Source organism: Heptranchias perlo, chromosome 14 (genome assembly GCF_035084215.1).
Source record: "Heptranchias perlo isolate sHepPer1 chromosome 14, sHepPer1.hap1, whole genome shotgun sequence".
Lineage (NCBI taxonomy): Eukaryota > Metazoa > Chordata > Chondrichthyes > Hexanchiformes > Hexanchidae > Heptranchias > Heptranchias perlo.
Window position 1 is genome coordinate 2,371,237 of NC_090338.1, and position 67,592 is coordinate 2,438,828.

The 67,592-nt window shown below is 50.3% G+C and overlaps 1 protein-coding gene across 1 annotated transcript; it reads right to left on the reverse strand.

The window, feature by feature from the left end:
- Window positions 1-17,287: 17,287 nt before the first annotated feature.
- Window positions 17,288-56,248, reverse strand: mat2b (methionine adenosyltransferase 2 non-catalytic beta subunit methionine). Its single transcript, XM_067995938.1, has 7 exons — window positions 56,139-56,248; window positions 53,708-53,902; window positions 50,900-51,014; window positions 49,821-49,973; window positions 42,284-42,477; window positions 32,027-32,140; window positions 17,288-18,875 (listed from the first exon to the last, which is right to left on the reverse strand). The coding sequence occupies exons 1-7, from the start codon at window positions 56,199-56,201 to the stop codon at window positions 18,705-18,707; spliced, it is 1,005 nt and encodes a 334-aa protein (XP_067852039.1). The 5' UTR covers window positions 56,202-56,248; the 3' UTR covers window positions 17,288-18,704.
- Window positions 56,249-67,592: the final 11,344 nt, after the last annotated feature.

The window sequence follows — 67,592 nt, forward strand, 5'->3', positions numbered from 1 at the left end:
TGTGGATGGTGCACACTGCAGCCACAGTGCGCCGGTAGTGAAGGGAGTGAATGTTTAGGGTGGTGGATGGGATGCCAATCAAGTGGGCTGCTTTATCCTGGATGGTGTCGAGCTTCTTGAGTGTTGTTGGAGCTGCACTCATCCAGGCAAGTGGAAAGTATTCCATCACACTCCTGACTTGTGCCTTGTAGATGGTGGAAAGGCTTTGGGGAGTCAGGAGGTGAGTCACTCGCCACAGAATACCCAGCCTCTGACCTGCTCTTGTAGCCACAGTATTTATATGGCTGGTCCAGTTAGGTTTTTGGTCAATGGTGACCCCCAGTATGTTGATAGTGGGGGATTCGGCGATGGTAATGTCGTTGAATGTCAAGGGAAGGTGGTTAGACTCTTTCTTGTTGGAGATGGTCATTGCCTGGCACTTGTCTGTTGCGAATGTTACTTGCCACTTATCAGCCCAAGTCTGGATGTTGTCCAGGTCTTGCTGTATGTGGGCACAGACTGCTTCATTATCTGAGGGGTTGTGAATGGAACTGAACACTGTGCAATCCTCAGCAAATATCCCCATTTCTGATCTTATGATGGAGGGAAGGTCATTGATGAAGCAGCTGAAGATGGTTGGGCCTAGGACACTGCCCTGAGGAACTCCTGCAGTAATGTCCTGGGCTGAGATGATTGGCCTCCAACAACCACTACCACCTTCCTTTGTGCTCGGTATGACTTCAGCCACTGGACAGTTTTCCCCCTGATTCCCATTGACTTCAATTTTACTAGGGCTCCTTGGTGCCACACTCGGTCAAATGCTGCCTTGATGTCAAGGGCAGTCACTCTCACCTCACCTCTGGAATTCAGCTCTTTTGTCCATGCTTGGACCAAGGCTGTAATGAGGTCTGGAGCCGAGTGGTCCTGGCGGAACCCAAACTGAGCATCGGTGAGCAGGTTATTGGTGAGTAAGTGCCGCTTGATAGCACTGTCGACGACACCTTCCATCACCTTGCTGATGATTGAGAGTAGACTGATGGGGCGGTAATCGGCCGGATTGGATTTGTCCTGCTTTTTGTGGAGGGATTCAAACATGGAGTTGCGGGAAAGATGGGCACGGATTTGGGCGACGACACCTTCAAGGACTTCGGAGACAGTTGTACTCAGAGACAGTAAACACTGGAAGGAAAGCATCGAGGATTTCACAAGCAGCCCAAGTGTGGCAGCCAACACAAACAGGCGGGTCTGAATAAAGTGATGGGAGGTGAGAGGAAATCTATAAATAGCTAATGACAGTTCAGATTGGGAATGTTTCACTACGATAGACTCGGTGGCTTGTGAAAATGGTGATAGACGCTCCATCACAGGCACCATCTCATTAAAATCACAAGACGCATCTCCTGGCAAATAACCCCAGCTCATTACCGGAGTCTCTCAGGCGAGGGGGGAGGTGTGGAGAAATAACTTTAAGTAATTCACAGATGACAGCGTACATCAGACAAGAAACAGAACTCTATGTAAGGGCAAGGCTGGATGGCATCTATTTTAATGCAAGGAGTCTTGCGAATAAGGTGGATGAACTGAAGGTGTTGATAAACACATGGGAGTATGATATTGTTGCTGTCACAGAGACATGGTTGAGGGAGGGGCAAGACTGGCAGCTCAATATTCCGGGGTACAGAATCTTCAGGCGAGACAGAGGGGGAGGTATAAGAGGAGGGGGGGTCGCAATATTAATTAAAGAATCAATTACTGCCATAAGGAGGGATGATATATTAGCAGGTTCCTCTAATGAGGCCATATGGGTGGAGCTTAAAAACAAAAAGGGGGCAAGCACTTTGATGGGAGTGTACTATAGACCCCCAAACAGTCAGGGGGAGATAGAGGAACAGATATGTAGGCAAATCTCAGAAAATTGTGCAAATAATAGGGTAATAATAGTGGGGGATTTCAACTTCCCCAATATTAACTGGGATACTCAGAGTGTAAAAGGCTTAGAGGGTACAAAATTCTTAACGTGCATCCAGGAGAGCTTTTTGAGCCAGCATGCAGAAAGTCCTACAAGAGAGGGGGCGGTACTGGACCTAATTCTAGGGAATGTGGCCGGCCAAATGGAAGAAGTGCTAGTAGGTGAGCACTTTGGTGACAGTGACCATAATTCGGTGAGATTTAAGGTGGTCATGGAAAAGGACAGGGAGGGGCCGGAAATAAAGGTTCTAAATTGGGGGAAGGCCGATTTTAATAGGATAAGGCAGGATCTGGCCAAAATGGACTGGGATCAGCTGCTTGTAGGAAAATCCGCATCGGAGCAATGGGAGTCTTTCAGAAGGGAGATTGAGACCATACAATGGCAACATGTTCCCGTAAAGGTCAAGGGTGGTTCCAAGAACTCCAGGGAACCTTGGATGTCAGGGGATATACGAGAATGGATTAGGAAAAAAAGGAGGGCTTTTGGCAGATACAAAAGGCTAAAGACGGAGGAAGCCCTAGAGGAGTACAAAAAGTGCAGGGGGATACTTAAAAAAGAAATTAGGAGATCAAGGAGGGGCCATGAAATAACACTGGCGAGCAAAATAAAGGAAAATCCTAAGATGTTTTATAAGTATATTAAGGGTAAGAGGATGACTAGGGAAAAAATAGGGCCCATTAGGGACAAAAATGGCAATCTGTGTGTGGAGCCGGCAGATGTAGGAGGGGTTCTAAATGAATTTTTTGCATCTGTTTTCACTATGGAGAAGGACGATGTAGACATAGAAATACGACAGGGGGACTGTGATATACTCGAACATATTAACATCGAGCGGGAGGAGGTATTGGCGGTTTTAGCAGGCCTAAAAATGGATAAATCCCCAGGCCCGGACGAAATGTATCCCAGGCTTCTGTGTGAGGCAAAGGAGGAGATTGCGGGGGCTCTAACACATATATTCAGAACCTCTCTGGCCACAGGGGATGTGCCAGAGGACTGGAGAACCGCTAATGTAATACCATTATTCAAGAAGGGGAGTAGGGAAAAACCGGGGAACTACAGGCCAGTGAGCCTAACATCAGTGGTAGGAAAATTATTGGAAAAAATTCTGAAGGACAAAATTAGTCTCCACTTGGAGAAGCAAGGATTAATCAGGGATAGTCAACATGGCTTTGTCAAGGGAAGATCATGTCTGACTAATTTGATTGAATTTTTTGAGGGGGTGACTAGGCGTGTGGATGAGGGTAACGCAGTGGATGTGGTATACATGGATTTCAGTAAGGCCTTCGATAAAGTCCCCCACAGGAGACTGGTCAAGAAGGTATGAGCCCATGGAATCCAGGGTGCCTTGGCACTTTGGAGACAAAACTGGCTTAGTGGCAGAAGGCAGAGGGTGATGGTCGAAGGTTGTTTTTGTGACTGGAAGCCTGTGGCCAGTGGGGTACCACAGGGATCGGTGCTGGGTCCCTTGCTGTTTGTGGTCTACATTAATGACTTGGATATGAATGTAAAAGGTATGATCAGTAAGTTCGCTGATGATACAAAGATTGGTAGGGTGGTAAATAGCGAGGAGGATAGCCTCAGTCTGCAGGACGATATAGATGGGTTGGTCAGATGGGCGGAACAGTGGCAAATGGAATTTAACCCGGAAAAGTGCGAGGTGATGCACTTTGGAGGGACTAACAAGGCAAGGGAATACACAATGAATGGGAGGACCCTAGGCAAGACAGAGGGTCAGAGGGATCTTGGTGTGCAAGTTCACAGATCCCTGAAGGCGGCGGAACAGGTAGATAAGGTGGTAAAGAAGGCATATGGGATACTTGCCTTTATTAGCCGAGGCATAGAATATAAGAGCAAGGAGGTTATGATGGAGCTGTATAAAACACTGGTTAGGCCACAGCTGGAGTACTGTGTGCAGTTCTGGTCGCCACACTACAGGAAGGATGTGATCGCTTTGGAGAGGGTGCAGAGGAGATTCACCAGGATGTTACCAGGGCTGGAGCGCTTCAGCTATGAAGAGAGACTGGGAAGATTGGGTTTGTTTTCCTTGGAGCAGAGGAGGCTGAGGGGGGACATGATTGAGGTGTACAAAATTATGAGGGGCACAGATAGGATGGATACTAAGGAGCTTTTTCCCTTCGTTGAGGGTTCTATAACAAGGGGACATAGATTCAAGGTAAAAGGCAGGAGGTTTAGAGGGGATTTGAGAAAGAACTTTTTCACCCAGAGGGTGGTTGGAGTCTGGAACTCACTGCCTGAGAGGGTTGTGGAGGCAGGAACCCTCACAACATTCAAGAAGCATTTGGATGAGCACTTGAAATGCCATAGCATACAAGGCTACGGACCAAATGCTGGAATATGGGATTAGAGTAGACAGGGCTGATGGCCGGCGCGGACACGATGGGCCGAAGGGCCTCTATCCGTGCTGTATAACTCTATGACTCTATGACTCTGGATTATTACCGATTCTGTACTGTTCCTTGGACTGACTCTATGGGCCTCTGTGCCCCTGGGTTAGTGACTCCTGCTGGTTAATGCATGTAATGGGCATTGGGTGAGGACAGCACGGGCTCAACTGTGACGGCCTCCACAGTCGAATAGCCTCACATCTAAACTCCCACACGACACACAGCCTTTCGGGCAAGGCAGTGGGGGGAGTCTGATGTGTATCAGACAATACCCCAGTGGGACAGTACGGGGTGGGGATGGGGAGCAGGGATATTGGTCTCTCCTCCCCTCTTTATTTCAGTCAATCCTCTGAAGGAAACTCTTCCTTCTTGATTGAGCTGGCTGTGATTGAAGGGTCTAAACAGACACCTACCTTTCTCTTGGAGGTGCAACGAGACCTGGGTGTCCTTGTACACCAGTCGCTGAAAGCGAGCATTCAGGTGCAGCAAGCAGTCAGGAAGGCGAATGGTATGTTGGCCTTCATTGCAAGAGGATTTGAGTACAGGAGCAAGGAGGTCTTACTGCAGTTGTACAGGGCCTTGGTGAGACCACATCTGGAGTATTGAGTGCAAGGTACTGAGTTAGACGATCAGCCATGATCATTTTGAATGGCGGAGCAGGCCCAAAGGGCTGAATGGCCGACTCTTGCTCCTATTTTCTATGTTTCATGTTTCTATGGATGGTGCTCGGTGTCAGCTGGGTTTAGTTTGGGAGCATTTTCAGTTCCAAGTCAGAAGGTTGCAGGATTAAGCCCCGTTCCAGAACATCCATGTATAACCTGGGCTGACCCTTCAGTACAATTACAACAACAACTTGCATTTATATAGCGCCTTTAATGTAGTAAAACGTCCCAAGGTGTTTCACAGGAGCGATTATCAAACGTAATTTGACACCGAGCCACATAAGGAGATATTAGGACCAAAAGCTTGGTCAAAGAGGGAGGTTTTAAGGAGCGTCTTAAAGGAGGAGAGAGAGGGAGGTTTAGGGAGGGAACTGAATTTTAAGGTTCTGCCCCCTTGTTCTGGACTCCCCCCACCAGAGGAAATAGTTTCTCTCTATCGACCCTATCAAATCCTTTAATCATCTTAAACACCTCAGTTAGATCACCCCTTAAACTTCGATACTCGAGGGAATACAAGCCCAGTCTCTGCAACCTGTCCTCATAATTTAACCCTTTTAGCCCCGGGGTCGTTCTGGAATCTGCGCTGCACCCCCTCCAAGGCCAATATATCCTTCCTGAGGGGCGGGGCCCAGAACTGAACCCAGTGTCTGCAAATGGGATCTGACCAGGGCTCTGTACAACTGATGCATCACCTCCACCCCTTTGTATTCCAACCCTCGAGATAAAGGCCAACAGTCCAACAGCCTTTTTAATTATTTTTTGTACCTGTGCACCAGCCTTTAGCAGAGTTTAGGGCCCAGGCAGCTGAAGGCACGGCCGCCAATGGTGGAGCGATGGAAATCAGAGATGCGCAAGAGGCAAGAATTGGAGGAGTGCAGAGATCTCGGAGGGTTGCAGGGCTGGAGGAGGGTTACAGAGATAGGGAGGGGCGAGGGCCACGGAGGGATTTGAAAATAAGGATGTGAATTTTAAAATCGAGGCGTTCCCGGACTGGGAGCCGATGTAGGTCAGCGAGCACAGGGGGTGAGGGGTGAACGGGACTTGGTGCGAGTTAGGATACGGGGCAGCGGAGTTTTGGATGAGCTGAAGTTTACGGAGGATGGAAGATGGGAGGCCGGCCAGGAGAGGATTGGAATAGTCCAGTCTGGAGGTAACAAAGGCATGGATGAGGGTTTCAGCAGCAGATGAGCTGAGGCCGGGGCAGAGACGGGCGATGTTACGGAGGTGGATGTAGGTGGACTGGGTGATGGAGCGGGAGTACAGTACTGTACAGCTAATCTATTAGCCAATAAGACACTTCATTTCAAGTAATTCATTCTGCACGAAGTGATTGGAATTGTGATAAGGTGTTAATGAGCACCAGTTCATTCATTCTTTCTGACGCACCCTCCTGTAATTCTCTGCTTTATTTCTGGTTTCCTCCATTTATGTTTTTTTAACCTAAAATTGCCAAATCGATTCCCTTCCTTCTTGTCCAATCAGTACTGACCCTGCCCTTTACTGGTTTGGACAGAAAAGCCAAATTATGTTGAAATATGCAAATAAGCAAAAGGGGAATTAGCATAAAAGGCCGACATTTTATAACGATCAGTGGTTCAGAGAACTAAAGTTGCTCAGTTAATCAGATTAAGTTTATAAAGGAGGGCCTGGAGTTGATGTAATTTAGATGTTACGCAGTTTAAGTGTTAAGATAATTTTCGTCCAGCAACTGAGGAATAGTCTATTATGGGATAATTAACTTAGCAACAGGGAGTATTGCACCAAAATACTGTGATATTAAACATTAACAAGTCTTCAGCCAGCTCTGAATTCACCTTCACATTCAGACATTCTAATTACAAAATGATTACAAATTTGATCAGAAATTTCAACAACTCATTAAGCTAATGAGACAGCTGTGATTTTAATTTAATTAACTGACTCTGGCTCGTGCAATGGGTGATTGGGGATGGTACAGATCTGATAGGGAGTTTCAGCTATAGTGTGACGAGTCGGCCCATTACCATATGTCCCAGTCAATTCTCCCCCCTCCCCTGAAGGTGCCGACTCTCACTGGGGTTCAGACCCACAGACCCCGACTCTCTCCCCCCTCCCCTGAAGGTGCTGACTCTCACCGGGGTTCAGTCCCACAGACCTCGACTCTCACTGGGGTTCAGACCCACAGACCCCAACTCTCTCCCCCCTCCCCTGAAGGTGCCGACTCTCACTGGGGTTCAGACCCACAGACCCCGACTCTCTCCCCCCTCCCCTGAAGGTGCCGACTCTCACTGGGGCTCAGTCCCACAGACCCCGACTCTCACCGGGGTTCAGTCCCACAGACTCGACTCCTCAGCTATGTGATCATTCTTTAAATCAGGAAGCATTTCTTCACACAAAGGGGAGTGGAAATCTGGAACTCTCTTCCCCCAAATGGCTGTGGGTGCTGGGGGTTCAATTGGAACTTTCAAGACTGAGATCGATAGAGTTTTGTTGGGTGAGGGTATCGAGGGATATGGAGCAAAGGCGGGTAAATGGAGGTGAGGTACAGGTCAGCCATGAATGGTGCAACAGGCTCGAGGGGCTGAATGGCCTCATCCTGTTCCGCAAATGCCTGTGTAAAGAACCAGACCCATTTCTGCCACAATCTGGCCCCGCATTTCCATTCTCTTGCATTGTCCAGCACAGAAGGAGGCCATTCGGCCCATCATGCCTGTGCTGGCTCTTTGAAAGATCTATCCAATTGGTCCCATTCCCCTGCTCTTTCCCCATAGCCCCGCAAATTTCTTGTTTTCAAGTATTTATCCAATTCCCTTTTGAAAGTTATTATTGAATCTGCTTCCACCGCCCTTTCAGGCAGCGCATTCCAGATCATCACAACTCGCTGCGTAAAAAACAATTCTCCTCATCTCCCCTCTGGCTCTTAGCCTAATTATCTTGAATCCGTGTCCTCTGGTTACCGACCCTATTTCAAACGTTGACAACAACACCGTCTGTCTCATCCAGCATACAGTTAAAATTTACATGTAATCTACTTTAAGATACTTTATCGGTTACAGGAGATGGGGGCGAGGCATTTGGGCGCCAATATTGAGCAGGGGTTGGAGCTCAGGGAGGGATCTCCTTACCTCTGTGCCAGGAGCAAAGTGAACACATCGAGTGGGTGTGGACAGCAATCGGTTTCTTTTCGGTAAATTGGCTCTTTGCCTCAAGGTGTATTTTCGTTAACTCTTGCTCTGCCGGATTCCTCTGCGACAGGAAACGTCATGTAAAGGTTTTCATCACTGAGATATATTGGCCTTGGAGGGGGTGCAGTGCAGATTCACCAGAACGATCCCGGGACTAAAAGGGTTAAATTACGAGGCCATGTTGCACAGACTGGGCTTGTATTCCCTCGAGTATAGAAGATTAAGGGGTGATCTAATCGAGGTGTTTAAGATGATTAAAGGATTTGATAGGGTCGATAGAGAGAAACTATTTCCTCTGGTGGGAGAGTCCAGAACAAGGGGGCAGAACCTTAAAATTAGAGCCAGGCCACGGAGGGAATTAAAAAGGTCCCAAGTCGCTTCACAGAGGTGAAGTCAAAATAAATATTGATGCTGAGCCAAAGAATATTAGGAGCAACGTGATAATGACCAGATAATCTGTTTTTAGTGATGTTGGTTGAGGAATAAATATTGGCCCCAGCACACCAGGGAGAACTCCCCTGCTCTTCTTCAAATTGTGACCATGGGATCTTTTACATGCACCTGAGAGAGCAGGCGGGCCCTTGGTTTAACATCTCATCCAAAAGACAGCACCTCCAACAGTGCGGCACTCCCTCAGCACTGACCCTCCGACAGTGCGGCGCTCCCTCAGCACCGGCCCTCCGACAGTGCGGCGCTCCCTCAGCACCGACCCTCCGACAGTGCGGCGCTCCCTCAGTACCGACCCTCCGACAGTGCAGCGCTCCCTCAGCACCGACCCTCCGACAGTGCGGCGCTCCCTCGGTACCGACCCTCCGACAGTGCGGCGCTCCCTCGGTACCGACCCTCCGACAGTGCAGCACTCCCTCGGCACTGACCCTCCAACAGCGCAGCGCTCCCTCGGTACTGGCCCTCCGACAGTGCAGCACTCCCTCGGCACTGACCCTCCGACAGTGCAGCGCTCCCTCGGTACTGGCCCTCCGACAGTGCAGCGCTCCCTCAGCACTGACCCTCCGACAGTGCGGCGCTCCCTCGGCACTGCCCCTCCGACAGTGCAGTGCTCCCTCGGTACCGACCCTCCGACAGTGCAGCACTCCCTCAGTACTGACCCTCCAACAGTGCAGCGCTCCCTCGGTACTGGCCCTCCGACAGTGCAGCGCTCCCTCAGTACTGACCCTCCGACAGTGCAGCGCTCCCTCATTACTGCGCTGGGAGTGTCAGCCTAGATCATGTGCTCAAGTACCTGGAGTGGGACTGATCACTCAGGAGAACAGTCGTTAAAACGGGTGCCGGGGGATGAGAGAGTTGTAAGTGCATCACCTGCTCTGTAACTCTCGGGGAGTTAAAATTACACCTCATGATTCCAGTAATTTGTATTGATGGACCAGGAAAGCCCCCCATCTGCTGGCCAATAGCCACACTGCGACAGTGAAGCTCCTCTGCTCCATCAATGATTCCCTTCATCACTGTCCCCATTCAGATCAGCAGCTGCTACAGTTAAATCACAGCTGCAATAATAACTTGTGCCGATTACACATTATCAATAATGGAAAATAGGTTTTAATAAACGGAGAGTTGGCAAAACAGCGCAGCAGTGGCAGTCATCTTGGATTAAAGTATGTTTGCCAAACCAGGTGTCGGTCGTGTCTCAGTGCAGCAAGCTCGCTCACCTCTGAGTCAGAAGGTCGTGGGTTCAAGTCCCTACATAGTCTTCAGCACATAATCCACGCTAACCTCCCGGTGCAGTACTGAGGGAGTGCCGCACTGTCGGAGGGTCAGTACTGAGGGAGCGCTGCACTGTCGGAGGGTCAGTACTGAGGGAGCACTGCACTGTCGGAGGGTCAGTACTGAGGGAGCGCTGCACTGTCGGAGGGTCAGTACTGAGGGAGCGCTGCACTGTCGGAGGGTCAGTACTGAGGGAGCGCTGCACTGTCAGAGGGTCAGTACCGAGGGAGCGCTGCACTGTCGGAGGGTCGGTACTGAGGGAGCGCTGCACTGTCGGAGGGTCAGTACTGAGGGAGCGCTGTACTGTCGGAGGGTCGGTACTGAGGGAGCGCTGTACTGTCGGAGGGTCAGTACTGAGGGAGCGCTGTACTGTCGGAGGGTCGGTACTGAGGGAGCGCTGCACTGTCGGAGGGTCGGTACTGAGGGAGCGCTGTACTGTCGGAGGGTCGGTACTGAGGGAGCGCTGCACTGTCGGAGGGTCAGTACTGAGGGAGCGCTGCACTGTCGGAGGGTCAGTACTGAGGGAGCGCTGCACTGTCGGAGGGTCAGTATTGAGGGAGTGCTGCACTGTCGGAGGGTCAGTAGCGAGGGAGCGCTGCACTGTCGGAGGGTCAGTAGCGAGGGAGCGCTGCACTGTCGGAGGGTCAGTAGCGAGGGAGCGCTGCACTGTCGGAGGGTCAGTACTGAGGGAGCGCTGCACTGTCGGAGGGTCAGTAGCGAGGGAGCGCTGCACTGTCGGAGGGTCAGTACTGAGGGAGAGCTGCACTGTCGGAGGGTCAGTACTGAGGGAGCGCCGCGCTGTCGGAGGGTCAGTACTGAGGGAGTGCTGCACTGTCGGAGGGTCAGTACTGAGGGAGCGCTGCACTGTCGGAGGGTCAGTACTGAGGGAGCGCCGCGCTGTTGGAGGGTCAGTACTGAGGGAGCGCCGCACTGTCTGAGGGTCAGTCCTGAGGGAGCGCTGCACTGTCGGAGGGTCAGTCCTGAGGGAGCGCTGCACTGTCGGAGGGTCAGTACTGAGGGAGTGCTGCTCTGTCGGAGGGTCAGTACTGAGGGAGTGCTGCTCTGTCGGAGGGTCAGTACTGAGGGAGTGCTGCTCTGTTGGTATGTCTGTATTTGGTGGTGTTGATGCTAAGATGACCCTTTTACAATTCTATAATTAGTAGCTACTGACAGGAAATTACTTTTCTGCATCAAGAAAGATAAAGTTGGTTCAGATGGACAGGTCAGAGACACACACAGCAATCTATCACAGCAACCCTGACTCTGTATCTATCGATATCCCTGACAGTTGTGTCTCTCCAATGCTGGTCGCCCACCTTGTCTCTACAAAGTGATGGAAGGTGTGACACATTCTGAGAGTGTAGTCATTAATATAGATTGTAAATAGCTGAGACCCAAGCACCGATCCTTACGGTACCCCACTAGTGATGACCTCCCAACTCGAAAAAGACCCATTTATCCCTACTCTGTTTTCTGTTCATGAACCAATCCTCAATCCATGATATTAAATTACCCCCAATCTCATGAGCCCTAATTTTGTGTAACAACCTCTTGTGTGCCACCTTAGTCTGTGGATAAGGAGGGTTGATTATTTTGTTCCAGTTACCCCTCCTCTCCTGAAGGCTCTCACCAGGACACAGGTTCCACAGATACCCACAGCTCTTTGGTGCTTCACTCAAGAGTCTGTTCTTCACGTGAGCCTGGACAGTGTTTCGGTGGGATATTTAACCATGAGAAGCGTCACAGCCGAGCCTGATGTCCACAGGGGTCACTGGACAGGGAGCAGGAATCCTGCCTGGTTTCTCCGCTCCCTGCACCAGGAGCGGAGGCTAAGTGACTGAGATCGGCTAATTCTGTGAGTACAAGAGTGGCAGCTCAGTTTAAATTTGGCTCTTTTTGCAGTGGGAGTTAGTCGATAAACTCATTTTAATCAGAATCTCCAGACAGGAAGAAAATTGGGACAAAAAATTACACAAACAATTGTAAATAATTTTCATACAACAGGAAGCTCAAAGCAGATTCAAACAGATATTCTCTACAATAAATATATACAATACATGCTGTAACACTCTCCTATTACCACACTTTCCTCGGCCATTGAGCTGCCTAAATTCTGCTATAATAAAGTTATTTGAAAGAACTGAATATTCAGTTTGTTTATAAATGTAATAAATTCTTTTTTTTATTCGTTCACGGGATGTGGGCGTCGCTGGCGAGGCCAGCATTTATTGCCCACCCCTAATTGCCCTTGAGAAGGTGGTGGTGAGCCGCCTTCTTGAACCGCTGCAGTCCGTGTGGTGAAGGTTCTCCCACAGTGCTGTTAGGAAGGGAGTTCCAGGATTTTGACCCAGCGACGATGAAGGAACGGCGATATATTTCCAAGTCGGGATGGTGTGTGACTTGGAGGGGAACGTGCAGGTGGTGTTGTTCCCATGTGCCTGCTGCTCTTGTCCTTCTAGGTGGTAGAGGTCGCGGGTTTGGGAGGTGCTGTTGAAGAAGCCTTGGCGATTTGCTGCAGTGCATCCTGTGGATGGTACACACTGCAGCCACAGTGCGCCGGTGGTGAAGGGAGTGAATGTTTAGGGTGGTGGATGGATGGGGTGCCAATCAAGCGGGCTGCTTTATCTTCTACCCAGGACAGAGCTGGATTTAGATATGCAAACCACCTCGGTGCTTACCTGTCTCCGCCCCTGCCTCAGCCCATCTACTGCTGAAACCCTCATCCATGCCTTTGTTACCTTCAGGCATAACTATTCCAATTCTCTCCTGGCCAGCCTCCCACCTTGAACTCACATTCTCTGGATTATTTATCCAGTAACAGAACCACACCACCGTACGCTGTGAAAGAAACAGCACAGACTGGTCTGTAGAAGTTTTATTAATAAATTCTCTACATCATGTCTCTACAGGACGGAATGTGAAAAGTATCATTCCATCGAGATGTACATTTGCGAGGTTGCAATTACTTGGTCACAAGTGCAGTTTACAGACAGCACAAAAGAGAGAGAGCGGAGAGAGGAGAGAGGAGAGAGAGCAGAGCGAGGAGAGAGGAGAGAGGAGAGAGCAGAGAGCAGAGCGAGAGGGGAGAGCAGAGCGAGAGAGAGAGGAGAGCAGAGCGAGAGAGAGAGAGGAGAGCAGAGCGAGAGAGAGAGAGGAGAGCAGAGCGAGAGAGAGAGAGGAGAGCAGAGCGAGAGAGAGAGGAGAGCAGAGCGAGAGAGAGAGGAGAGCAGAGCGAGAGAGAGAGGAGAGCAGAGCGAGAGAGAGAGGAGAGCAGAGCGAGAGAGAGAGAGCAGAGCGAGAGAGGAGAGCAGAGCGAGAGAGAGAGAGCCGAGAGAGAGAGAGGAGAGCAGAGCGAGAGAGAGAGGAGAGCAGAGCGAGAGAGAGAGGAGAGCAGAGCGAGAGAGAGAGGAGAGCAGAGCGAGAGAGAGAGGAGAGCAGAGCGAGAGAGTGAGGAGAGCAGAGCGAGAGAGAGAGGAGAGCAGAGCGAGAGAGAGAGGAGAGCAGAGCGAGAGAGAGAGGAGAGCAGAGCGAGAGAGAGAGAGGAGAGCGAGAGAGAGAGGAGAGCAGAGCGAGAGAGGAGAGCAGAGCGAGAGAGGAGAGCAGAGCGAGAGAGAGAGAGAGAGAGAGGAGAGCAGAGCGAGAGAGAGAGGAGAGCAGAGCGAGAGAGAGAAGAAAGAGCGAGAGAGAGAGGAAAGAGCGAGAGAGAGAGAGGAAAGAGCGAGAGAGAGAGAGGAAAGAGCGAGAGAGAGAGAGGAAAGAGCGAGAGAGAGAGAGGAAAGAGCGAGAGAGAGAGGAAAGAGCGAGAGAGAGAGAGGAAAGAGCGAGAGAGAGAGGAGCGAAAGAGAGAGAGAGAGAGAGAGAGGAGCGAGAGAGAGGAGCGAGAGAGAGGAGAGAGCAGAGCAAGAGAGAGAGCAGAGCAAGAGAGAGACAGCAGAGCGAGAGAGCGCGGAGTAAAGAGACAGCAGAGCGAGAGAGCGCGGAGTAAAGAGACAGCAGAGCGAGAGAGCACGGAGTATAGAGACAGCAGAGCGAGAGAGCACGGAGTAAAGAGAGAGCAGAGCGAGAGAGCACGGAGTAAAGAGACAGCAGAGCGAGAGAGCGCGGAGTAAAGAGACAGCAGAGCGAGAGAGCGCGGAGTAAAGAGACAGCAGAGCGAGAGAGCACGGAGTATAGAGACAGCAGAGCGAGAGAGCACGGAGTAAAGAGAGAGCAGAGCGAGAGAGCGAGAAAGAGTGCGAGAGAGAGCACACGAGACTCCAGTTCCCACAGATGTTCGAGCAGTTTCACCATTTGCACTGCGTGATCACAAGGTTTTCACGGTTAAAGTTACAGAGACAGGTACTGGAGCTGGCCCATGTTAAACTGTCCTCTGCTACACTCAATCTGCATGCGATTGCTACCCTGTTGAATGCACTTTTCTCATTGGGGAATGATGCAGGTGCCACGAAGATCTCGTTCCAGCACTTTCCACTGTGTGTGCGGGAGGGCTTTGGTCAGAGGACAAAGATTGGGCTTGGATGTGATGCCTCAGGAGTTGAGCAGCCTGTTAACACACGCGCGCGCACAAGGACTGGGCACTTGTGCGAGATACCAGAGGTGTTTCTGGACTGGTAGAGCCGTATCCCAGCGAGAGTGAACACCTTGGGGACATGAAGGCAGGCTGTTTCAGTAATTAAAAAGGTCCCTAACAAAAGTGAAGCTTAATACTAGGATTCCTGAGCAATCGGAGCTCTGAGCCTTTCGCCCATGTTCGGGGGGGGGCAAATTTTGGGAACTACATGCTTCGCCTCTTTACTATACATCTTGACACAGACACACAGACACAGACACACAGACACTCGTGTGGCAGATCCAGACCTGTTGGCTCAGCTCACACTCAGACTGATCAATACAGACATTTATGGAGTGTCTCAGGAACGTACAGTGCGCTGAACACAACAAACCTGCATCAACGACGATTTTTTTTTAAACAGGACAGAGTCCAAGTCAAAATTACTGAAGATGGTGATCAAAGTATCCTTATATATATTAAAAAAAAATCAGGAAAAAAAACAAAACACGGGAAGCTGGCAGTGAAGAAATGTTTAACTCCCTCGTGAGACGGGCAGGTTTCAATCAGACATTCAGGGTTATCCTGACATTCAGAATCACCCACCTAACTGGCAAGAAGAGTCGTCGGTTTGCATTTTATCTCCAAGTGAAGCTCGAGGACGCCTGGGGTGGGGGCTGGCGGCATCTTCTATAAAGGGAGGATGGCGTTGCCCATTACTGATCATAAATGGGCACGGGGGGGGAGAGAAACAGTTCCTGCTGGGCTATCCCATCCCACAGGGAATGTGTAGAAGTAAATCACGACAGGGGGGCATTTATTTAGAAACTAGGCACAGCTGCAAGAGTTCTGAAGTGTCTTAGTGCATTTTTGTGCTGGTTAATGTCAGAGATATTAGTGCTGGGGAAGGATTTCCATTTCAAGCACCCTGTGACAGCAACAAGTATTCCCAGGTGAACTTAGATACAGAGTAAAGCTCCCTCGACACTGTCCCATCAAACACTCCCAGGGCAGGTACAGGGTTAGATACAGAGTAAAGCTCCCTCTACACTGTCCCATCAAACACTCCCAGGGCAGGTACAGGGTTAGATACAGAGTAAAGCTCCCTCTACACTGTCCCATCAAACACTCCCAGGGCAGGTACAGGGTTAGATACAGAGTAAAGCTCCCTCTACACTGTCCCATCAAACACTCCCAGGGCAGGTACAGGGTTAGATACAGAGTAAAGCTCCCTCTACACTGTCCCATCAAACACTCCCAGGGCAGGTACAGGGTTAGATACAGAGTAAAGCTCCCTCTACACTGTCCCATCAAACACTCCCAGGGCAGGTACAGGGTTAGATACAGAGTAAAGCTCCCTCTACACTGTCCCATCAAACACTCCCAGGGCAGGTACAGGGTTAGATACAGAGTAAAGCTCCCTCTACACTGTCCCATCAAACACTCCCAGGGTAGGTACAGGGTTAGATACAGAGTAAAGCTCCCTCTACACTGTCCCATCAAACACTCCCAGGGCAGGTACAGCACGGGTTAGATACAGAGTAAAGCTCCCTCTACACTGTCCCATCAAACACTCCCAGGGCAGGTACAGCACGGGTTAGATACAGAGTAAAGCTCCCTCTACACCGTCCCATCAAACACTCCCAGGGTCAGGTACAGGGTTAGATACAGAGTAAAGCTCCCTCTACACTGTCCCATCAAACACTCCCAGGGTAGGTACAGGGTTAGATACAGAGTAAAGCTCCCTCTACACTGTCCCATCAAACACTCCCAGGGCAGGTACAGGGTTAGATACAGAGTAAAGCTCCCTCTACACTGTCCCATCAAACACTCCCAGGGCAGGTACAGGGTTAGATACAGAGTAAAGCTCCCTCTGCACTGTCCCATCAAACACTCCCAGGGCAGGTACAGGGTTAGATACAGAGTAAAGCTCCCTCTGCACTGTCCCACCCTCTGACGAATGCCGTACTCCGCACCTGCTGTCCTGTGGTCTGTGAGCGAGATTAATAATTTGGTGCAAAACTGAAATCAGTAAATTTACTGCCACCACCGATACACCCGTGATGTGGTGAGAGAGGAGGGTCAGTAGCTCACGGTGGGGGGGGGGGGGGGGGGGTGAGAGAGGAGGGTCAGTAGCTCACGGTGGGGGGGGGGGGGGGGGGGGGGGTGAGAGAGGAGGGTCAGTAGCTCACGGTGGGGGGGGGGGGGGTGAGAGAGGAGGGTCAGTAGCTCACGGTGGGGGGGGCGGGGGTGAGAGAGAAACGAGCACGACAGTGGGCACGTTGGGTTTCCATCACATGAACCGTGCAATCAGCAGCTCCTCTTACCGCTGCTGGCAGTGGACTGGGCTGGAGGGGGATCGGCCAACTCGTCTGCCCAGACTAACCTGTTCAATACTGGACTCATTCCTGCTCAGTGTCTACACACACTCACTGTCTGAGACTGTAACGCTCCTCTTTCTATCGCTCTCCGTTAATATCGGACGGCAAAATCCGGGGCCCGCCTGGATCCCGAGCTTATACATGGTCACAAATCTCACATCAACCGCCTTTCCAGCACTAAGCTGCTGAGTGGAACCTTCATATCCAGGAAGCAGGAGGTGTGAACTGCACAAGCATTCAGAAAGTGAGCCACGGGCTGACTTCAATTAACCCGCAGGACTGAAACTCACCGAGATTAGAAACCGTAACGTTGTGCAGTAATTACTGGAGCTTCCGCTGAGCTCGCGATTATTAAACAATGGGAAAATGCGTAGGGAGCAAAGGTCTGAATCTTACAATCTGAAACATGGTTTACAAATGGAAACAAACACAAACACATTTCAACTTGAACAAGAATTAAACCCAGAACCGTTCTAATTGTTTCCTCACCAACGATTCAGGTTTGAAGATGTGGGTCCAATAACTTTGCATTTGTTTCAAAACTTGTACAAATAATTGGAACGGTGATTCGCCAAATCACATTCGAAACTCAAAGTCATTCCTGTGCACTGAAGATCAGAAAACAAACTCTGCTCTCGAAAACCCCCAAAGTGGATATGTTTCATCATCCCTAGTTGCGTGACAGCAACCATGTTGGCATGGGGACTGGAGTCACGTGTAGCAGGCCAGGTAAGGACATTCGTGAACCTGCCGGGTTTTTCTGACAATCCGGCAGGTCTCATGGTCATTTCTCTGGTTCCAGCCCACAGATTATCAGATTTATTAAATTCAGTTTCCCAAATTACCACGGTGGGATTTGAACTCACGACCACTGGACTGCCCCGTCCAGCACCAGAACCACTCGGCGACCGTACCCATTAGGTGGCATCGGCGTGGGAGCCAAAACTGGCTTCTGGGCTAGGGGAGAGGGGGGAAAAGAATCAGCCAGGGTTCCTGCTCCTGATTGCTACGCAATGACTGCTACTGGCAGATGCGCGTGAGAACACGGGGTCGGGCTCAGGTACGAAGCCCTACACAGTCGAACAGCCTGCCGACGCTCGAGGCCTAGGCTCACCCATGGAGAGCAGCTCCTTGGGCGAGGTAGGTGGAGGGCAGCCCAGGGAGCTGCAGCCCAGCAAGAGTCAGAGGGAAACTGGAGAATGGGAAAAAAACACACCATCACACTCTGCTTCCTTCTCCGTTTAGATTACTTAAATTCGTTGTCAGGAGGAGGAGACTGAGTGAGTGGAACTCAGGCCCCTGCACAACCCTGGCCCTACAGAGAGCGAGAGAGGAAGGGTGCCCAGGCAATGAGTCAATTCACACACATCTCCCAGTGAACAGGATACAGTCAACCACTGCCGAAACCACTCAGTTCATTTTCCAGTCACTCGCACAGTTTTAAGTGAGGGTTGTGGGAGGGAGGGCTGGCAAATTCCATCCTGTCCTTGTATCAGGCTGAATAAAATACCTAGTTGTCTAGTTTCCTCCTTTCCCTCAGTTGGAATGTGTCCAAACAAATTATAAACAAGTACAGGCTCCCATGCCACATACAGACGAAATTACAAAGCAAAGCAGAAAGGGAACAGTTCAAAGGGTGCCTACGTTTTAAAAAAAAGGTTACCCATAGATATCGACAGACGGATACGTGGAGCAGGAAAGCCAGCGATGTGCAAGGACGCGCAACAGCAGAGACCTTAAATAGCCAATGTCACAAGAAGCATCCTGCGTGGGGGAGAGGCACGGCGTCTCAAGCTATCCAACCCCCCTTGTGCTTTGACATCAATCTCACTTCTTGCCGCTGCCTCTCGCTCCACAACCTCTGCGGCCGCTCTCAGTGAAACACCGTCTGCCTCCACTGCTTGTCCAGGAGGAACGGCCAGAGACAGCGTCGGATTCCCACTCGGAACGGGGTCCGCTGCCCAATCCCCATTTTCTCGAGACGACAGCAGCTGAGCTGGGCGTTCTGGGGTCGAAGGGCTCCTCCGAGAGAGCCGTCCATGACCTGGGGGGAGGGGAGGGAGGAGAGATGATTCAACTGAACCTGCACAATGCGGCTCTACAACAATAACTTGCATTTATGTGGCGCCTTTAACGTCCCGAGGTGCTCCACAGGAAAGTAAATCAAACAAACTCGACACCGAGCCGAAGGAGACGACATTAGGAGGGAGAAGAGGCAGGTTTTAAGGGGATGGTAACGGCCGTTCGGGGGTGATGTCAGGAAGCACTTCTTCACACAAAGGGGAGTGGAAATCTGGAACTCTCTTCCCCCCAAAAAGCTGTTGAGGCTGGGGGGTCAATTGAAAAGTTCAAAACTGAGATTGATAGATTTTTGTTGGGTGAGGGGATTAAGGGTTAGGGAACCAAGGCAGGTAAATGGAGTTAAGATACAGATCAGGCATGATCTAACTGAATGGCAGAACAGGTCCGAGGGGCTGAATGGCCTCCTCCTGTTCCGATGCTCCGAAGACGTTTTCTACTGTGGCTAAAACAGTGTCGCTGTAGCCACACCTGCGACTAGTCAGTGATTTCTATTGGACAACACTGGTTTAAAAGGGAACTTGACAAGTTCCTGAGGGGAGATAATTTCCGACTATACAGGGTAAGTTGCTAGTTAGCTGAGATTGGGATGAGTCCTGGACAATTGTGGTCGCTTGGTGCTTTGCTTGATCGACTTAGGGAGTCGGAGAGGATTTCCCCAGAGTTCTTGAATGACTGTACTACAGGATGGCTTGCTGGGTCACTTGAGAGGGCATCAGGAGTCAACTACGTTGGTGTGGGACTGGAGAGACATGCCAGCTCGGCCAGGTGTGTGTGGCAGGTTCCCGCTCCTGTAAGGCATCGCTAACCGGTTGGGCTTTTTTTTACAACAATTGGTAGGTTTCATGGTCACTCTTCTCTGGTGCCAGCCCCAAATTAGAAGATTCATTGAAGGCCAATTTCACACCTTGCAATGCAGGGATTTGAACTCATTCTCTGTGAGTTGCTAGTCTACCATAAGCAGTAGACTGACTGGATAGACCTCGTCTTTTTATGATTCATTCTTGGGATGTGGGCATCACTGGCGAGGCCGGCATTTATTGCCCATCCCTAGTTGCCCTGAGAAGGTGGTGCTGGGCCGTCTTCTTGAACCACTGGTTGCGGGTTTGATACAAACTGAGTTTCTTGCTGGGCCACTTGAGAGAGCAGTTAAGAGTCAACTGGACTCACAGATACAGGACTGGAATCACATATAGGCCCAGACCGGGTAAGGACGGCAGGTTTCCTTCCCTAAATGACATGAGTGAACCAGTTGGGTTTTTACGACAATCTGACAGCTATGTGGTCACTTTTACTGAGACCAGATTTTTATTTAACCCTAACCCATATTTGAGTATATCTCCCCAGTAATTTTCTCTGCAACTCGATTATCCTCTGGCTGCAAAGAGGTCCCATCAGAAAAGATTTCCCTCGTTACTCCTAACTTCATAATTTTTAAAACTCTCCCCTCTCGGTGTATTTGAACCCTTCCCCGTGGTGAACAATCTGCCAACTTTCCCAATCCCCCTCACAACCGTGGAAACGGCCCAGCACAAGCTTTGGTACTCAACTGAAGGATGCTTCAGCAACAGAACCCAAAAAATGTAACCGACAGCAACAGCAGAGGGCTGGGATCAGGCTGTGCTCAGATACGGTGCGGGAAAGTAGGGTGGAGGTCACAATCAGATCAGCCATGATCTTATCAAATGGCAGAGCAGGCTCGAGGGGCCGAATGGCCTCCTCCTGCTCTTAATTAGTATGTTCGGAAGGGGTGGGTAAAACCATGCAAGCTTCACCCACTCCTAAAGGGGCCTGCGTCCTGGTCATTTGTTTCTCCAGTTGGATGGACAGCCTACTGGGAACATGTGGAGCATTGGGGAGGGGGGGGAATAAATATTGTAAACTAGGTTTCAATTTCATGGTCTTAAAAACTTATTTTTATTTAGGTGGGGGGATGGGGAGGTGCAGGGGGCTGGTTTTGGGATGCTTGTCCCCAGGGTCCCTGGAACAGGGACAGCAAGAGACGGGGCAGTGAGGGAGGGGAGGCAGGAGGAAGCCAGCAGACTAACTAGGGATAAGAACATAAGAACATAAGAAATTGGAGCAGGAGTAGGCCAATCGGCCCCTCGAGCCTGCTCCGCCATTCAATAAGATCATGGCTGATCTGATCCCAACCACAAATCTAAAGAACACAAGAAGTCGGAGCAGGACCCGGCCACATAGCCCCTGGGCCCTCTCCGCCACCCACAGGGCATTGACCGATCCGAACTCAGCTTCATGTCCAATTTCCTGCCCGCTCCCCATAACCCCTAATTCCCTTTACTTCTAGGAAACTGTCTATTTCTGTTTTAAATTTATCTAATGATGTAGCTTCCACAGCTTCCTGGGGCAGCAAATTCCACAGACCTACCACCCTCTGAGTGAAGAAGTTTCTCCTCATCTCAGTTTTGAAAGAGCAGCCCCTTATTCTAAGATTATGCCCCCTAGTTCTAGTTTCACCCATCTTTGGGAACATCCTTACTGCATCCACCCGATCAAGACCCTTCACAATCTTATATGTTTCAATAAGATCGCCTCTCATTCTTCTGAACTCCAATGAGTAGAGTCCCAATCTACTCAACCTCTCCTCATATGTCCGCCCCCTCATCCCCGGGATTAACCGAGTGAACCTTCTTTGTACTGCCTCGAGAGCAAGTATGTCTTTTCTTAAGTATGGAGACCAAAACTGTATGCAGTATTCCAGGTGCGGTCTCACCAATACCTTATATAACTGCAGCAATACCTCCTTGTTTTTATATTCTATCCCTCTAGCAATAAAAGCCAACATTCCGTTGGCTTTCTTGATCACCTGCTGCACCTGCATACCAACTTTTTGATTTTCTTGCACTAGGACCCCCAGATCCCTTTGTACTGCAGTACTTTCCAGTCTCTCGCCATTAAGAAAATAACTTGCTCTCTGATTTTTCCTGCCAAAGTGCATAACCTCACATTTTCCAATATTATATTGCATCTGCCAAATCTCCGCCCACTCACCCAGCCTGTCTATATCCCCTTGCAGGTTTTTTATGTCCTCCTCACTCTCTACTTTCCCTCCCATCTTTGTATCATCTGCAAATTTTGATATGTTGCACTCGGTCCCCTCCTCCAAATCGTTAATATAGATTGTAAAGAGTTGGGGACCCAGCACCGACCCCTGTGGAACACCACTGGTTACTGGTTGCCAGTCCGAAAATGAACCATTTATCCCAACTCTCTGCTTCCTGTTCGATAACCAATCCTCCACCCATGCCAGAATACTACCCCCAATCCCGTGATTTTTTATCTTAAGTAATAATCTTTTATGTGGCACCTTGTCGAATGCCTTCTGGAAGTCTAAATACACTATGTCCACTGGTTCCCCTTTATCCACCCTATACGTTATATCCTCGAAGAACTCAAGCAAATTTGTCAGACATGACTTCCCCTTCATAAAGCCATGCTGACTTTGTCCTATTAAATTATGCTTATCTAAATGTTCCGTTACTGTCTCCTTAATAATAGACTCCAAAATTTTACCCACCACAGATGTTAAGCTAACTGGCCTATAATTTCCAGCCTTCTGCCTACTACCCTTTTTAAATAACGGTGTTACATTAGCAGTTTTCCAATCTGCCGGGACCTCTCCTGAGTCCAGGGAATTTTGGAAAACTATCACCAAAGCATCCACAATCCCTACTGCCACTTCCCTCAAGACCCTAGGATGGAAGCCATCAGGTCCAGGGGATTTATCCGCCTTGAGTCCCATTATTTTACTGAGCACCATCTCCTGAGTGATTTTAATCGTATTTAGCTCCTCCCCCCCGAGAGTCCCCTGTTTGTCCAGTGTTGGGATATTCTTAGTGTCCTCTACTGTAAAGACTGAAACAAAATATTTGTTCAGCATTTTTGCCATCTCCATGTTTCCCACCATTAATTTCCCGGTCTCATCCTCTAAGGGACCTATGTTTGCCTTAGCCACCCTTTTTCTTTTTATATAACTATAGAAACTCTTGCTATCTGTTTTTATATTTTTTGTTAATTTCTTTTCATAATCTAACTTCCCTTTCTTAATCAATCCTTCAGTTACTTTTTGCTGTCTTTTGAAGAATTCCCAATCTTCTATCCTCCCACTAAGTTTGGCTACCTTATATGTCCTTGTTTTTAGTCGGATACTATCCTTGATTTCTTTACTTAGCCACGGATGGCTGTCATTTCTTTTACACCCTTTTTTCCTCAGTGGAATATATTTATTTTGAAAGTTGTAAAATAACTCCCTAAATGAACACCACTGCTCATGTACCGTCTTACCCTTTAATCTATTTTCCCAGTCCACTTTAATCAATTCCGCTCTCATACCATCATAGTCTCCTTTATTCAAGCTCAGTACGCTTGTTTGAGAATCAACCTTCTTACCCTCTAATTGGATATGGAATTCAACCATGTTGTGGTCGCTCGTTCCAAGGGGATCCTTAACTAGGAAATTATTAATTAATCCTGACTCATTACACAGGACCAGGTCCAAGGTTGCCTGCCCCCTTGTAGGATCAGTTACATACTGCTCAAGAAATCCATCCCTGATGCACTCAATGAACTCGTCCTCAAGGCTGCTCTGCCCAATTTGATTTGTCCAGTTAATATGATAATTAAAATCCCCCATAATTATGGCTGTTCCCTTATTACATGCCCCGACTATTTCCTGATTAATACTTCTTCCAGCAGAGTTGCAACTATTAGGAGGCCGATATACTACGCCCACTAATGTTTTTTTTCCCTTATTATTCCTTATCTCCACCCAAACTGTTTCATTATCTTGATGCTTTGTCCCAATATCATTTCTCTGTATTACAGTGATTCCTTCCTTTATTAACATAGCCACCCCACCTCCCCTTCCTTCCTGCCTGTCCTTCCTGATTGTTAAATACCCTGGCATATTTAATTCCCAGTCGTTGTCACCCTGCAGCCATGTTTCTGTAATGGCCACAAGATCATACCCATACGTAGTTATTTGTGCCGTTAACTCGTCCATTTTATTACGAATGCTACGTGCATTCAGATAAAGAACTTTCAAATCTGTTTTGTGACGCTTAGTTCCTGCTTTTTCCTTTTTTAACACTTTACCTATTACTCCATACCTTCTGTCCCTTCCTGTTACGCTTTCCTCTCTCTCCCTGCTCAGGTTCCCAACCCCCTGCCACTTTAGTTTAAACCCTCCCCAACAGCACTAGCAAACACTCCTCCTAGGACAGCGGTCCCGGCCCTGCCCAGGTGCAGACCATCCGGTTTGTACTGGTCCCACCTCCCCCAGAACCCTTTCCAGTGTCCCAGGAATTTGAATCCCTCCCCCTTGCACCATTCCTCTAGCCACGTATTCATTTGAAATATCCTCCTATTTCTACTCTGACTAGCACGTGGCACTGGCAGCAATCCTGAGATTACTACCTTTGAGGTCCTATTTTTTAATTTACCTCCTAACTCCCTATATTCTGCTTTTAGGACCTCATCCCCTTTTTTACCTATATCGTTGGTGCCTATGTGCACCACGACAGCTGGCTGTTCGCCCTCCCCCTCCAAAATGTTCTGTAGCCGCTCCGAGGGAGGCAACACACCATCCTGGAGTCTCGGTTGCGGCCGCAGAAACGCCTGTCTATTCCCCTTACAATTGAGTCCCCTATCACTATAGCTCTGGGATGTGTATTAATAACAGTCAGTCATTTACTGCTGTGAATGAAATGCCTTGTAATATTTATTAAGTACCCTTGTGATAGAATAAATATTTTAATATTGTATAAGAAGCACATTTTCTTTCGACAGATATTATAAATTATTTAAAGGCAGTTTAATGCCCTCAGCGTCCAAAGGCCCAATCAATGCCTTGCTCAACTCTTTAGAGAAACGCCTGCCACTTAACACGTAGCTTCCCCTCCTGACCTTTCACCCAGCCCAGTGCGGTAAACCAAAGGGCTTCCTGTTTAAAGCAGAAGAATTTACAACGTTGCATCTCCAAGTGCTTAAATGTAGAACCTTGTACCTCTTAATCATGTTTAAATTAGCGATGACCTCAGCACTTCCTGTTGACAGATACAGTAACCAGCTGCCGTAACATTTAACAACAGGCTCCCAACAACACTAGGAGATGACATCTGCTGTCAGGTTAAACTCGAACGGCCCCCAGCCCCCCGGCCCCCCAATGCCCTGCGCCCCAGAACGCGAGGTTTAATCTGTGAACACCAACACTTCAATGCTGGACTCAGACCAGCTGCTGATCAAGGAGTTGAAATCCCTGCGTTCATTCCCGAGCATTTAATCTGCTGCAGGCTTCACCTGTCCAGTAGCAATGTGCAAAATGCACAGGGATTAAGAACGTGCAAATCAGTGGGGATTAGAACATTGATGTCAGCTGATCTCACTTGTATTCATTCCAAAACATTGACAGTGGGGGAAACTGTTTGGGGCAAGGACGGAGTGCGTCAACTAGAACGGGAGGGAGGGTGGGGGCAAATTTTCACTCTGCCGATTTTTTAAAAATTTGTTGATGGGATGTGGGCGCCGCTGGCGAGGCCGGCATTTATTGCCCATCCCTAATTGCCCCTTGAGAAGGTGGTGGTGAGCCGCCGCCTTGAACCGCTGCAGTCCGTGTGGTGACGGTTCTCCCACAGTGCTGTTAGGAAGGGAGTTCCAGGATTTTGACCCAGCGACGATGAAGGAACGGCGATATATTTCCAAGTCGGGATGGTGTGTGACTTGGAGGGGAACGTGCAGGTGGTGTTGTTCCCATGTGCCTGCTGCCCTTGTCCTTCTAGGTGGTAGAGGTCGCGGGTTTGGGAGGTGCTGTCGAAGAAGCCTTGGCGAGTTGCTGCAGTGCATCCTGTGGATGGTACACACTGCAGCCACCGTGCGCCGGTGGTGAAGGGAGTGAATGTTTAGGGTGGTGGATGGGGTGCCAATCAAGTGGGCTGCTTTGTCCTGGATGGTGTCAAGCTTCTTGAGTGTTGTTGGAGCTGCACTCATCCAGGCAAGTGGAGAGTATTCCATCACACTCCTGACTTGTGCCTTGTAGATGGTGGAAAGGCTTTGGGGAGTCAGGAGGTGAGTCACTCGCCACAGAATACCCAGCCTCTGACCTGCTCTTGTAGTCACAGTATTTATATGGCTGGTCCAGTTAAGTTTCTGGTCAATGGTGACCCCCAGGATGTTGATGGTGGGGGATTCAGAGATGGTAATGCCGTTGAATGTTAAGGGGAGGTGGTTAGACTCTCTCTTGTTGGAGATGGTCATTGCCTGGCACGAATGTTACTTGCCACTTATCAGCCCAAGCCTGGATGTTGTCCAGGTCTTGCTGCATGTGGGCACGGACTGCTTCATTATCTGAGGGGTTGCAAATGGAACTGAACACTGTGCAATCATCAGCGAACATCCCCATTTCTGACCTTAGGATGGAGGGAAGGTCGGTCATTGATGAAGCAGCTGAAGATGGTTGGGCCAAGGACACTGCCCTGAGGAACTCCTGCAGTAATGTCCTGCGGCTGAGATGATTGGCCTCCAACAACCACTACCATCTTCCTTTGTGCAAGGTACGACTCCAGCCACTGGAGAGTTTTCCCCCCGATTCCCATTGACTTCAATTTTACTGGGGCTCCTTGGTGCCACACTCGGTCAAATGCTGCCTTGATGTCAAGGGCATAGAGGAAAAAAACAAGTCAGCTTGGAAGACAGGGCAAATATGTAAGGGCAAGGCTGGATGGCATCTATTTTAATGCAAGGAGTCTTGCGAATAAGGTGGATGAACTGAAGGTGTTGATAAACACATGGGAGTATGATATTGTTGCTGTCACAGAGACATGGTTGAGGGAGGGGCAAGACTGGCAGCTCAATATTCTGGGGTACAGAATCTTCAGGCGAGACAGAGGGGGAGGTATAAGAGGAGGGGGGGTCGCAATATTAATTAAAGAATCAATTACTGCCATAAGGAGGGATGATATATTAGCAGGTTCCTCTAATGAGGCCATATGGGTGGAGCTTAAAAACAAAAAGGGGGCAAGCACTTTGATGGGAGTGTACTATAGGCCCCCAAACAGTCAGGGGGAGATAGAGGAACAGATATGTAGGCAAATCTCAGAAAATTGTGCAAATAATAGGGTAATAATAGTGGGGGATTTCAACTTCCCCAATATTAACTGGGATACTCAGAGTGTAAAAGGCTTAGAGGGTACAAAATTCTTAACGTGCATCCAGGAGAGCTTTTTGAGCCAGCATGTAGAAAGTCCTACAAGAGAGGGGGCGGTACTGGACCTAATTCTAGGGAATGTGGCCGGCCAAGTGGAAGAAGTGCTAGTAGGTGAGCACTTTGGTGACAGTGACCATAATTCGGTGAGATTTAAGGTGGTCATGGAAAAGGACAGGGAGGGGCCGGAAATAAAGGTTCTAAATTGGGGGAAGGCCGATTTTAATAGGATAAGGCAGGATCTGGCCAAAATGGACTGGGATCAGCTGCTTGTAGGAAAATCCGCATCGGAGCAATGGGAGTCTTTCAGAAGGGAGATTGAGACCATACAATGGCAACATGTTCCTGTAAAGGTCAAGGGTGGTTCCAAGAACTCCAGGGAACCTTGGATGTCAGGGGATATACGAGAATGGATTAGGAAAAAAAGGAGGGCTTTTGGCAGATACAAAAGGCTAAAGACGGAGGAAGCCCTAGAGGAGTACAAAAAGTGCAGGGGGATACTTAAAAAAGAAATTAGGAGATCAAGGAGGGGCCATGAAATAACACTGGCGAGCAAAATAAAGGAAAATCCTAAGATGTTTTATAAGTATATTAAGGGTAAGAGGATAACTAGGGAAAAAATAGGGCCCATTAGGGACAAAAATGGCAATCTGTGTGTGGAGCCGGCAGATGTAGGAGGGGTTCTAAATGAATTTTTTGCATCTGTTTTCACTATGGAGAAGGACGATGTAGACATAGAAATACGGCAGGGGGACTGTGATATACTCGAACATATTAACATCGAGCGGGAGGAGGTATTGGCGGTTTTAGCAGGCCTAAAAATGGATAAATCCCCAGGCCCGGACGAAATGTATCCCAGGCTACTGTGTGAGGCAAAGGAGGAGATTGCGGGGGCTCTGACACATATATTCAGAACCTCTCTGGCCACAGGGGATGTGCCAGAGGACTGGAGAACCGCTAATGTAGTACCATTATTCAAGAAGGGGAGTAGGGAAAAACCGGGGAACTACAGGCCAGTGAGCCTAACATCAGTGGTAGGAAAATTATTGGAAAAAATTCTGAAGGACAAAATTAGTCTCCACTTGGAGAAGCAAGGATTAATCAGGGATAGTCAACATGGCTTTGTCAAGGGAAGATCATGTCTGACTAATTTGATTGAATTTTTTGAGGGGGTGACTAGGCGTGTGGATGAGGGTAACGCAGTGGATGTGGTATACATGGATTTCAGTAAGGCCTTCGATAAAGTCCCCCACAGGAGACTGGTCAAGAAGGTACGAGCCCATGGAATCCAGGGTGCCTTGGCACTTTGGATACAAAACTGGCTTAGTGGCAGAAGGCAGAGGGTGATGGTCGAAGGTTGTTTTTGTGACTGGAAGCCTGTGGCCAGTGGGGTACCACAGGGATCGGTGCTGGGTCCCTTGCTGTTTGTGGTCTACATTAATGACTTGGATATGAATGTAAAAGGTATGATCAGTAAGTTCGCGGATGATACAAAAATTGGTAGGTTGGTAAATAGCGAGGAGGATAGCCTCAGTCTGCAGGACGATATAGATGGGTTGGTCAGATGGGCGGAACAGTGGCAAATGGAATTTAACCCGGAAAAGTGCGAGGTGATGCACTTTGGAGGGACTAACAAGGCAAGGGAATACACAATGAATGGGAGGACCCTAGGCAAGACAGAGGGTCAGAGGGATCTTGGTGTGCAAGTTCACAGATCCCTGAAGGTGGCGGAACAGGTAGATAAGGTGGTAAAGAAGGCATATGGGATACTTGCCTTTATTAGCCGAGGCATAGAATATAAGAGCAAGGAGGTTATGATGGAGCTGTATAAAACACTGGTTAGGCCATAGCTGGAGTACTGTGTGCAGTTCTGGTCGCCACACTACAGGAAGGATAGAGTCATAGAGTCATATAGCACGGATAGAGGCCCTTCGGCCCATCGTGTCCGCGCCGGCCATCAGCCCTGTCTACTCTAATCCCATATTCCAGCATTTGGTCCGTAGCCTTGTATGCCATGGCATTTCAAGTGCTCATCCAAATGCTTCTTGAATGTTGTGAGGGTTCCTGCCTCCACAACCCTTTCAGGCAGTGAGTTCCAGACTCCAACCACCCTCTGGGTGAAAAAGTTCTTTCTCAAATCCCCTCTAAACCTCCCGCCTTTTACCTTGAATCTATGTCCCCTTGTTATAGTACCCTCAACGAAGGGAAAAAGCTCCTTAGTATCCATCCTATCTGTGCCCCTCATAATTTTGTACACCTCAATCATGTGATCGCTTTGGAGAGGGTGCAGGGGAGATTCACCAGGATGTTACCAGGGCTGGAGCGCTTCAGCTATGAAGAGAGACTGGGAAGATTGGGTTTGTTTTCCTTGGAGCAGAGGAGGCTGAGGGGGAACATGATTGAGGTGTACAAAATTATGAGGGGCACAGATAGGATGGATACTAAGGAGCTTTTTCCCTTCGTTGAGGGATCTATAACAAGGGGGCATAGATTCAAGGTAAAAGGCGGGAGGTTTAGAGGGGATTTGAGAAAGAACTTTTTCACCCAGAGGGTGGTTGGAGTCTGGAACTCACTGCCTGAAAGGGTTGTGGAGGCAGGAACCCTCAACATTCAAGAAGCATTTGGATGAGCACTTGAAATGCCATAGCATACAAGGCTACGGACCAAATGCTGGAATATGGGATTAGATTAGACAGGGCTTGATGGCCGGCGCGGACACGATGGGCCGAAGGGCCTCTATCCGTGCTGTATAACTCTATGACTCTCACCTCACCTCTGCAATTCAGCTCTTTTGTCCATATTTGGACCAAGGCTGTAATGAGGTCTGGAGCCGAGTGGTCCTGGCGGAACCCAAACTGAGCATCGGTGAGCAGGTTATTGGTGAGTAAGTGCCGCTTGATAGCACTGTCGACGACACCTTCCATCACTTTGCTGATGATTGAGAGTAGACTGATGGGGCGGTAATTGGCCGGATTGGATTTGTCCTGCTTTTTGTGGACAGGACATACCTGGGCAATTTTCCACATTGTCGGGTAGATGCCAGTGTTGTAGCTGCACTTGAACAGCTTGGCTGGAGGCAGGGCTAATTCTGGAGCACAAGCCTTCAGCACTACAGCCAGGATATTGTCAGGGCCCATAGCCTTTGTTGTAGCCATTGCACTCAGCTGTTTCTTGATATCACGTGGAGTGAATCGAATTGGCTGAAGACAGGCTTCTGTAATGGTGGGGATATCGGGAGGAGGCCGAGATGGATCATCCACTCGGCACTTCTGGCTGAAGATGGTTGCAAACGCTTCAGCCTTGTCTTTTGCTCTCACGTGCTGAACTCTGCCATCATTGAGGATGGGGATGCTTACAGGGCCTCCTCCTCCCGTTAGTTGTTCAATTATCCACCACCATTCACGACTGGATGTGGCAGGGCTGTGGAGCTTTGATCTGATCCGTTGGTTGTGGAATCGCTTAGCTCTGTCTATAGCATGTTGCATCCGCTGTTTAGCATGCATGTAGTCCTGCGTTGTAGCTTCACCAGGTTGGCACCTCATTTTTAGATACGCCTGGTGCTGCTCCTGGCATGCTCTTCTACACTCCTCATTGAACCAGGGTTGATCCCCTGGCTTGTTGGTAATGGTAGAGTGAGGAATATGCCGGGCCATGAGGTTACAGATTGTGCTGGAATACAATTCTGCTGCTGCTGATGGCCCACAGCGCCTCATGGATGCCCAGTTTTGAGCTGCTAGATTTGTTCTGAATCTATCCCATTTAGCATGGTGGTAGTGCCACACAACACGTTGGATGGTGTCCTCAGTGTGAAGACTGGACTTCATCTCCACGAGGACTGTGCGGTGGTCACTCCTACCAATACTGTCATGGACAGATGCATCTCCGACAGGTAGATTGGTGAGGACGAGGTCAAGTAGGTTTTTCCCTTTCAATTTCATTTCAATTTCACTAACACTAGAGATGGGAAGATGGATCTGGAAACTTCTGTGTTTGCACCTAGCTGGGTAAAGTTCCAACATTTGATCACAAAACAATTTTAAAAAAACACTAGGAACAAACTGGTGTTGACAGGATCACTGTGATCATTGGCACCACTTCATTTACTGGCTGAAAATCACTTGCATAAGACGTGCAGATGGGTGAAAGCAGAAAACAAAAATAATCAGACAACCAGCTGTTTAACCCCAAGCAATGTCCAGCCCTGGTAAGGCCTGAGCTTGAGTACCGGGTCCAGTTCTAGTCACTGCAATATGAGGGAGATATTGAGAACTGGAGGCAGAGCACAGAAGAGCTACGAGGCTAATCCTAGTGATAGGGGGACAGGGGAACGACTGGAGAAGCATGGGCTTTTCAGCCTGTAAAGGCAGTCCCCGAGAGGTAATCTACAGGAGCGTGTAAGGCAGTAAATAGTGCGGGAAATTCAGAAAACTACTTTAAACTAACCTGTGGGAGTAGCAGAAGGGGGACAGAGTGGAGTCACATACAGGCCCAAACCGGGTAAGGACGGCAGGTTTCCTTCCCTAAAGGACATTAGTGAACCGGTTGGGTTTTTATGACAATCCGACAGTTTCATGGTCACTTTTACTGAGACCAGATTTTTATTTCCAGATTTTTTTTTTATATAAACTGAATTCAAATTCTCAAACTGCCCATCCATGGTTTTTTTAAAAATACATTCTTGGGATGTGGGAGTTGCTGGCAAGGCCAGCATTTATTGCCCATCCCCTAGTCACCCTGAGAAGGAGCAGTACCACACTGGGCAGCGAGCACTGGCCCATCAGGAGCCGAGTTGCACCCTGGTACACGGGCTGCAGCAGCGTACGCGAGTACCACGTCGAGGTCCGCAGCGAGACTGCAACCGCACGATAAAACGCCGGACAGAAACCACTCGCACTTACTGGTCGCAGGTGGCTGCTTGGGAGATTGAAGACCTCCGCCATTGTGCAAGCTATCTCATACTTGGTCATTTGCTCGTTCCCGGACCAGTGGTAAATCCCCTTGATCGACGGGTCCTGTTAAGAGGCAGATAACGGGAAAAAAATTCTGAATAAGGAGAAAGATTAACAACAATTAAATCCAGCAAAGTTTAACCCATTTGAAATGGCTTCATTGAAGATAACAGTTAGGTGTCCATTTCATCTTTATATCCAACTGTATTACAGATGGACCTGTAAATGAGGAGGTACGGAGCAGACGGTCAGTGTCAGCTTGGCTCACTCAGAGGGTGATCCCAGCTCCCTATGCCCTTCACTTGCCCCGATAACAAGGCAAGTTTTACACCGTGCCAGGAATAACAAACACAGAACCCTTTTCTAAAACTGGTTCAGCTACTTGTTCCATTCCATGGCTCCGTGATTCTGCCTTGTATTCGAAAAGTGGCAGCATAACACTGCACTGCACATTATTCAAGACTTTAACTGCCAAATAACTTGGTATTGAGAACCTCTTTACGATAGTTACGTTTAGTCAGCTCCTCGGTGAAAGGGAAACCTTCCGCAATAAACTGTTAGTAATTTCTATGCGTGGTTAGCCTTTTTTATACTCTCACCAATGGCAGGAATGCCCAGCTTCAGAGGTTTTAGACAGATTCACTTCAAAGATTATGGAACTGCTCTTCGAAAAAAAAAAGGCAGCTTTGAAAATAGCCAAAACCAAACAGAATTTATATAACTGATAAATTGAAAAGCTGCCAATCAGACATTATACCCCCTTAATCAAATCACAGCATATTTGAATTGAGTGGTTTGGCTACTCCCTCAAACAACTGCCCAGCAACAAGCTGAATAGTCATTAATGAAGGAAGGAATGAACAAATTTGCATTTTTATAGCGCCTTTCATGACCTCAGGATGTCCCAAAGCGCTTTACACCCAATGAAGTACTTTTGAAGTGTAGTCACTTCTGTAATGTAGGGAATCGCGGCAGCCAATTTACGCACTGCAAGATCCCACAGGAATGGGATAACTTACCAGGTAATCTGTTTTGGTGGTATGGGATAAATATTGGTCAGGACACCAGGGAGAGCTCCCCTTCGAATTGTGCCATGCGATCTTTTACGGCTGAGAGCGCAGACAGGGCCCCGGTCCGATGTCTCATCCGAGACGGTACCTCTGACAGCAAAGCACTCCCTCGGTACTGCACTGGAGTGTCAGCCTAGATTACGGGCTAAAGTCTCTGGAGTGGGGTTTGACCCTACAAACTTCTGACTCAGAGGCGAGAGTGCTACCCAGAGCAGACACTTACATGTGTGACAAGTGAACTTAATATTTTTGAATTTATTACTTCTGCGATTAAAGCGTTTATTTTTGGGGTGATCAATTTTTTTACGTGCGTTAACGACAGGAGTTACGTGCAGAGTCTCTCGGCGCCTCCTGCGGCCCTCAACACACCTCACAATTCTTCACCATCAGCGGTGATCATCACAGAACCCAAGGCCAGGAGATGAGAGTGGCGGTGTGTGCCAGCGGTGATTGCCGCAGAACCTAATGCCAGGTGATGAGTGGCAGTGTGTGCCAGCTGCAGGCTGTCTCTCTGCCAGCCCTGGGCCCCAGGAGCCCTGCTGCTCCACAGATCCTGATTCCACCCCACCAGCCTCCACATTCAACGTATCATCCTCTGCCATTTCCACCACCTCCAGCGCGATCCCACCACCAATCACATCTTCCCCTCCCCTCCCCTTTCAGCATTTCGAAAGGACCGCTCCCTCGGTGATACCCTGGTCCACTCTTCCATCACCCCCAACACCCGCTCTCCTCCCCACGGCACCTTCCCGTGCGAGCGCAGGAGATGCAACACCTGCCCCTTCACCTCCTCCCTTCCCATCGTCCAGGGCCCCAAACACTCCTTCCAGGTGAAACAGTGATTTACTTGTACTTCTCTCAATTTACTGTACTGTATCTGCTGCTCACAATGCGGTCTCCTCTACATTGGGGAGACCAAACGCAGACTGGGTGATCACTTTTCTGAACACCTCCACTCTGTCCACAAGCGTGACCCTGACCTGCCGGTCGTTGGCCATTTTAATTCTCCATCCCACTCTGACCTCTCGGTCCTCGGCCTCTTACACTGTTCCAATGAAGCTCGAGGAACAGCACCTCATCTTTTGATTAGGCTCTTTACAACCTTCCGGACTCAACACTGATTTCAATAACTTCAGATCATAACCACTGCTAACTTAAGGGTTAAGTCATGGCAGGAGATCCCAGAGCCGTGTCATGTTCCTCTTGTGGGATGTGGGAATTCAGGGATCCTTCCTGTGTCCCTGATTCCTTCACCTGCGGGAAGTGTGTCCAGCTGCAGCTACTGTTTGACCGCTTGACGGCTCTGGAGCTGCGGATGGACTCACTTTGGAGCATCCGCGATGCTGAGAAAGTCGTGGATAGCACGTTCAGTGAGTTGGTCATACCACAGATAAAAATTACTGAGGGAGATAGTGAATGGGTGACCAACAGACAGAGGAAGAGTAGGAAGGCAGTGCAGGGGTCCCCTGCGGTCATCTCCCTCCAAAACAGGTATACCGTTTTGGATACTGTTGGGGGAGATGGCTCAACAGGGGAAGGTGGCAGTGGCCAGGTTCATGGCACCGTGGCTGGCTCTGCTGCACAGGAGGGCAGGAAAAAGAGTGGCAGAGCTATAGTGATAGGGGACTCGATTGTAAGGGGAATAGACAGGCGTTTCTGCGGACGCAACCGAGACTCCAGGATGGTATGTTGCCTCCCTGGTGCAAGGGTCAAGGATGTCTCGGAGCGGCTGCAGGACATTCTGGAGGGGGAGGGAGAACAGCCAGTTGTCGTGGTGCATATAGGCACCAACGATATAGGCAAAAAACAGGATGAGGTCCTACAAGCTGAATTTAGGGAGTTAGGAGTTAAACTAAAGAGTAGGACCTCAAAGGTAGTAATCTCAGGATTGCTACCAGTGCCACGGGCTAGTCAGAGTAGGAATGACAGGATAGCTAGGATGAATACGTGGCTTGAGAAATGGTGCAAGAGGGAGGGATTCAAATTCCTGGGCCATTGGAACCGGTTCTGGGGGAGGTGGGACCAGTACAAATTGGACGGTCTGCATCTGGGCAGGACTGGAACCAATGTCCTAGGGGGAGTGTTTGCTAGTGCTATTGGGGAGGGTTTAAACTAATGTGGCAGGGGGATGGGAACCGATGCAGGAAGTCAGTGGGAAGTAAAGTGGTGACAGAAACAAAAGGCAGTAAGGGAGAGTGTACAGAACATGACCGGACAGATGGTCTGAGAAAGCAGGGCAAAGACCAAGGGAAGTCCAGATGAAACTGCATTTATTTCAATGCAAGAAGTCTGATGGGCAAGGCCGATGAACTCAGGGCATGGATGGGTACATGGGACTGGGATGTTATAGCTATTACTGAAACATGGCTAAGGGAAGGGCAGGACTGGCAGCTCAATGTTCCAGGGTACAGATGCTATAGGAAAGATAGAGCAGGAGGTAAGAGAGGAGGGGGAGTTGCGTTCTTGATTAGGGAGAACATCACGGCAGTAGTGAGAGGGGATATATCCGAGGGTTCGCCCACTGAGTCCATATGGGTAGAACTGAAAAATAAGAAGGGAGAGATCACTTTGATAGGATTGTACGACAGACCCCCAAATAGTCAACAGGAAATTGAGGAGCAAATATGTAAGGAGATTACAGAGAGCTGCAAGAAAAATAGGGTGGTAATAGTAGGGGACTTTAACTTTCCCAACATTGACTGGGACAGCCATAGCATTAGGGGCTTGGATTGAGAGAAATTTGTTGAGTGTATTCAGGAGGAATTTCTCATTCAGTATGTGGATGGCCCAACTAGAGAGGGGGCAAAACTTGACCTCCTCTTGGGAAATAAGGAAGGGCAGGTGACAGAAGTGTTAGTGAGGGATCACTTTGGGACCAGTGATCATAATTCCATTAGTTTTAAGATAGCTATGGAGAAGGATAGGTCTGGCCCAACAGTTAAAATTCTAAATTGGGGAAAGGCCAATTTTGATGGTATTAGACAGGAACTTTCAGAAGTTGATTGGGAGAGTCTGTTGGCAGGCAAAGGGACGTCTGGTAAGTGGGAGGCTTTCAAAAGTGTGTTAACCAGGGTTCAGGGTAAGCACATTCCTTATAAAGTGAAGGGCAAGGCTGGTAGAAGTAGGGAACCTTGGATGACTCGGGAGATTGAGGCCCTAGTCAGAAAGAAGAAGGAGGCATATGACATGCATAGGCAGCTGGGATCAAGTGGATCCCTTGAAGAGTATAGAGATTGCCGGAGTAGAGTTAAGAGAGAAATCAGGAGGGCAAAAAGGGGACATGAGATTGCTTTGGCAGATAAGGCAAAGGAGAATCCAAAGAGCTTCTATGAATACATAAAGGGCAAAAGAGTAACTAGGGAGAGAGTAGGGCCTCTTAAGGATCAACAAGGTCATCTATGTGCGGAACCACAAGAGATGGGTGAGATCCTGAATGAATATTTCACATCGGTATTTCCGGTTGAGAAAGGCATGGATGTTAGGGAACTTGGGGAAATAAATAGTGATGTCTTGAGGAGTGTACATATTACAGAGAGGGAGGTGCTGGAAGTCTTAACGCGCATCAAGGTAGATAAATCTCCGGGACCTGATGAAATGTATCCCAGGACGTTATGGGAGGTTAGGGAGGAAATTGCGTGTCCCCTAGCAGAGATATTTGAATCATCCACCGCTACAGGTGAGGTGCCTGAAGATAGGAGGGTAGCAAATGTTGTGCCTTTGTTTAAGAAGGGCGGCAGGGAAAAGCCTGGGAACTACAGACCGGTGAGCCTGACATCTGTAGTGGGTAAGTTGTTAGAGGGTATTCTGAGGGACAGGATCTACAGGCATTTGGAGAGGCAGGGACTAATTAGGAACAGTCAGCATGGTTTTGTGAGAGGAAAATCATGTCTCACGAATTTGATTGAGTTTTTTGAAGGGGTAACCAAGAAGATAGATGAGGGCTGTGCAGTAGACGTGGTCTACATGGACTTCAGCAAAGCCTTTGACAAGGTACCGCATGGTAGGTTGTTACATAAGGTTAAATCTCATGGGATCCAAGGTGAGGTAGCCAATTGGATACAAAATTGGCTTGACGACAGGAGACAGAGGGTGGTTGTAGAGGGTTGTTTTTCAAACTGGAGGCCTGTGTCCAGCGGTGTGCCTCAGGGATCGGTGCTGGGTCCGCTGTTATTTGTTATTTATATTAATGATTTGGATGAGAATTTAGGAGGCATGGTTAGTAAGTTTGCAGAAGACACCAAGATTGGTGGCATTGTGGACAGTGAAGAAGGTTATATAGGATTGCAACGGGACCTTGATAAATTGGGCCAGTGGGCTGATGAATGGCAGATGGAGTTTAATTTAGATAAATGTGAGGTGATGCATTTTGGTAGATCAAATCGGGCCAGGACCTACTCCGTTAATGGTAGGGCGTTGGGGAGAGTTATAGAACAAAGAGATCTAGGAGTACAGGTTCATAGCTCCTTGAAAGTGGAGTCACAGGTGGATAGGGTGGTGAAGAAGGCATTCAGCATGCTTGGTTTCATTGGTCAGAACATTGAATACAGGAGTTGGGATGTCTTGTTGAAGTTGCACAGGACATTGGTAAGGCCACACTTGGAATACTGTGTACAGTTCTGGTCACCCTATTATAGAAAGGATATTATTAAACTAGAAAGAGTGCAGAAAAGATTTACTAGGATGCTACCGGGACTTGATGGTTTGACTTTTTGGGAGAGGTTGGATAGACTGAGACTTTTTTCCCTGGAGAGTGGGAGGTTAAGGGGTGATCTTATAGAAGTCTATAAAATAATGAGGGGCATAGATAAGGTAGATAGTCAAAATCTTTTCCCAAAGGTAGGGGAGTCTATAACGAGGGGGCATAGATTTAAGGTGAGAGGGGAGAGATACAAAAGGGTCCAGAGGGGCAATTTTTTCACTCAAAGGGTGGTGAGTGTCTGGAACGAGCTGCCAGAGGCAGTAGTAGAGGCTGGTACAATTTTGTCTTTTAAAAAGCATTTGGACAGTTGCATGGGTAAGATGAGTATAGAGGGATATGGGCCAAGTGCAGGCAATTGGGACTAGCTTAGCGGTATAAACTGGGCGACATGGACATGTTGGGCCGAAGGGCCTGTTTCCATGTTGTAACTTCTATGATTCTATGATATGACTGCTCCCATTCTTTTCGGTCAGCCAGTGCTGGTAATGGTTCTGCTGTTGCCAGTTACAGCTACTCCTGACCAATCTTTTGTTTCTTAACCTGTCCCATTATCAACTTCCTTGCTTTGCACCATCATCCTTTTTGTCATTTAAACACTCGTGCCCTCTACCCTATCACAGACCTTCCATAAGAACATAAGAAATAGGAGCAGGAGTGGGCCATCCGGCCCCTCGAGCCTGCTCCGCCATTCAATAAGATCATGGCTGATCTTCTACCTCAACACCATTTTCCTGCACTATCCCCATATCCCTTGATGCCTTTAATATCTAGAAATCTATCGATCTCTGTTTTGAATGTACTCAATGACTGAGCCTCCACAGCCCTCTGGGGCAGAGAATTCCAAAAATTCACCACCCTCTGAGTGAATAAATTTCTCCTCATCTCAGTCCTAAATGGCCGACCCCTTATTCTGAGACTGTGACCCCTGGTTCTAGACTGCACAGCCAGGGAAAACATCCTCCCTGCATCTACCCTGTCGAGCCCTGTAAGAATTTTGTATGTTTCAATGAGATCACCTCTCATTCTTCTAAACTCTAGAGAATACTGGCCTAGTCTACTCAATCTCTCCTCATATGACAATTCCGCCATCCTTGGGATCAGTCTGGTGAACCTTCGTTGCTCTCCCTCTATGGCAAGTATATCCTCGCTTAGATAAGGAGACCAAAATTGTACACAGTACTCCAGGTGAGGTCCATTCTCCTCCCCTCCTTTCCCTGGCTCTGCACTTGCTTAAAAACTTTAACTCTTAACATCATCCAGTTCTGACGAAAGGTCATTGACCTGAAACGTTAACTAAACATGAGAACATACCAATTAAGAGCAGGAGTAGGCCATTCGGCCCCTCGAGCCTGCACCTGATAAGATCATGGCTGATCTGATTGTGACCTCAACCCTACTTTCCCGTCTACCTACTATAACCTTTGACCCCCTTGTTAATCAGGAATCTATCTAACTCAGCCTTAAAAATATTCAGTGACCCTGCCTCCACCGCTCTCTGGGGAAGGGAGTTCCACAGACTCACGACCCTCCTGAGAGAAAAAGTTTTTCCTCATCTCCGTCTTAAATGGGAGACCCCTTATTTTTAAACTGTGACCCCGAGTTCTGGTCTCTCCCACAAGGGGAAACAAACTCTCAGCATCTACCCCTTCTAGTCCCCTCAGGATCTTATATGTTTCAATAAGATCACCTCTCATTCTTCTAAACTCGAGTGCATACAGGCCCAACTTCTCCAACCTTTCCTCATAAGATAACCCCCTCATCCCAGGAATCAGTCGAGTGAACCTTCTCTGAACCGCCTCCAAAGCAATTATGTCCTTTTTTAAATAAGGAGACCAAAACTGCACACAGTATTCCAGATGTGGTCTCACCAACGCCCAGTACAACTGGAGCAAAACATCTCTACTTTTATATTTCATGCCCCTTGCAATAAATGATGACATTCCATTTGCCTTCCTAATCACTTGCTGTACCTGCATACTAACTTTTTGTGATTCATGTACTGGGACACCCAGATCCCTCTGTAACTCAGAGTTCTGCAATCACTCTCCATTTAAATAATATACTGCTTTTCTATTCCTCCTGCCAAAGTGGACAAGTTCACATTTTCCCACATTATATTCCATCTGCCAAATTTTTGCCCACTCACTTAACCTATCGATATCCCTTTGCAGACTCCTTATGTCCTCTTCACAACTTACTTTCCTACCTACCTTTGTGTCATCAGCAAATTTAGCAACCATACATTCGGTCCCTTCATCCAAGTCATTGATATAGATTGTAAATAGTTGAGGCCCCAGCACTGATCACTGTGACACTCCACTTGTTACATCTTGCCAACCTGAAAATGACCCATTTATGCCTACTCTCTGTTTCCTGTTAGCTAACCAATCCTTTATCCATGCTAATATGTTACCCCCTACACCATGAGCTCTTACTTTGTGAAGTAGCCTTTGATGTGGCACCTTATCAAAAGCCTTCTGGAAATCCAAGTACACCACATCCACAGGATCCCCTTTATCCACGTTGCTTGTTACTTCCTCAAAGAACTCTAATAAATTAGTCAAACACGATTTCCCTTTCACAAAGCCGTGTTGACTCTGCCTGACTGCACTGAGATTTTCTAAGTGGCCTGCTATAACCTCCTTAACGTGGAGATGCCGGTGATGGACTGGGGTGGACAAATGTAAGGAGACGCACAACACCCGGTTATAGTCCAACAGCTTTATTTGAAATCACAAGCTTTCGGAGCTTGGTGATTTCAAATAATAGATGCTAGCATTTTCCTTAATAATAGATTCTAGCATTTTCCCTATGACAGATGTTAAGCTAACTGGCCTGTAGTTTCCTGCTTTCTGTCTCTCTCCTTTCTTGAATAGAGGAGTTACATTCGCTATTTTCCAATCTGATGGGACCCTTCCAGAATCTAGGGAATTTTGGAAAATTAATACCAATGCATCTACTATCTCTGCAGCCACTTCTTTTAAGACCCTAGGATGAAGTCCGTCAGAACCTGGGGACTTGTCAGCTTTTAGTTCTAATAATTTTTTCAAAACCCTTTCCCTGGTGATTGTAAATGTTTTAAGTTCCTCCCTCCCTTCCACCTCTTGATTCACAATTATTTCTGGCATGTTACTTGTATCCTCTACAGTGAAGACGGACGCAAAATATCTGTTCAATTCATCCGCAATTTCCTTATTCTCCATTATTAATTCCCCAGACTCACTCTCTGGAGGACCAACGCTCACTTTACTTACTCTTTTCCTTTTTAAATACCTATAGAAACTCTTACTTTCTGTTTTTATATTTCTAGCTAGCTTATTCTCGTACTCTAATTTCTCCCTCCTTATTATTCTTTTAGTCATTCTTTGCTGTTTTTTATACTCTGTCCAATCTTCTGACCTGCCACTAATCTTCGCGGAATTGTATGCTTTTTCTTTCAATTTGATACTATCTTTAACTTCCTGAGTTAGCCACGGATGGTGCGTCCTTCCCCTAGAGTCTTTCTTTCTCAGTGGAATGTATCTTTGTTTTTCTCCACAGATGCTGCCTGACTTGCTGAGCTTCTCCAGCATTTTCTGTTTTTAAATGAGGTGACTCATCAGTTGATGTTTTTTTTGGTGATGCTGGTTTAGGGTTGGAGTGTTGCTGGAAATCCTGCTATTCTTTGAATCTTTTGCAATGGGAGATAGGGCCTCGGTCCAATACATTAGCCATTGGCCACATGTGGCTGATTGGGAATCCAGATGTGGCTAATTGCATTTCAGGTTAGTAAATAATAAATGAGTAATAGACTCCATTGTTGGGCCTGTGATCTCAATATTCGTTTACGCACAGCGTTTGCATGTGAACTTTAACCTCTGTGCGTTGGTGGGTAAAACGGTAAGATGAAGAGAGAGTGTGCGAGTGTGTTTATGATCGTTGTGGCTGCTCTACTTCCTTGGTTACTGAATGGTGGGAGATGTTTGGTCAGTAAATATCCCCATTTGAGGTTCATTTACCTGGATTGTGTGTAAGGCATTTTTTTTTTAAAGTTAGAGCCTGTGGCTAAAACAGTGCCCCAATAGCAACACCTGTGGATAGTCAGCGATTTCTATTGGACGATAATAGTTTAACATCTCATCCAAAACACAGCACCTCAGTACAGTCACCGTAGCATCAGCCCAGGTCCTGGGGGATGGGTTCAGAGGTGACAGTGCTACTAACTTATTTGAGATCGCACTTAACCTTCAAATCTAGTGAGGGGCTTCGGGAATTTTTGCATACTGGTGATTCTAAGAAAAAAAACTTTAAAATCACTTGGAAATGAGAAAAAATAAACAGTATGCTGGATAACACAAAATTAAACAATCAAGTTTGAACGAAGCCTACCTAAGTGCTTTAAACTGGGCAACAGGTTGTAGGTGGTTGTTACCAATGGGATATGTCCACTAGGCCTACCTGTAATCTGCGCTCCGACATCTGCCTGCAAACTCTGGCCACATCAGCCACGTGCGTGGGAAACCGTTGTTGGCAGTGGTCCATGTTGGCCAGTATGTTACTGCACTGCACTTTCTCAAATAGGACAGTAACTGCGCTTTCCTCCAGCTTCTCTATCTCCCCATAAAGGATCGGAACTCTGAGCACTGCAGCACCTGAAACCAAGAGAACATACAGTCACCAACTCCTCGCACTGTACACAGCAACCGTGAACACCCCCGCACTGTACACACAGACCGTGAACACCCCCCGCACTGTACACACAGACCGTGAACACCCCCGCACTGTACACACAGACCGTGAACACCCCCCGCACTGTACACACAGACCGTGAACACCCCCGCACTGTACACACAGACCGTGAACACCTCCCGCACTGTACACACAGACCGTGAACACCTCCCGCACTGTACACACAGACCGTGAACACCCCCCGCACTGTACACACAGACCGTGAACAATCCCCCGCACTGTACACACAGACCGTGAACAACCTCCCGCACTGTACACACAGACCGTGAACACCTCCCCGCACTGTACACAGAAACCACAGTGAACAACCCCCGCACTGTACACACAGACCGTGAACACCCCCCGCACTGTACACACAGACCGTGAACACCCCCGCACTGTACACACAGACCGTGAACACCTCCCCGCACTGTACACACAGACCGTGAACAACCTCCCGCACTGTACACACAGACCGTGAACACCCTCCCGCACTGTACACACAGACCGTGAACACCCCCGCACTGTACACACAGACCGTGAACACCTCCCGCACTGTACACACAGACCGTGAACACCCTCCCGCACTGTACACACAGACCGTGAACACCCTCCCGCACTGTACCCAGAAACCGTGAACACCCCCCGCACTGTACACACAGACCGTGAACACCCTCCCGCACTGTACACACAGACCGTGAACACCCTCCCGCACTGTACGCAGAAACCGTGAACACCCCCCGCACTGTACACACAGACCGTGAACACCCTCCCGCACTGTACGCACAGACCGTGAACACCCCCCCGCACTGTACGCAGAGACAGTGAACACCCCCCGCACTGTACGCAGAGACAGTGAACAACCCCCCGCACTGTACGCAGAGACAGTGAACACCCCCCCGCACTGTACGCAGAGACCGTGAACACCCCCCGCACTGTACGCAGAGACAGTGAACACCCCCCCCGCACTGTACGCAGAGACAGTGAACACCCCCCCGCACTGTACGCAGAGACAGTGAACACCCCCCCGCACTGTACGCAGAGACAGTGAACACCCCCCCGCACTGTACGCAGAGACAGTGAACACCCCCCCGCACTGTACGCAGAGACAGTGAACACCCCCCGCACTGTACGCAGAGACAGTGAACACCCCCCCGCACTGTACGCAGAGACAGTGAACACCCCCCCGCACTGTACGCAGAGACAGTGAACACCCTCCCGCACTGTACGCAGACAGTGAACACCCCCCCGCACTGTACGCAGACAGTGAACACCCCCCCGCACTGTACGCAGAGACAGTGAACACCCCCCCGCACTGTACGCAGACAGTGAACACCCCCCCGCACTGTACGCAGAGACAGTGAACACCCCCCCGCACTGTACGCAGAGACAGTGAACACCCCCCCGCACTGTACGCAGAGACAGTGAACACCCCCCCGCACTGTACGCAGAGACAGTGAACACCCTCCCGCACTGTACGCAGAGACCGTGAGCACCCCCCCGCACTGTACGCAGAGACAGTGAACACCCCCCCGCACTGTACGCAGAGACAGTGAACACCCCCCCGCACTGTACGCAGACAGTGAACACCCCCCCCGCACTGTACGCAGAGACAGTGAACACCCCCCCCGCACTGTACGCAGACAGTGAACACCCCCCCGCACTGTACGCAGAGACCGTGAACACCTCCCGCACTGTACGCAGAGACAGTGAACACCTCCCCGCACTGTACGCAGAGACAGTGAACACCCCCCCGCACTGTACGCAGAGACAGTGAACACCCCCCCGCACTGTACGCAGAGACAGTGAACACCCCCCCGCACTGTACGCAGACAGTGAACACCCTCCCGCACTGTACGCAGAGACCGTGAACACCCCCCCGCACTGTACGCAGAGACAGTGAACACCCCCCCGCACTGTACGCAGAGACAGTGAACACCCCCCCGCACTGTACGCAGAGACAGTGAACACCCCCCCGCACTGTACGCAGAGACAGTGAACACCCCCCCGCACTGTACGCAGAGACAGTGAACACCCCCCCGCACTGTACGCAGAGACAGTGAACACCCCCCGCACTGTACGCAGAGACAGTGAACACCCCCCGCACTGTACGCAGAGACAGTGAACACCCCCCCGCACTGTACGCAGAGACAGTGAACACCCTCCCGCACTGTACGCAGACAGTGAACACCCCCCCGCACTGTACGCAGACAGTGAACACCCCCCCGCACTGTACGCAGAGACAGTGAACACCCCCCCGCACTGTACGCAGACAGTGAACACCCCCCCGCACTGTACGCAGAGACAGTGAACACCCCCCCGCACTGTACGCAGAGACAGTGAACACCCCCCCGCACTGTACGCAGAGACAGTGAACACCCCCCCGCACTGTACGCAGAGACAGTGAACACCCTCCCGCACTGTACGCAGAGACAGTGAGCACCCTCCCGCACTGTACGCAGAGACAGTGAACACCCCCCCGCACTGTACGCAGAGACAGTGAACACCCCCCCGCACTGTACGCAGACAGTGAACACCCCCCCCGCACTGTACGCAGAGACAGTGAACACCCCCCCCGCACTGTACGCAGACAGTGAACACCCCCCCGCACTGTACGCAGAGACCGTGAACACCTCCCCGCACTGTACGCAGAGACAGTGAACACCTCCCCGCACTGTACGCAGAGACAGTGAACACCCCCCCGCACTGTACGCAGAGACAGTGAACACCCCCCGCACTGTACGCAGAGACAGTGAACACCCCCCCGCAGTGTACGCAGAGACAGTGAACACCCCCCCGCACTGTACGCAGACAGTGAACACCCCCCGCACTGTACGCCGAGACAGTGAACACCCCCCCGCACTGTACGCAGAGACAGTGAACACCCCCCCGCACTGTATGCAGAGACAGTGAACACCCCCCCGCACTGTACGCAGACAGTGAACACCCCCCCGCACTGTACGCAGAGACAGTGAACACCCCCCCGCACTGTACGCAGAGACAGTGAACACCCCCCCGCACTGTACACACAGACCGTGAACACCCCCCGCACTGTACACACAGACCGTGAACAACCTCCCGCACTGTACACACAGACCGTGAACACCCCCCGCACTGTACACACAGACCGTGAACACCCCCGCACTGTACACACAGACCGTGAACACCCCCGCACTGTACACACAGACCGTGAACACCCCCCGCACTGTACACACAGACCGTGAACACCCCCGCACTGTACACACAGACCGTGAACACCTCCCGCACTGTACACACAGACCGTGAACACCTCCCGCACTGTACACACAGACCGTGAACACCCCCCGCACTGTACACACAGACCGTGAACAACCTCCCGCACTGTACACACAGACCGTGAACACCTCCCCGCACTGTACACAGAAACCACAGTGAACACCCCCCCGCACTGTACACACAGACCGTGAACACCCCCCGCACTGTACACACAGACCGTGAACAACCTCCCGCACTGTACACACAGACCGTGAACAACCTCCCGCACTGTACACACAGACCGTGAACACCCCCGCACTGTACACACAGACCGTGAACACCCCCCGCACTGTACACACAGACCGTGAACACCCCCCGCACTGTACACACAGACCGTGAACACCCCCGCACTGTACACACAGACCGTGAACAACCTCCCGCACTGTACACACAGACCGTGAACACCCCCCGCACTGTACACACAGACCGTGAACACCCCCGCACTGTACACACAGACCGTGAACACCCCCGCACTGTACACACAGACCGTGAACAACCTCCCGCACTGTACACACAGACCGTGAACACCTCCCGCACTGTACACACAGACCGTGAACACCCTCCCGCACTGTACACACAGACCGTGAACACCCTCCCGCACTGTACGCAGAAACCGTGAACACCCCCCGCACTGTACGCAGAAACCGTGAACACCCTCCCGCACTGTACACACAGACCGTGAACACCCCCCCGCACTGTACGCAGAGACAGTGAACACCCCCCCGCACTGTACGCAGAGACAGTGAACAACCCCCCGCACTGTACGCAGAGACAGTGAACACCCCCCCGCACTGTACGCAGAGACCGTGAACACCCCCCCGCACTGTACGCAGAGACAGTGAACACCCCCCCGCACTGTACGCAGAGACAGTGAACACCCCCCCGCACTGTACGCAGAGACAGTGAACACCCCCCCGCACTGTACGCAGAGACAGTGAACACCCCCCCGCACTGTACGCAGAGACAGTGAACACCCCCCCGCACTGTACGCAGAGACAGTGAACACCCCCCCGCACTGTACGCAGAGACAGTGAACACCCTCCCGCACTGTACGCAGACAGTGAACACCCCCCCGCACTGTACGCAGACAGTGAACACCCCCCCGCACTGTACGCAGAGACAGTGAACACCCCCCCGCACTGTACGCAGACAGTGAACACCCCCCCGCACTGTACGCAGAGACAGTGAACACCCTCCCGCACTGTACGCAGAGACCGTGAACACCCTCCCGCACTGTACGCAGAGACAGTGAACATCCCCCGCACTGTACGCAGAGACAGTGAACATCCCCCGCACTGTACGCAGAGACAGTGAACACCCCCCCCGCACTGTACGCAGACAGTGAACACCCCCCCGCACTGTACGCAGAGACCGTGAACACCTCCCCGCACTGTACGCAGAGACAGTGAACACCCCCCCGCACTGTATGCAGAGACAGTGAACACCCCCCCGCACTGTACGCAGAGACAGTGAACACCCCCCCGCACTGTATGCAGAGACAGTGAACACCCCCCGCACTGTACGCAGACAGTGAACACCCCCCCGCACTGTACGCAGAGACAGTGAACACCCCCCCGCACTGTACGCAGAGACAGTGAACACCCTCCCGCACTGTACGCAGAGACAGTGAACACCCCCCCGCACTGTACGCAGAGACAGTGAACACCCCCCCGCACTGTACGCAGAGACAGTGAACACCCCCCCGCACTGTACGCAGAGACAGTGAACACCCCCCCGCACTGTACGCAGAGACAGTGAACACCCCCCCGCACTGTACGCAGAGAGTGAACACCCCCCCGCACTGTACGCAGAGACAGTGAACACCCCCCGCACTGTACGCAGAGACAGTGAACACCCTCCCGCACTGTACGCAGAGACAGTGAACACCCTCCCGCACTGTACGCAGAGACAGTGAACACCCTCCCGCACTGTACGCAGAGACAGTGAACACCCTCCCGCACTGTACACAGACAGTGAACACCCCCCCGCACTGTACGCAGAGACAGTGAACACCCCCCCGCACTGTACGCAGAGACAGTGAACACCCCCCCGCACTGTACGCAGAGACAGTGAACACCCCCCCGCACTGTACGCAGAGACAGTGAACACCCCCCCGCACTGTACGCAGAGACCGTGAACACCTCCCCGCACTGTACGCAGAGACAGTGAACACCCCCCCGCACTGTACGCAGAGACCGTGAACACCCCCCCGCACTGTACGCAGAGACAGTGAACACCCCCCCGCACTGTACGCAGAGACCGTGAACACCTCCCCGCACTGTACGCAGAGACAGTGAACACCCCCCCGCACTGTACGCAGAGACCGTGAACACCCCCCCGCACTGTACGCAGAGACTGTGAACACCTCCCCGCACTGTACGCAGAGACAGTGAACACCCCCCCGCACTGTACGCAGAGACCGTGAACACCCCCCCGCACTGTACGCAGAGACAGTGAACACCCCCCCGCACTGTACGCAGAGACCGTGAACACCTCCCCGCACTGTACGCAGAGACCGTGAACACCCCCCCGCACTGTACGCAGAGACAGTGAACACCCTCCCGCACTGTACGCAGAGACCGTGAACACCTCCCCGCACTGTACGCAGAGACAGTGAACACCCTCCCGCACTGTACGCAGAGACCGTGAACACCTCCCCGCACTGTACGCAGAGACAGTGAACACCCCCCCGCACTGTACGCAGAGACCGTGAACACCCTCCCCGCACTGTACGCAGAGACCGTGAACACCCCCCCGCACTGTACGCAGAGACCGTGAACACCCTCCCGCACTGTACGCAGAGACAGTGAACACCCCCCCGCACTGTATGCAGAGACAGTGAACACCCTCCCGCACTGTACGCAGAGACCGTGAACACCCCCCCGCACTGTACGCAGAGACCGTGAACACCTCCTTCATAGCACTGAAAATCCAAGTTAACAAGTAAGATGGGATTAAGTGAAATTAGGTCCAAAGGTTAACATGGATGTGGAATAAGTTACAATTACACTCTCTTGCATTTATCATAGAATCTTACAGCTCAGAGGGTGGCCATACGGCCCATCGTGCCTGTGCTGGTTCTTTGTCAGAGCTTTCCAATTAGTCCCACTCTCCCATTCGTAAATCATCCCTCACATACAACGTCTCAGAGTATTCCACATTGGGAAGGGGAGACTGAGCAAAAAGGAAAAACTGGAATCAAAAATAACCTAGAAGAGAAATGGTTGGTTTTTGAAGGAAGGGACAGAGACTGGGAGGGAAATTAGCCCAGGGAGAGTTTCAGACAGCAATGGCCGAAGGGTCAAGCTCTGATGGTGGAGACGGGGAGGGAGGTGGGAAATAGTAGTCTGAGCAGAGGGCCTGATGTGGGACAGGACGTACAGCTGGAGAAGATCACAGGGTAACGTGGAGGGATTCGCAGGTGAATAACAAGTTGATACACTAGGGGACAGGGAGCCAGTGGGACTTGGCAATGACACGGGTGGTCAGAGTGCGGGTCTGAGGGGGGAGAAGGGACTCGCGCTGCGAAGTACTGGATGAAATTAAGTATTGAATGGTGGTGGGGAAGGGGCACAGAGGAAAGCGTTGGAGAAAACCCACCGTTGAGGTGACTGGCAGAAACACAAACGAGCCATTGTGCAGAGATGGATACACGTGGGCTTGGTCAGCTCGGGAGCAAGGCTGGACGTGCACAGAGAAGGATGGAGGTATCAGGGAACAGGCAGTATAATTGGGTTCACGAGGCAATTCGATGTGCTTCTGGAGAGAGACGGTAACGATGGATATGATGAGAAGGCAGTGTTGGGGCTTTACACCTACTGAAATAGGACAGACCTGTTGGGCTTTTAATGGCATTTTCAGCTGCTAAACATTCCGCCCTGTTATTCCACCACTTTATCCCAGTTGTCCCTAGTTTCAGGATCCTGGAGCCAACCATAAATAGTGGAGCTGGGTTCCTGCTCTGGTTGCTCACCCGGGTGATTTTGTAAAACCAGTCGCTCTCCTTCCAGCTTGCTTTTACCGTACTGGTTGAGGGGGTTTGGTGAGTCATTTTCTCGATAAGGAGGGTGCGATCCATCGAATATGTAATCTGTGCTCATGTAGATCAGGAATGCTCCAATTTCGGCTGCAAGGAACAGACACGTCAGCTTTTTGTTTTAAAAAAGTAATTGCAAATAGTTTCAACTGGTCACAACATTCTGCTCATTTCACTTCAGCAATATTTGTTTTTTTTTTTAAAATGGGGCAACATTTTTCTCCTCCGTCCCTCTCCTGAAAGCAGAGACCCTTTTTTGGGGTTACGGCTCCCACAAATCCCAGCAACATCCCCAAATGTTTTTATTATCATTCGTTCTTGGGATGTGGGCGTCGCTGGCAAGGCCGGCATTTATTGCCCATCCTTAGCTGCCCTGAGAAGGTGGTGATTCCCGAAGAGGGCAAGTGAGAGTCACATGTAGGCCCAGACCAGGTGAGGACGGCAGGTTTCCTTCCCTAAAAGGACATCAGTGAACCAGTTGGGTTTTTACGACAATCCGACAGCTTCACGGTCACTTTTATTGATACCAGCTTTTTATTTCCAGATTGTTTCTTGAAGTGGAATTCACATTCTTGAACTGCCACGGTGGGATTTGAACTCACGTTCTCTGGATTATTAACCGAGACCTCTGGATTGTCATAAAAACCCAACAGGTTCACGAATGTCCTTTAGGGAAGGAAACCTGCCGTCCTTACCCGGTCTGGGCCTATATGTGACTCCAGTCCCACACCAATGTGGTTGACTCTAAACTGCCCTCTGAAGAGGCCTAGCGAGCCCCCTCAGTTGTATCAAACATGCCAGCAACGGTTCAAGAAGGCCCAGCACCACCTTCTCGGGACAACTAGGGATGGACAATGAATGCCGGCCTTGCCAACGACGCCCACATCCCAAGAAAGAATAAAACAACTGGCTGAAGACTTTGAACATGTCGTACAGCTGTCCCACAGACATTCCTTCAGGTAAGAACCATTAAGCTCTATTTCTTAAGCATACGAGCCCAGAAAGAGTTTTAATACCTGACTCCTTGGCTATGCATCCCGAGGTGCTTACATTCAACTGCCTGGCGTACTCGGGCTGACTCTCCACTACATCAGGTCTCCGCTCCGCAGCACAGTGTATAACAGCTTGTGGCTGTAACGGGATGAACACAAGACTCGCAGTCAGTATGCCAACCTATTTCCAGTGCCGTTCCTGAAGGTATTCCTACAGATTTTAACAGCACAGCTTGATTTTATTTTTCTAGGAAGTTAGGGAAAGGAACTTGGTGTTGATTAAAGGAGGAGATCAACGTACTGGAGCAGGGAGCAGGGAGCAGGGAATCCGCGGCTGAATGACCTTAGATGGACACTGGGTGGAGCAGGCTTGACTGGCTGAATGCCCTTTCTCAAGGAAGAAAACAAATTGTTTTAATCCAAGCAAGAGAACGGATCGAGAATCTGCAATCCGTGTGTCGATGTAGACAGTTTATAAAGTGAACCAACTCACAACTTGTCTTCTTCCTGAGAGGCATTTTTATTTCATTGTGCTGTAAGAAACACCAAACACTCGGTGTCGGCATCAATCACTCCCAGGGCAGGTACAGGGTTAGATACAGAGTAAAGCTCCCTCTACACTGTCCCATCAAACACTCCCAGGGCAGGTACAGCACGGGTTAGATACAGAGTAAAGCTCCCTCTACACTGTCCCATCAAACATTCCCAGGGCAGGTACAGCACAGGTTAGATACAGAGTAAAACTCCCTCTACACTGTCCCATTAAACACTCCCAGGGCAGGTACAGCAAGGGTTAGATACAGAGTAAAGCTCCCTCTACACTGTCCCATCAAACACTCTCAGGGCAGGTACAGGGTTAGATACAGAGTAAAGCTCCCTCTACACTGTCCCATCAAACACTCCCAGGGCAGGTACAGGGTTAGATACAGAGTAAAGCTCCCTCTACACTGTCCCAACAAATACTCGTGGGATGATTTTGACTTCGGGTGATTGTATAATAGGCCCGGTTTACACTACCGACCCGATTTTCATTTCCATTGAAGTCAATTAACAAAATACATGATGAGCCCATGGGCTACTGATTTATATCCCATGAGTGGTTTGTCCCAGAAGCAGGATACAATTGTAGCCCATAAATTAACATGCACCATAAACAGATTATAGATATGGATAATTACATAGAATGAACAGCACAGAAACAGGCCATTCAGCCCAACTGGTCCGTGCCGGTGTTTATGCTCCACACGAGCCTCCTCCCTCCTTCATCTCACCCTATCAGCAGATCCTTCTATTCCTCCCTCCCTCATGTGTTTATCTAGATTCCCCTTAAATGCATCTCCTTTAAATAAAATCGCAAATCCCAGAATACCATGAAAGATAAGCAGCACTGTACAAAAGTGGCCTTGCTAATACATTGTCTGTTAAATGACATTACACCCCATGGCGATAACACAGTGAATCCTACAACTCGCTGTGCATAGCACCACAAGACACTTGCAATTATATCACCTACTAAAGGTCAGGTGTATAGCGAGAGTTCCTGTAAGTTGCCACTTTCTTTTAAGCATTTTATTGGTATTATATTGCTGTTAAACGTCACGGTTTTGTGAAAGATAACGTGACCTCAAAGTACCGGCAGTGTTACCCAGCGAGTTGTTTGTTCCCGCTCTGGGGCAAACGCAGTTTTGCTCCTCACATCACCAGTAGCCTGCTCCACCATTCAATATGATCATGGCTGATCCTCTATCTCAATACCAGATTCCCGCTCTCTCCCCATACCCCTTGATGCCTTTTGTGTCTAGAAATTTATCTAGCTCCTTCTTAAATATATTCAGCGACTTGGCCTCCACAGCCTTCTGTGGTAGAGAATTCCACAGGTTCATCACCCTCTGAGTGAAGAAATTTCTCCTCATCTCAGTCCTAAATGTCCTACCCCGTATCCTGAGACTTTGACCCCTCGTTCTGAACCCTTCAGCCAGGGGAAACTTCCTCCCTGTATCCAGTCTGTCTAGCGCTGTCAGAATTTTATACGTTGCAATGAGATGAAGGAGGTCATGGGTTCAAGCCCCACTTAAGCACAAAATCCAGGCGCTCACTCCCGATGCAGTTATGAGGGAGTGCTGCACTGTTGGAGGTGCCGCCTTTCGGACGAGACGTTAAACCGAGGCCCCGTCTGCCCTCTCAGGTGGGCGCAAAAGATCCCACGGCCACTATTTGAAGAAGGGCAGGGGAGTTCTCCCCGGTGTCCTGGCCTGTCCTCAATCAGCATCAGTAAGACAGATGCGACATCATGTGAGGATAGTGAGAGGGCTTGCTGTGATCCCTCATGGTCGAATTGCCTGGAAACAGTCACAGTGACTTTAGGCTAACACATGAAGAGTGGTTATTTGTGTGAGAAACCAGAGGGTAATTGAAAGCTGTGAATAGTCACCACCCCGCCCCCCACCAAACCCGTGCCCAGAGAGTCACCCTCTGAACCCGTGCCCAGAGAGTCACCCTCTGAACTCGTGCCCAGAGAGTCACCCTCTGAACTCGTGCCCAGAGAGTCACCCCCGAACCCGTGCCCAGAGAGTCACCCCCGAACCCGTGCCCAGAGAGTCACCCTCTGAACTCGTGCCCAGAGAGTCACCCCCGAACCCGTGCCCAGAGAGTCACCCCCGAACCCGTGCCCAGAGAGTCACCCCCGAACCCGTGCCCAGAGAGTCACCCCCCGAACCCGTGCCCAGAGAGTCACCCCCCGAACCCGTGCCCAGAGAGTCACCCCCTGAACCCGTGCCCAGAGCTGACATAAGGTGCCTTAAACTGCCTGCAGAATACGCTGACGTACAATACCTTAAAATCCTGGATGATTTTCCGCACAGCTGTTGGATCCAGCAGGTTCACTTTTTCAAACTTGGGCCGGGCTCTTCTGTAGCCACAGCCCACTGCGTTCCAGCTGTTGTCCATAAACTCCTTATAAACAGCTCGGCCGAGCAGGCCTGTTGCCCCGGTGACCAGGACTCGTCTGTCTGGGACGTGAACATCCTCCTGGAATAGAAGATACAAGGACCAGTCATCCAGCCAGCCTTTCATTGTGCCCATTCTCCCTGCCAAAGATCCCAGGCAAATTATTTTCCCTTTCCAAGTCCCAAGACTTCCCAGCTCACTCAGCACAGTCCAGAAATCGAACACTGTATGGCCCAGAGCCACTCCGTACCGTTACACTCCGAAATATCAGGAGGAAACTCAACATTAATCTTTACACCCTTTTTCCAGATCGACACACCCGGTGTCAGATCTGAGGGAGCGCCGCGCCGTCGGAGGGTCGGCGCCGAGGGAGCGCTGCACCGTCAGAGGTGCCGTCTTTCGGATGAGACGTTAAACCGAGGGCCCGTCTGCCCCTCTCAGGTGGATGTAAAAGATTCCATGGCCACTATTGGAAGAAGAGCAGGGGGGAGTTCTCCCCGGTGTCCCAGGGCCAATATTTATCCGTCAAAGAACACCACTAAAAAAAACCAGATTATCTGGTGTTTGTGTGAGCTTGCTCTGGTTACCCTCTGAGTTCCTGGGCTTTAAACTAAACACTGACTCACAACCCTGATAAATGGAAGCTGATTTACAATTCGATAAGTAGCTGCTGCTCACCAGCCACTTCATTTACTTAAAAAATAAAATGTCTCTGGGTATTTCTTTATTGTGTTTGACGGTTAACTTCGTACTTCAAACGTTGCTGTTTCTGGGCACATTTACAATGAGAGAAACGAGCAGATGGTCTGTTTTTCATGATGTTGGTTGAGGGGTAAATATCGGGGAGAACTCCCCGGCTCATCTTCCAAATAGTTTCATGGGATCTTTCACATACACCCGAGAGGGTAGACGGGGCCTCAGATCAACGTCTGATCCGAAAGACGGCACCGCCGACAGTGCAGCGCTCCCTCAGTACTGACTCTCCGACAGTGCAGCGCTCCCTCAGTACTGACCCTCCGACAGTGCAGCACTCCCTCAGTACTGACCCTCCGACAGTGCAGCACTCCCTCAGTACTGACCCTCCGACAGTGCAGCTCTCCCTCAGTACTGACCCTCCGACAGTGCATCACTCCCTCAGTACTGACCCTCCGACGGTGCAGCGCTCCCTCAGTACTGACCCTCCGACAGTGCAGCGCTCCCTCAGTACTGACCCTCCGACAGTGCAGCACTCCCTCAGTACTGACCCTCCGACAGTGCAGCACTCCCTCAGTACTGACCCTCCGACAGTGCAGCTCTCCCTCAGTACTGACCCTCCGACAGTGCATCACTCCCTCAGTACTGACCCTCCGACAGTGCAGCTCTCCCTCAGTACTGACTCTCCGACAGTGCATCACTCCCTCAGTACTGACCCTCCGACAGTGCAGCACTCCCTCAGTACTGACTCTCCGACAGTGCAGCGCTCCCTCAGTACTGACCCTCCGACAGTGCAGCACTCCCTCAGTACTGACCCTCCGACAGTGCATCACTCCCTCAGTACTGACCCTCCGACGGTGCAGCACTCCCTCAGTACTGACCCTCCGACAGTGCATCACTCCCTCAGTACTGACCCTCCGACAGTGCATCACTCCCTCAGTACTGACCCTCCGACAGTGCAGCACTCCCTCAGTACTGACCCTCCGACAGTGCAGCACTCCCTCAGTACTGACCCTCCGACGGTGCAGCACTCCCCCAGTACTGACCCTCCGACAGTGCAGCACTCCCTCAGTACTGACCCTCCGACAGTGCAGCACTCCCTCAGTACTGACCCTCCGACAGTGCAGCACTCCCTCAGTACTGACCCTCCGACAGTGCAGCACTCCCTCAGTACTGACCCTCCGACAGTGCGGCGCTCCCTCAGTACTGACCCTCCGACAGTGCGGCGCTCCCTCAGTACTGCACTGGGAGTGTGGGCCTGGATTATGGGCTCCAGTCTCTGGAGTGGGGACTTGAACCCACGGCCTTCTGACCCGGGGGGCGGGATCAGCCGCCCTCTCTCGGTAGGCCCCGAGTCCGGGCCGGGCCGGCTTCCGCTCGGGTTTATTTCTGCCTGCGGTTCCACTCGGAGTTTTTATTATTATTATTATTATTGCGGTCCCCCACCCCAGGATTAGAGGCCTGCAGTTCCCGGCCTGAGACGGGGCCCAGTCGCTCTCCGCTGGGCTGCTGCTGTTGCTAACTGGAGGCCGAGGCTGCGGGGCAGTGGGTAGGCCGCAGCCCCTAGGGCTGGGAGTTCTTCGCGGCCTGTGAGGGGGAGCCGGGCCGCCGGGGCGCCGCTTACCTCCAGCAGCCGGACACAGCCCGGGGTGAAGTGGATCTTCAGCTCCTTCTCCTTCCCCACCATGGCGGCGCCACTCTGCCGCCGAGCGCTCCTCCCGCCCGGCCCGGCCCCGCCCCCTTCACCACGGCAACCCCCCGGCCCCGCCCCCTTCACCACAGCAACCGCCCTGACTGACACCCGACTCCACCAATCAGTTTCTCAGCTCCGCTTTCCTCTATGGAGTGACGTGTGGATTGGCCAATCACTGACAGGCCGCCCTCCATGACGTCCCCGCCGAACTCCCGCCTCATTCTGTGACGGACAAAGCGATCCACCAATCACAAGCGGATCGGGCAGAGGTGGTACCGCCCCTTTCCCGCTAATTGACAGCTCAGTCCACCAATCACATCCGCAGTTGAGCAGGCCCCGCCTCCCTCACCGTGATTGGTATCTGCATTCACCAATCACAACAGGGTCAGACAGAGAGGCCCCACCCTTCATCCGTAACGATCCAATCAAATGGATTGTTACCACGGAAACTATAATGACGGTCACTAGATTCGACCAATCAGCATAGAGTATCCAAGTGACACACCCTCCCCTTAGCATGATTGGTGCTCCAGCCTGTCAATCAGTGGTGAAGGGGCGGGCTTCATATTCAGCCCTTGAGCTGATTGGTCGGTTGCCGAGTCAATTGGTTTTTACAACTACCGTCACCATGGAGCCCAGGTTGATTGATGTATCAGACGGGCCAATCATGGCCGTGCCTGAGATCACCAGCCCGCCCTCCCCGGCAACAGCCAGACTCCCCCCCCCCCCCCCGCCCGGCACCCGGCCCAGACAGGAAGAGCCCAGAGACGACCGTCTGACCTGTCTGCAGCTCCGGTCTCGCTCCCCTGGACCGTCTGGAGCTCCGGTCCCCGCTCCCCGGGACCGTCTGGAGCTCCGGTCCCCGCTCCCCGGGACTGTCTGGAGCTCCGGTCTCCACTCCCTGGGACCGTCTGGAGCTCCGGTCTCCCCTCCTCGGGACTGTCTGGAGCTCCGGTCTCCACTCCCCGGGACTGTCTGGAGCTCCGGTCTCGCTCCCCGGGACTGTCTGGAGCTCCGGTCCCCGCTCCCCGGGACTGTCTGGAGCTCCGGTCCCCGCTCCCCGGGACTGTCTGGAGCTCCGGTCTCCACTCCCTGGGACCGTCTGGAGCTCCGGTCTCCCCTCCTCGGGACTGTCTGGAGCTCCGGTCTCCACTCCCCGGGACTGTCTGGAGCTCCGGTCCCCGCTCCCCGGGACTGTCTGGAGCTCCGGTCTCCACTCCCTGGGACCGTCTGGAGCTCCGGTCTCCCCTCCTCGGGACCATCTGGAGCTCCGGTCCCCGCTCCCCGGGACTGTCTGGAGCTCCGGTCCCCGCTCCCCGGGACTGTCTGGAGCTCCGGTCTCCACTCCCTGGGACCGTCTGGAGCTCCGGTCTCCCCTCCTCGGGACCGTCTGGAGCTCCGGTCTCCCCTCCTCGGGACCGTCTGGAGCTCCGGTCTCCCCTCCTCGGGACTGTCTGGAGCTCCGGTCCCCGCTCCCCGGGATTGTCTGGAGCTCCGGTCCCCGCTCCCCGGGACTGTCTGGAGCTCCGGTCTCCACTCGCTGGGACCATCTGGAGCTCCGGTCTCCCCTCCTCGGGACCGTCTGGAGCTCCGGTCCCCGCTCCCCGGGACTGTCTGGAGCTCCGGTCTCCACTCGCTGGGACCATCTGGAGCTCCGGTCTCTCCTCCTCGGGACCGTCTGGAGCTCCGGTCTCCACTCCCTGGGACCGTCTGGAGCTCCGGTCTCCCCTCCTCGGGACCGTCTGGAGCTCCGGTCTCCCCTCCTCGGGACCGTCTGGAGCTCCGGTCTCCCCTCCTCGGGACCGTCTGGAGCTCCGGTCTCCACTCCACTGTCTGAAATATGCCCCGAAATATCCACTGCTCACTTATTACCAGCAGGATTGGCGATCATTATTAAATCAACATGAAACATGTCACTCGTTTATTATAGTCCAAGACGAGCAGCAAGCCTTTAGCTCAGTGGCAGCATTCCCGGCGAGTGGAGATCGGAGCTCCAGACGGTCCCGGGGAGGGGAGACTGGCTCTGAATTCTGGGTTGACATCCAGTGGGATTCTCATGTCCGTTGGGCGTGCGTGGCCCCCCCTCATCGTTTGGGTTGTGGGAGCCCAGAAAACCCTCCCACTGTGTAGGAAATATGGGTTTATGATCAGAGATGGCAGACACAATTCCCAATGGCTTGAACCCACACCTCGCCACACAGGCTGAGATTGACACTTAATGAGGGAGGAGGGAGTGGCCCTGGGAGTCCTCAACATTGACTCTGGACCCCATGAAATCTCATGGCATCAGGTCAAACATGGGCAAGGAAACCTCCTGCTGATTACCACCTACCGTCCTCCCTCAGCTGATGAATCAGTCCTCCTCCATGTTGAACACCACTTGAAGGAAGCACTGAGGGTAGCAAGGGCACAGAATGTACTCTGGGTGGGGGACTTCAATGTCCATCACCAAGAGTGGCTCGGTAGCACCACTACTGGCCGAGCTGGCCGAGTCCTGAAGGACATAGCTGCTAGACTGGGCCTGCGGCAGGTGGTGAGCGAACCAACACGAGGGAAAAACTTACTTGACCTTGTCCTCACCAATTTACCTGTCGCAAATGCATCTGTCCATGACAGTATTGGTAGGAGTGACCACCGCACAGTCCTCGTGGAGATGAAGTCTCGTCTTCGCACTGAGGACACCATCCAACGTGTTGTGTGGCACTACCACCGTGCTAAATGGGATAGATTCAGAACGGGTCTAGCAGCTCAAAATTGGGCATCCATGAGGCACTGTGGGCCATCAGCAGCAGCAGAATTGTATTCCACCACAATCTGTAACCTCATGGCCCGGCATATTCCTCACTCTACCATTACCAACAAGCCAGGGGATCAACCCTGGTTCAATGAGGAGTGTAGAAGAGCATGCCAGGAGCAGCACCAGGCGTACCTAAAAATGAGGTACCAACCTGGTGAAGCTACAACTCAGGACTACATGCATGCTAAACAGCGGAAGCAACATGCTATAGACAGAGCTAAGCGATTCCACAACCAACGGATCAGATCAAAGCTCTGCAGTCCTGCCACATCCAGTCGTGAATGGTGGTGGACAATTAAACAACTAACGGGAGGAGGAGGCTCTGCAAACATCCCCATTCTCAATGATGGCGGAGTCCAGCACGTGAGTGCAAAAGATCAAGGCTGAAGCGTTTGCAACCATCTTCAGCCAGAAGTGCCGAGTGGATGATCCATCTCAGCCTCCTCCCGATATCCCCACCATCACGGAAGCCAGTCTTCGGCCAATTCGATTCACTCCACGTGATATCAAGAAACGGCTGAGTGCACTGGATACAGCAAAGGCTATGGGCCCCGACAACATCCCAGCTGTAGTGCTGAAGACTTGTGCTCCAGAACTAGCTGCGCCTCTAGCCAAGCTGTTCCAGTACAGCTACAACACTGGCATCTACCCGACAATGTGGAAAATTGCCCAGGTATGTCCTGTCCACAAAAAGCAGGACAAATCCAATCCGGCCAATTACCGCCCCATCAGTCTACTCTCAATCATCAGCAAAGTGATGGAAGGTGTCGTCGACAGTGCTATCAAGCGGCACTTACTCACCAATAACCTGCTCACCGATGCTCAGTTTGGGTTCCGCCAGGACCACTCGGCTCCAGACCTCATTACAGCCTTGGTCCAAACATGGACAAAAGAGCTGAATTCCAGAGGTGAGGTGAGAGTGACTGCCCTTGACATCAAGGCAGCATTTGACCGAGTGTGGCACCAAGGAGCCCTAGTAAAATTGAAGTCCATGGGAATCAGGGGGAAAACTCTCCAGTGGCTGGAGTCATACCTAGCACAAAGGAAGATGGTAGTGGTTGTTGGAGGCCAATCATCTCAGCCCCAGGACATTGCTGCAGGAGTTCCTCAGGGCAGTGTCCTAGGCCCAACCATCTTCAGCTGCTTCATCAATGACCTTCCCTCCATCATAAGGTCAGAAATGGGGATGTTCGCTGATGACTGCACAGTGTTCAGTTCCATTCGCAACCCCTCAGATAATGAAGCAGTCCGTGCCCACATGCAGCAAGACCTGGACAACATCCAGGCTTGGGCTGATAAGTGGCAAGTAACATTCGCGCCAGACAAGTGCCAGGCAATGACCATCTCCAACAAGAGAAAGTCTAACCACCTCCCCTTGACATTCAACGGCATTACCATCGCTGAATCCCCCACCATCAACATCCTGGGGGTCACCATTGACCAGAAACTGAACTGGACCAGCCATATAAATACTGTGGCTACGAGAGCAGGTCAGAGGCTGGGTATTCTGCGGCGAGTGACTCACCTCCTGACTCCCCAAAGCCTTTCCACCATCTACAAGGCACAAGTCAGGAGTGTGATGGAATACTCTCCACTTGCCTGGATGAGTGCAGCTCCAACAACACTCAAGAAGCTCGACACCATCCAAGATAAAGCAGCCCGCTTGATTGGCACCCCATCCATCACCCTAAACATTCACTCCCTTCACCACCGGCGCACTGTGGCTGCAGTGTGTACCATCCACAGGATGCACTGCAGCAACTCGCCAAGGCTTCTTCGACAGCACCTCCCAAACCCGCGACCTCTACCACCTAGAAGGACAAGAGCAGCAGGCACATGGGAACAACACCACCTGCACGTTCCCCTCCAAGTCACACACCATCCCGACTTGGGAATCTATCGCCGTTCCTTCATCATCGCTGGGTCAAAATCCTGGAACTCCCTTCCTAACAGCACTGTGGGAGAACTGTCACCACACGGACTGCAGCGGTTCAAGAAGGCGGCTCACCACCACCTTCTCGAGGGCAATTAGGGATGGGCAATAAATGCTGGCCTCGCCAGCGACGCCCACATCCCGTGAACGAATAAAAAAAAAGAATGGGTCCTTGTTAGAACAAAATTCAAAGGATAGATGGACTCAGAAGCAGCACGATTGGATCCCACATCTGTACTGAGTTAGCTGATCTCAGTTGGCGAGTCACAATAGCCCCGTTATCCCTGGGATGGGGAAGGGGAAAATCAAACACCTTAATTTAAACTTAATTTCAGGGCATATTCTTATTAGGGCTTCTCATCGAGTGGGATTCTATGTAACATTTTTTTGTATTCATCCATGGGATGTGGGCATCGTTGGCAAGGCCGGCATTTATTGCCCATCCCTAATTGCCCTTGAGAAGGTGGTGGTGAGCCGCCTTCTTAAACCACTGCAGTCCGTGTGGTGAAGGTTCTCCCACAGTGCTGTTAGGAAGGGAGTTCCAGGATTTTGACCCAGCGACGATGAAGGAACGGCGATATATTTCCAAGTCGGGATGGTGCACACTGCAGCCACAGTGCGCCGGTGGTGGAGGGAGTGAATGTTTAGGGTGGTGGATGGGGTGCCAATCAAGCAGGCTGCTTTGTCCTGAATGGTGTCAAGCTTCTTGAGTGTTGTTGGAGCTGCACTCATCCAGGCAAGTGGAGAGTATTCCATCACACTCCTGACTTGTGCCTTGTAGATGGTGGAAAGGCTTTGGGGTGTCAGGAGGTGAGTCACTCGCCGCAGAATACCCAGCCTCTGACCTGCTCTCGTAGCCACAGTATTTATATGACTGGTCCAGTTAAGTTTCTGGTCAATGGTGACCCCCAGGATATTGATGGTGGGGGATTCAGCGATGGTAATGCCGTTGAATGTCAAGGGGAGGTGGTTAGACTTTCTCTTGTTGGAGATGGTCATTACCTGGCACTTGTCTAGCACAAATGTTACTTGCCACTTATGAGCCCAAGCCTGGATGTTGTCCAGGTCTTGCTGCATGCGGGCACGGACTGCTTCATTATCTGAGGGGTTGCGAATGGAACTGAATACTGTGCAATCATCAGCGAACATCCCCATTTCTGACCTTATGATGTAGGGAAGGTCATTGATGAAGCAGCTGAAGGTGGTTGGGTCTTTGACACTGCCCTGAGGAACTCCTGCAGTAATGTCCTGGGGCTGAGATGATTGGCCTCCAACAACCACTACCATCTTCCTTTGTGCTAGGTATGACTCCAGCCACTGGAGAGTTTTCCCTCTGATTCCCATTGACTTCAATTTTACTGGGGCTCCTTGGTGCCACACTCGGTCAAATGCTGCCTTGATGTCAAGGGCAGTCACTCTCACCTCACCTCTTTGCTACAACCAAGTGTCTTACTAAGACACTTCAGAGGCAACCATGTCGGTGTGGGACTGTAGTCATATATTGTCCCAGACCGGCAAAGATGTCAGGTTTAAGAACATAAGAAATAGGAGCAGGAGTCGACCATACGGCCCCTCGAGCCTGCTCCGTCATTCAATAAGATCATGGCTGATCTTCGACCTCAGCTCCACTTTCCCACCCTATCCCCATATCCCTTGATTCGCTCAGTGTACAAATGTCCATCGATGTCAGTCTTGAATATACTGAACGACTGAGCATCCACAGCCCTCTGGGGTAGAGAATTCCAAAGATTCACAACCCTCTGAGTGAAGAAATTCCTCCTCATCTCAGTCTTAAATGGCTGACCCCTTATTCTGCGAATATGCCCTCTAGTTCTAGACTCTCCAGCCAGGGGAAACAGCCTCTCAGCATCTACCCTGACAAGTCCTCTATGAATTTTATACGTTTCAATGAGATCACCTCTCATTCTTCCAAACTCGAGAGTGTAGGCCCAGTCTACTCAAACTCTTCTCATTGATTCGTGGGAAGAGAGGGTTGTCCAATCTAGTGAACCTTTGTTGCACTCCCTCTAAGCAAATATATCCTTCCTAGGTAAGGGGACCAATGCTGTACACAGTGCTCCAGGTGTGGTCTCACCAAAGCCCTGTACAATTGCAGCAAGACTTCCTTACTCTTATACTCGAACCCCCTTGCAATAAAGGCCAACATACCATTTGCCTTCCTAATTGCTTGCTGTACCTGCATGTTAACTTTCTGTGATTCATGTACAAGAACATCCAAATTCCTCTGACTAACAACATTTCTTCGTCTCTCACCTTTTAAAAAATATTTTGCTTTTCTATTCTTCCTACCAAAGTGGATAATTTCACATTTCTCCACATTATACTCTATTTCCTTCCCTAAAGGACATTAGTGAACCAGTTGGGTTTTTACAACAATCCGACAGTTTCATGGTCACTTTTACTGAGACTGGCTTTTTATTTGCAGATTTTTTTTAAAATCTGAATTCAAATTCTCAAATTGCTGTGGTGGGACTTGAACTCTGGATTATTAGTCTAAGGCCTTTGGATTAATAGTGCAGTAACATAACCACTACTCTGCCATGCTCTACACTTGGGATTGGCTCCCAAATATGACAAGGGTGTGGGAGCCTAGAATTCACCCCGTTTACCTTCTGCAACTTTATTTTTCCAGCTTTGCCAATATCTGGGCAAAGTCTGCAAGACAGAAGCCACAGCTGGCAAGCTGCCGACAATAGCCCACTCACTGGCAAAACATAATGGTGGCACACGGCAAGTAGTACCACCTGGGGCAGGCACTTGCGTTGGGCGTCCTATGGTGCTTTTCCTCGATAGGTCCCTTGAATACCTGACAACAACAACTTGCATTTATATAGTGCCTTTATCATAGTAGAACGTCCCGAGTGCTTCATTGGAGCGATTATCAAACAAAATTTGACACTGAGCCAAAGAAGCAGATGTTAGGACAGAGGTGGCTTTTAAGGAGCATCTTAAAGGAGGAGAGAGAGGCAGAGAGGTTTAGGGAGGGAATTCCAAAGGTTAGGGCCCAGGCAGCTGAAGGCACGGCCGCCAATGCTGGAGCGATGGAAATCGGGGATGCGCAAGAGGCCAGAATTAGAGGAGCGCAGAGATCTTGGCGGGTTGGTTGTCATCTTCCAAAATTTTGGTTGTAATCTTCCAAAATTCTATAGATTATGGAACAGTTCCTGCAGATTGGAGGGTGGCAAATGTAACCCAACTATTTAAAAAAGGAGGGAGAGCAAAAACAGACCGGTTAGCCTAACATCAGTAGTAGGGAAAATGCTAGAATCTATTATAAAGGATGTGATAACAGGACACTTAGAAAATATCAACGGGATTAGACAAAGTCAATATGGATTTATGAAAGGGAAATCATGTTTGACAAACCTATTGGAGTTTTTTGAGGATGTAATTGGTAGAATAGATAAGGGAGAACCAGTGGATGTGGTGTATTTGGATTTTCAGAAGGCCTTTGAAAAGATCCCACATAAGAGGTTAGTGTGCAAAATTAAAGCACATGGGATTGGGGGGAATATACTGGCATGGATTGAGAATTGGTTGACAGACAGGAAACAGAGAGTAGGAATAAACGGGTCTTTTTCAGGGTGGCAGGCAGTGACTAGTGGGGTACCGCAGGGATCAGTGCTTGGGCCCCAGCTATTCACAATATATATCAATGATTTGAATGAGGGAACCAAATGTAATATTTCCAAGTTTGCTGACGAAAATAAGTGGGATTGTGAGTTGTGAAGAGGATGCAAAGAGGCTTCAAGGTGATTTAGACAAGTTGGGTGAATGGCAGATGCAGATGCAGTATAACGTGGATAAATGTGAAGTTATCCACTTCGGAAGGAAAAACAGAAAGGCAGAGTATTATTTAAATGGTGATAGATTGGGGAATGTTGATGTACAAAGGGACCGGGGTGTCCTTGTACACCAGTCACTGAAAGCAAACATGCAAGTGCAGCAAGCAGTTAGGAAGGCAAATGGTGTGTTGGCCTTCATTGCAAGAGGATTTGAGTACATAGAAACATAGAAAATAGGAGCAAGAGTAGGCCATTCGGCCCTTCTCCGCAATTCAAAATGATCATGGCTGATCGTCTAACTCAGTACCATGTTCCCGCTTTTTCCCCATATCCCTTGATCCCTTTAGCATTAAGAAATATATCTATCTCCTTCTTGAATACATCTAATGACTTGGCCTCCACTGCCTTCTGCGGTAGAGAATTCCACAGGTTCACCACCCTCTGAGTGAAGAAATTTCTCCTCATCTCGGTTCTAAATGGCATACCCCGTATCCTGAGACTGTGACCCCTGGTTCTGGACTCCCCAGCCATCGGGAACATCCTCCCTGCATCTAGTCTGTCTAGTCCTGTTAGAATTTTATATGTTTTGATGAGATCCCCTCTCATTCTTCTAAACTCTAGTGAATATAGGCCTAGTCGATCCAATCTCTCCTCATACGTCAGTCCTGCCATCCCAGGAATCGGTCTGGTAAACCTTCGTTGCACTCCCTCCATGGCAAGGACATCCTTCCTCAGATAAGGAGACCAAAACTGCACACAATACTCCAGATGTGGTCTCACCAAGGTCCTGTATAACTGCAGTAAGACATCCCTGCTCCTGTACTCAAATCCTCTTGCAATGAAGGCCAACATACCATTCGCCTTCCTAACTGCTTTCTGCACCTGAATGCTCGCTTTCAGCGACTGGTGTACAAGGACACCCAGGTCTCGTTGCACCTCCCCTTTTCCCAATCTGTCACCATTCAGATAATAATCTGTCTTTCTGTTTTTACAACCAAAGTGGATAACCTCACATTTATCCACGTTATACTGCATCTGCCATGTTCTTGCCCACTCACCCAACTTGTCTAAATCACATTGGAGCCTCTTTGCATCCTCCTCACAGCTCACATTCCACCCCAGCTTTGTGTCATCTGCAAACTTGGAAATGTTACATTCAGTTCCCTCATCCAAATCATTGATATATATTGTGAATAGCTGGGGCCCAAGCACTGATCCCTGCGGTACCCCACTAGTCACTGCCTGCCACCCGGAAAAAGACCCATTTATTCCTACTCTCTGTTTCCTGTCTGTCAACCAATTCTCAATCCATGCCAGTATATTCCCCCCAATCCCATGTGCTTTAATTTTGCACACTAACCTCTTGTGTGGAACCTTATCAAAAGCCTTCTGAAAATCCAAATACACCACATCCACTGGTTCTCCCCTATCTATTCTACTAGTTACATCCTCAAAAAACTCCAGTAGATTTGTTAAGCATGATTTCCCTTTCATAAACCCATGCTGACTTTGTCCAATCCCGTTAATGCCCTCCAAGTGTTCTGTTCTCACATCTTTTATAATAGACTCTAACATTTTCCCCACTACTGATGTTAGGCTAACTGGTCTGTAATTCCCTGTTTTTTCTCTCCCTCCTTTTTTAAATAGTGGGGTTACATTTGCCACCCTCCAATCTGTAGGAACTTTTCCAGAGTCTATAGAATTTTGGAAGATGATCACCAATGCATCCACTATTTCCAGGGCCACTTCCTTTAGTACTCTGGGATGTAGATTATCAGGCCCTGGGGATTTGTCAGCCTTTAGCCCCATTAATTTCCCTAGCACTACTTTCTTTTTACTAATACTGGTTTCCTTCAGTTTCTCCCTCTCACTAGACCCTTGGTTCCCTAAAATTTGTAGGAGGTTATTTGTGTCCTCCTTTGTGAAGACAGAATCAAAGTAGAGGAGCAATGATGTCTTACTGCAGTTATACAGGGCCTTGGTGGCCTTGGTGAGACCACACGTGGAGAATTGTGTGCAATTTTGGTTTCCTTACCTAAGAAAGGATATACTTGCCATAGAGGGAGTGCAGCGAAGGTATTGAAACATATAAAATTCTGACAGGGCTGGACGGACTGGATGCAGGGAGGATGTTTCCCCTGGCTGGGGGGGGGTCCAGAACGAGGGATCACAGTCTCAGAATACGGGGTAGGTCATTTAGGACTGAGATGAGGAGAAATTTCTTCACTCAGAGGGTGATGAACCTGTGGAATTCTCTACCACAGAACGCTGTGGAGGCCAAGTCACTGAATATATTTAAGAAGGAGCGAGATAGATTTCTAGCCACAGAAGGCATCAAGGGGTATGGGGAGAGAGCGTGAATATGGTATTGAGAAAGAGGATCAGCCATGATCATATTGAATGGCGGAGCAGGCTCGAAGGGCCGAATGGCCTCCTCCTGCTCCTATTTTCTATGTTTCTATGTTGTAAGGCTGGAGGAGGTTATAGAGATAGGGAGGGGCGAGGGCCATGGAGGGATTTGAACACAAGGATGAGAATTTTAAAATTGAGGCATTGCCGGACCGGGGGTCAATGTAGATCAGAGAGCACAGGGGTGATGGGAGAACGGGATTTGGTGCGATACGGCAATTAGGGAACGGGCAGCTGAGTTTCGGATGAGCTGAAGTTTATGGAGCGTGGAAGATGGGAGGCCAGCATTGGAATAGTGTGGGGAGGCTGCAAGCTGAGTTCATTGGGAGGAACCTGCACCGACTTGTTTATTTAAAAGCAGAATGACAGAGAGCAGCACTGCCCCATAAACCAGTTATCTCCAACACTAGTCTTCAACTCTGTGGCCAACATTCTCCCCT

Bases quoted from the DNA above. Each gene is read 5' to 3' on its own strand.
- mat2b (XM_067995938.1), bottom strand. From the start codon at position 56,201: ATGGTGGGGAAGGAGAAGGAGCTGAAGATCCACTTCACCCCGGGCTGT. The intron at 51,015-53,707 runs GTATTGTACGTC...ATCCCGTTACAG, and splicing joins AAATCATCCAGGATTTTAAG to CCACAAGCTGTTATACACTG. The intron at 42,478-49,820 runs GTGAGCAACCAG...TCTTGGTTTCAG, and splicing joins GGTTTTACAAAATCACCCGG to GTGCTGCAGTGCTCAGAGTT.